The sequence below is a fragment of the Vicia villosa genome, linkage group LG3, assembly GCF_029867415.1.
Source record: "Vicia villosa cultivar HV-30 ecotype Madison, WI linkage group LG3, Vvil1.0, whole genome shotgun sequence".
In the NCBI taxonomy this organism is placed as follows: domain Eukaryota; kingdom Viridiplantae; phylum Streptophyta; class Magnoliopsida; order Fabales; family Fabaceae; genus Vicia; species Vicia villosa.
The window spans coordinates 50,772,374-50,844,462 of record NC_081182.1 but is presented as its reverse complement, the minus strand read 5'-3'; the positions used below and the strand labels follow the sequence as shown (position 1 = coordinate 50,844,462).

At 35.1% G+C, this 72,089-nt stretch overlaps 2 protein-coding genes across 2 annotated transcripts; both read left to right on the top strand.

The window, feature by feature from the left end:
- The first annotated feature begins 13,860 nt into the window (after positions 1-13,860).
- LOC131661373 (chalcone synthase-like) lies at positions 13,861-15,573 on the top strand. The gene is made up of 2 exons (XM_058930902.1): positions 13,861-14,109; positions 14,243-15,573. Exons 1-2 carry the CDS (start codon positions 13,932-13,934, stop codon positions 15,238-15,240), a joined length of 1,176 nt encoding a protein of 391 aa, XP_058786885.1. The 5' UTR covers positions 13,861-13,931; the 3' UTR covers positions 15,241-15,573.
- A 27,805-nt stretch (positions 15,574-43,378) lies between these two features.
- On the top strand, positions 43,379-45,078 carry LOC131661372 (chalcone synthase-like). Its single transcript, XM_058930901.1, has 2 exons — positions 43,379-43,625; positions 43,760-45,078. Exons 1-2 carry the CDS (start codon positions 43,448-43,450, stop codon positions 44,755-44,757), a joined length of 1,176 nt encoding a protein of 391 aa, XP_058786884.1. The 5' UTR covers positions 43,379-43,447; the 3' UTR covers positions 44,758-45,078.
- The last annotated feature ends 27,011 nt before the right edge of the window (positions 45,079-72,089 follow it).

Below are 72,089 nucleotides of genomic sequence, written 5' to 3'. Positions count from 1 at the left end.
AACCAGATACCTTCAGCCTCGGTTCCCATTCATGGCCATAGATCCCAATCTCCATATCATGCAAATCATCACTAATCGAAGCAAAACAAATACCCAGATCAAGTATAAATGTCCTCACGAATTCGATGAAATCAACAATTCGGCCTAAAATTGCTCCCTACATAAAACCCCTATTTGGAAGATTCAGAACCCTAACTATGGTGGTTTATCATATTAGCGTTTAAACCCAGATTAAACTATACAGAAACCTCACAAATTTCATCATGAACACACGTTTGCAAATAAATCACGTTAAATATGCATGAATCAATGAAATCAAATCCGAAAAAATAAGGTACAAAACCGTGAGGATTGGACGACGAATCTGAACGTGTGCGACCTTGGAGATGATTCAGATCTCTTCAGGAAACACCAGAGACACGTATTCAATCCGTAACAAGCTCCTAATTCCACGTGAGGGAGAGAATATAAGGGTAAAAAAACTGTAAGAGTGTATGTACGTGAATGAATCCCCCCTGAAATCAGGGTTTTGTTCCTATTTATAATATACAAAATTAGGTTAAATTTAATGGACCGAAATTAATTAAAAATAACCAAAAGCCCAAATAAAAGAAATTGTTTTAATTGAGTTCTTATGATTATATTTAATCAATTAAAAAACTAACCTAAAAGGTAAAAAAAGTGTAGAATTTAAAATCTTTCTATTTTTTATGGAAAAAGTAAAAAACTATGAAAATTAATTGCAAATGAAAAACAATTTTTTGTGATTTTTAGAAAAAGTAATTTAAAACGAAAATTAAATTAGTAACAAATAAAATAAAAAATTGTTAGTAGTGGGACTCGAACACGGGACCTCGCGCTATTGTACCATTCACGCTCAAATCCTTACCAATTGTGCCAATTCATTTATTCGAAATAAAATGGCGTTTGTAAATATATGAGGGCAAATTTTGGGGTATGACAGCTGCCCCTGTTCAATTATCTTAAACCTAAAGATGTAGAGTGGTTTGTGTGCCAGTCGGTATCTGAAGGTGGAAGATGATTGAACACTAGAATACCAAGAAATTTGCCCTAGCTGAAGTAGGGACTTTTGTCGGAGATGGGCTTAAAGATGCCATCCAGGCCTTGAGAGAAAATTTATTGGAGATTGATCATGTCAGCACCGTTCGTGGTAACTGAATTAGATCTAAGTCTTTTGAAATATTCATGGAGGATGCTCGAAACTAAGTATCAGAACTAAATCGTCGTCTTGATTATCTCTGAACTATTTTCGAAATAATTGTCACAATTAAATCTCTACCTTGATTATCTCTGAACTATCTTTGGAGGATACCCAAAAGTAAGTGTCAGAATTAAATAACTATCTTGATTATCTCTGAACTATCTTTGGAGGATACCCAAAAGTAAGTGTCAGAATTAAATAACTATCTTGATTATCTCTGAACTGTTAGGTATCAGAATTAAATCTCTGTCTTGATTATCTCTGAACTATCTCTAGAGAATACCCGGAATTAAGTATCAGAATTAAATCTCTGTATTGATTATCTCTGAACTATCTCTGGAGAATACCCGGAATTAAGTATCAGAATTAAATCTCTGTATTGATTATCTCTGAACTATCTCTGGAGAATACCCGGAATTAAGTATCAGAATTAAATCTCTGTATTGATTATCTCTGAACTATCTCTGGAGAATACCCGGAATTAAGTATCAGAATTAAATCTCTGTATTGATTATCTCTGAACTATCTCTGGAGAATACCCGGAATTAAGTATCAGAATTAAATCTCTGTATTGATTATCTCTGAGCTATCTTTGGAAGATATCCAAAATTAAGTGTCAGAAGTAAATCTCTGTCTTGATTATATCTGAACCATTTTTGGAAGGTATCCAAAATTAGGTGTCAGAACTAAATCTCTGTCTTGAATGAGTGTCAGAATTAAATCGTTGAATTGATTATATCTGCACTATATCTAGAAGATGTATAAGTAGACTGCAAAAGAAACATTAGTTTTATGCAATGTCGTGATATATGTATTGTAATTTTTTTTTTAAAAGAATGAGAGTGTTATGCATATGTCATGAGACGTATGTATGTTATGCATTAACTATGATATATGATGTATGAACATGAGTTATGCTATTTGGAGTATCTTGAGAAAATAAATCTCTGTATCATTGGGATTTTGACGTTTGATCTTGTCTTGAAGAAGTACAGCTGGGGATTTATGATTCTTGCTTGGGGATGATCAGTAACTTGATGTACCCTGATTGGGGATAAAGACATTAATAAACCATGTTGGCGAAGAGCAAAGTGTTGGAGAACCAGCAGTGTTGAAGATGTAAACTTTGTTGGGGAGCCATGTCTTTGTCGAGAGCGTTTGAAGATATCTTCTTAATGATTACTCTGTGGGGATATGATCTTGTGAACCCATCTCTGTGGGGAGACATGGGTGAAAGTTGCCCCCAGTATTATAGTAACTACCATTCCTGGATTAGGTTAGGACACACCACTAAGTATTGATCAGATGTCAAACTGGACTTTCATAGATTTGCCCCTGCTAGTGAGGACTTTATGAAGTGTATATTGTAGGCGACATGCCCCTAGTAATCGTAAACTTAGGATGATGCCCCTGACTGTTTGGCTTTTGAGAGATTCTTGGAATCTTGACTTGATTGCCCCAGATTGATTGGGAAAAACGTGTCATGCCCCCTTGTATACGTAGGAGACATTGCTTCTTGGAGTAATATTGTCTGTCGGGATAACTGTTAGTCATTAGTTGTACCTTGTGCAGGTTCTTCCTGTTGCTAACATTTGAAATTATGTAGCAGAATTTGTTTAATAATACATTCATGAGATGCAATGCATACGTCAGTCTTGAGGTTTTGAAAACCTTTAAAACAGGAGATGTAACAGCGTGATATTTGTAAAAACATGATATTTGTAAAAACTTAATGTTTGTAAAAAAAAGAAATATCAACTCAGCATTTTTGGTAAACCTTAAGGAGTCAGGATACTTTTTTGGTGACAGTATGCTTTCGAACTAACCATGCTTCAATTAGGACTTTCAAGGGTTGTAATGTGGCTTGGTTCACGGTTTAAGAAGCAAAGGATAAAGGCTCAAAATTTGATTGTACCCACCCCTCTTCGTGATGATCTTCAGTCCTAAGCTCAGTTAATTCAGCTTATGCATTCAGGTTCCAAGAGACTTTTGGATTTGCATCTTTGATAATGAAGATGGTTCACAAACAAAGAGAACTTTTGAGATGGCAGTCACTTCTTCTGTTTGGTAGTCACAACATTGTGTTGTTCAGGAATTTATTGACTTCTTTTTTCATCTTTTTGATATCCCTAACTTTTGCCTGAACTGTCTATTTTGAGCTTACAGTCAGCGGGATGCCTTGATTTTTGCCTAAGTCGTCCTTTTGATTTTTGACTTAGCAGGCTTTTCTTTGTATATATGTTTTTTCTTTTTTTCCTTTTTGAAAGATATTGACTGCCTTGTTTGATGATTGATGAACCATCATTGGCTTTTGATTGGTATCTCCAACACTTCTTTGATGTGTGCGGATGAACGCTTGTGATTGAAACCTTTGTTGAAAGGTGTACATGCACAGCCAAATTAACTGAGAACTACCCTGCCCCAGGTTATGATCAAGGGTTTTAGTACAAAAAAGAAACTTCTACTTCTTAGGCTCAAGAGGGTTGACGAGGGATTAACATCCTTATGTCTCCACTGTTTAGGAATTGAAACAATGCCTGTACATCGTCAGCATAGTCCGCTCAAAAGCATACTGCATGAGGTTGCGGTATCGTTTTCGTCATCCTCCCTCAAAAGGTATACAACTTTAGCAGGAGTTGAGTATCACAAAAACATATGCAGAATAAAGACATAATTTAAAATGAGTGATAACGAAATAATTTATTCAAGACAAACATATGCAATGCACTGATGATGATTATTAAAACAGATAATGTCTATCATAATTTGAATGTTTAAACAAACAGAATAGAAATTGCAAATGAAAGTAAATCTAATGATATAAAGTTCATCCACTATGACATTAATCAGTCTTGTCGTGATTGTGCATGGGAGCCGTGATCACTATAGGAGTCTTGGGATGAGGGAATTCAATTTCACCAGCATCGATCATATCTTGAATCTTGTTCCTCAATGTCCAGCAATTGTCGGTGTCATGTCCAGGACTATTAGAGTGATATGCGCACCTTGCATTAGGATTATAACGAGAAGAAGAAGTACTAGGGTTCCTCGGAGGGTCCTTCAAAGTAATCAATTTTGACTTCAACAAGTGTCGTAATGCCTGAGCCAGCGTCATATTAATCTTTGTGAACTGACGCCTAGGTGCATCTGACTTGCGTCTTTGTTGTGGAACCGGTGTAGAGATCAGAATTGACCCCACAGATTGGTTGGGTTCATTGCGACCTTTCCGATTGTATCCAGCATTAGCCAGGCGAGGTTCTTCAGGTGGGTTGAAGTCAATGATCTTGTCATCAATGAGGTCTTGGATCTTGTGTTTCAACGATCCACAATCCTCTGTATCATGACCAGGACTATTTGAATGATAAGCACATCTCGCATGATACTTATACCCAGGAGCGGGGTTAGTAGGAAGTGAATATGGAGGCAATAGAGTTATCAAGTTCTGATTGAGCAGTTGTTGCAGATCTTGAGATAACGACATGGGTAACGGGGTGAATGCACGCTTAGGTTTGGACTTCCATTTATCTTGCACACCTTGCTCCCTTTGTTGGTCTTTCTCCTTCTCGGACAGAAGTGCCTTTAATTCTTCTTGCCCCTTGGCCAAGTGAAAGATTATTTTCTGGAACTGGTTGTTCTGAGCCTGAAGATTTTTGACTGATTGCTCGAGATTCATGATGCTGAAATAAACAGCGAGGAGGTGAGGAACCTGTGGTAGAAACCTGTGATGTGATGTTATGAATGCAGGTGCAATGTTTTTCAAGGATCTTTAGGAATTTAGATAGCAACATTAGAAAATGAGTTGGTCACGTCTTTGTTTGAAGGATTCTAAATTTTGTCTTTGAACGTCCTTCTTTGAGAATCAAGCTCACCATATCGAGTGGGTCATCGCCTCTGATTCGGGATACTTCTGAATTTGAAAATGCTTGGCTAGAGGAAAAAAAATTCTCTTGCCCCTTGATTGGTACTGTGTCTTTGAATTGGAAGGTATGTGGCTAGAGGAAAATAAATCCTCTTGCCCCTTGATTGGGAAATCAACCTTTGATAGAGGTACCTGAAATTGTGCGCCCTAAACCCCTAAGATCCTTGAAAGGGTTAGTTAGATCATGTTATGCTTATGATGTCATGATGTCATGATGTCATGTGAATGCAGTTCATTAGGCAAAGCGTAAGGTAGTAAAGACTAGTGAGTCCCACAAGAAAAACCTGCAAGAAAACCAAAGGGTTAGTAGCAAGCACAGACAAGTCACACAAGTGTCCTTAGGTTTAAAGGCTTGCATGAAGTTCGTAGGTAAGTACCCTCCCCACTGAAGTTAAGTTGGTTCAACCTGTCCTAGACTAGTAACCGGGTTCTATGGTGCTCATATCCCTGATCTTTCTCGTGGGCATTGTCTCAACATAGCGCACAATCGGCCAGCCAAAAGCATCCCTTGAGTCCAATCTCAATGAGTGTAGCATCGAGTATCAACCAGCTTCAGTCAGGAATCCAAAGCCAGCCATCTCGCTACTTCCTATAGGCCAAAGTCAAGTTCAACGAAGGTTCTAAGAGCGAATTAGTGCTTATGACACCACGCGGTAGCCAAACGTCTCCTCGATCAGATTCAAGGGCCATCAGGACAAACCAAAGCGTCGCACTAACGGTGGCCACCAGTTCAACCATAACGATACATGTCGTACAGTTTCCCTGGTCTAATGCCACATACCTAAGGTACACTAGATCCGGGTGTAGGACCTTTCACACAGCAGAATTCCCAAAACAGCCTTGGAAATTAAAACAAGCAAAACAAACAATAGAAAACATTTAAAGTGAATCCTAAACTTTTAAGGTAACCCCTCTTTTGTCGAAATTTATCCCCAGCAGAGTCGCCAGTTCTGTAATACGGTGAACTGACTTTTTATAATCGAAAATGTCGCGGTTAAGCATGAGTCGCCACCGACTTTTATTTTATCCAAACAAATTCAGAAAGGCTAAAAGAAACAGAAAAAAACCTTTTAAAGAAAATCTAAGTTCGGGGGGTAGTTTATGCAAAGGGAAGGTGTAAGGCACCCTTTGCATCCATGGTTTTCCATGGGCTCTTAATTGCTTTGCTTGCTCGTTTTCAGAAAATGTAGATGAAAGAGGAAAAAAATGGACTTTAGCTCGTAAATGAGTGTAGCCAGTTTTTGAAGAATTTTGAGAAAGAATATAGAAAATAGAGCATGGCAAGGCAATTAGGGGCAATTACCTTAAACTCAGATGATAGGTCTCTTTTTAGCCTTTCAGAATGAAAGGGTCAGTCCTTGCCATAAGAGGGCAGGAAGCCTTTCGTTTGGAGGTAGAAGGGTCATCGAATTATCATTCGCTCAAAGACTGACCCATGCCATAGAGAGGCAGGTAATCTAAGGGAAGGATCAAAATAGCTTTTTCGTAGGCAGCCAGAGGATACCTCAGCCTTTTCCGTAGGCAACTTCCGAGGGTCGAGGTCATGTTAGTGTATCGAAGGCAGCATCATTAGGGACCATGACCTTTAATTGAGGCAACATGGCTGAGGTATCCTCGTATTCGAGGGACTGACTATTCTGCACAAAATACAAGGCAACAAGGCAACAGGAACAGGCAACAAGGCAACAGGCAACAGGCAACAAGGCAACAGAGAGGTTACCCAAAAGTGTGCGTGTGTGCACCAATCATGTGATTATATTCAAATATATTATCTTGTAAATTTAGTGATTCTATGTTCAATTCAAAGGTTGCACTCCCTAGGATTACTAACCACGCATTTAAAGAATATAATCAAAACAGATATGGGGGAGGGAAATTGTAACCAGCGGATCCCTTAATAGGGTTTGACATAAGTAATAATAAAGCATAAAATATTAAGGTTAGGGTTTAGGGTTACCAACGACGTAACTTTGACATTCGACAAACCCTGAAAAGGAAAAAGAAGAGACAGAACTTTATTAACCATAAAAGTAAAAAGAATAATGAAATTAAAAGTAAAATAGAGAAAGGACACTTAGCTTCGAATTTGATCTGATATGGTTGGCGGGAAGCCTCGGGGTAACCCTGAAAAAGGCAAGGCAGAAACAGTGAAGGCAAGACAAACCCCTGATTTTAAAAGAAAATAAAATATGCTTTAAAGATAAGGTACTTAGCTTTGGGTTTTTGATCGGGCGCGTTATCGGAGAGCGTTTGAAAGGTAACCCTGCAAAGGCATAAATAAAAAACATTCAGTGTAGGGCATGATCTTCGTAAACCCTGATTAGGGTACGAATTTAAATAAGAGAATATAAACGATTTAATTAATTATTGGTCTCGCGACCTAATTAATTAAATCGGAAAAAGAAAATAAAATCGGGTGCAAAAATGATTTTCATGGAATTTTTTGGAATAAATATAAATTTTGAATAAATAGAAGTAATAAATATAATTTAAATAAATAAACATTAATTGTTATAAATAAATAAATAAATGTACTAATTTAAATGAATAAATATATTAAAGAAAATAAATATCATTATTATTATTAGAAAAAAAGGTTTTGAAAACTATGTATAGTTTTTTTTATAAATAAAAGGGAAAGGAATAAATAAAAACATACATATATAAATATAAATAAAAGGATTGTATAATTAAAAACAAAAAAATTTGGAAACTTAGCTGAATGATCCTGTGTGGCTCGCGTGTGTGGTCTATGGTGAGCCTGCGTCTCTGCACGCGTTGGATTAGATTGGATGACAATCTGAAGGCTAGAATGTTGAGGGAGCATTGTAGTCATGCCTGAAACCCATGCATCGGATCTGCAGCTAAACAACACTTTGAAGAGAGAGAAAAAACAAATTGTCACAGCAGAGGTTCGAACTCGATCCCTCATGCTTGTGCACACGCCTATCAATCTTGCCACCAGACCAGTTATCACTTGTTGTCTTGGTAACAATGACACAGTATAATATAGGCAATATAATGAAAAAATAAAAAATAAAAAAAATCAAAACGCAAGACTCGCGCCCAGGAGGCTTCTTCTTCGTGGGTTGAAACAAAAACCAGATACCTTCAGCCTCGGTTCCCATTCATGGCCATAGATCCCAATCTCCATATCATGCAAATCATCACTAATCGAAGCAAAACAAATACCCAGATCAAGTATAAATGTCCTCACGAATTCGATGAAATCAACAATTCGGCCTAAAATTGCTCCCTACATAAAACCCCTATTTGGAAGATTCAGAACCCTAACTATGGTGGTTTATCATATTAGCGTTTAAACCCAGATTAAACTATACAGAAACCTCACAAATTTCATCATGAACACACGTTTGCAAATAAATCACGTTAAATATGCATGAATCAATGAAATCAAATTCGAAAAAATAAGGTACAAAACCGTGAGGATTGGACGACGAATCTGAACGTGTGCGACCTTGGAGATGATTCAGATCTCTTCAGGAAACACCAGAGACACGTATTCAATCCGTAACAAGCTCCTAATTCCACGTGAGGGAGAGAATATAAGGGTAAAAAAAACTGTAAGAGTGTATGTACGTGAATGAATCCCCCCTGAAATCAGGGTTTTGTTCCTATTTATAATATACAAAATTAGGTTAAATTTAATGGACCGAAATTAATTAAAAATAACCAAAAGCCCAAATAAAAGGAATTGTTTTAATTGAGTTCTTATGATTATATTTAATCAATTAAAAAACTAACCTAAAAGGTAAAAAAAGTGTAGAATTTAAAATCTTTCTATTTTTTATGGAAAAAGTAAAAAACTATGAAAATTAATTGCAAATAAAAAACAATTTTTTGTGATTTTTAGAAAAAGTAATTTAAAACGAAAATTAAATTAGTAACAAATAAAATAAAAAATTGTTAGTAGTGGGACTCGAACACGGGACCTCGCGCTATTGTACCATTCACGCTCAAATCCTTACCAACTGTGCCAATTCATTTATTCGAAATAAAATGGCGTTTGTAAATATATGAGGGCAAATTTTGGGGTATGACAGGTGAGCTTCTTAATTTTCTGGAAATTAGGTCTTTTTGATCTTATTTCAAGCTTTGTGGGGGAGGGATTTATGGGTGTGCATGTCATTTGGAAATGTTTCTCTACTTATTTGGTTAATGCGTATTCTTCTTGCATGTTTGATAAAAAGAGAGTTTTTTGGTCTAATCTTTGTCGCGTAAAGGAATTGTTTCCGGATGGTTATTGGTGTGTGGGGTGATTTCAATGCTATTCGTTGTGCTGAGGAGAGAAAAGGAAGGTCGAATTTCTTTAATCAAAGGGAAGCTGATGAGTTTAATTCCTTCTTGACAAGGATGGATCTAGTTGATGTTCCTCTCATGGGAAACAAATTTACTTGGTTCAATCTTGATGGGAGTGCTTGTAGTAGGCTGAATCGTTTCTTGATTTCTGATTCTCTTCTTGATATGTGGAAAGTAAAAGGCATTATGGTAGGTGAGAGATCGTTGTCGGATCATTGTCCGATTTGGTTGGTGGGTAATTTTGTGGATTAGGGGCCAAAGCCTTTTAAAATGTTCAAGTGTTGGTTTGACCATGAGGAGTTTCTTCCTTTTGTGGAGAAAGAGTGGAAAGCCATGGACATTCGTGGCAAACATGGGTTCATTCTTAAGGAGAAGCTTCACATTCTTAAAGCTAAGTTGAAAATTTGGAATAGGGAGGTGTTTGGAGTGCTCAATTTAAAGGTTGATAAAGTGGTAAGTACTCTTAATGATCTTAATTTGTTTGTGGCTAATACGGGGAGGGGAGATTTTTGGTGTGATACTTTGTCGTCTAATAGAGTGAAGGCTTCTAAGGAAGTGTGGGAGGTGATGTTAAGAAGGGAGAGTATGTTATGTCAAAAGTCTAGATGTCGGTGGATTCAAGAAGGGGATGCTAATTCTAAATTCTTTCATTCTTTTATGCGTGGAAGATTTAGGAGGAATAATATTGTGAGTCTTAATTTGAATGGTGGCCTTTTAGAGGATGTCGAAGCGATCAAAGATGAGGTGTTTGACCATTTTAAACATCGGTTTTCGGAGCCGTGTATGGGTAGACCGGTGTTGGATGGAGTTGGTTTTAACGGTTTGTCGGTGGATGAAAGTAAGATTCTTGAGGAGCCGTTTTCCATGGAGGAAATAAAGAATATTGTTTGGCTTAGTGATTGTGAGAAAAGTACGGGTCCAGATGGTTTTTCGTTGGGGTTCTTTAAGAAGTCTTGGAGCTTTGTCAATAAGGAGTTGTTTTGCTTTGTTCAGGAGTTTTATAAGCGAGGTTCTCTTCCTAGAGCGGTTACGGCTTCGTTTATGGCGCTTATTCCTAAAGTGGATTGTCCTTAAAGAATAGATGAGTTTAGACCGATTTGTTTGGTCGGTTGTTTGTATCGGTTAATATCAAAGTTGTTGGGGGCTAGATTGAAGGTTGTGATGGGGAAGTTGATCTCTAAGTCTCAATCGGCGTTTATCGAAGGAAGGCAATTGTTTGATGGGGTTTTAGTTCTCAATGAGGTGTTGGATTTTGCTTAGAGGAGTAAGAAGAAGTGTTTGGTGTTGAAGGTGGATTTTGAGAAAGCATATGATTGTGTGTCTTGGGGGTTTCTTAGATATGTCGTGAAACGCATGGGGTTTGGTGCTAGGTGGTTATCTTGGATGGAAGGTACGATTTTTTCTATTTCTATTACTATTTTGGTTAATGGTTCGCCTACAAGGGAGTTTGAGGCTTCTCGAGGTTTACGTCAAGGGGATCCTCTTTCTCCGTTCCTTTTTCTGTTCGTGGCGGAAGGTTTAGCAGGTATGATGCGTAATGCGGTTGCCGAAGGTAGTTTCAAAGGTTTTCAGGTCTCTTCTGATATATCTTTTGAGATGCTCCAATTTGCGGATGACACAGTTCTCATTTGAGTTGGTATCGGGGTTGTGCATTAATCTGAATAAAAGTAAGCTTTTTGGTGTGCACTTGGAGGAGCATGTTCTTGTAGGGGCTTCTTTGTTCTTGGGGTGTCAAGTGGGGAAGGCTCCTTTTGTGTTCTTGTGCATTCCGGTTGGCGGTAACCACCGATGGAAGGAATTATGGTCTTGTTTAATTTCTAAGCTTAAAAAGAGGTTGAGTGGCTGGAATAGTAAGCATCTTTCGTTGGGAGGTAAAGTTACTTTACTTAATTCGGTTCTTAATAGTATTCCCATTTTTATGCTATCCTTCTTTAAAGCTCCGAAGAATGTTTTGGATGAAATTGTCAAAATTCAAAGGAACTTTTTATGGGGAAGAAGTGAGGGTCTTCGGAAGGTTTGTTGGGTTAGCTGGGAAAAGATTTGTCGCCCGCGTAAAAAGGGGGGGTTAGGTGTGAAGAATATTGAGATTTTCAATCTTGTTTTGATGAGTAAATGGGGGTGGAGATTTTTATCGGATAGGGAGACGGTTTGGTGCAAATTTTTGGAGTTTAGGTATGGTGTGGGGATGGAGGCTCTTTGTGGGGTGATTCCGGATAGAGTTTTATTGAAATCTTCGTTGTGGTGGAGGGATGTTCGTAACGTTTGCGGGTTTGAAGTCAACGATGTTCCATGGTTTTCTATTTGCATTTCAAGGAGACTTGGGGATGGTGAAGGTACTCAGTTTTGGGAGCATGCTTGGTTGGGGCCTACGCCTTTTAAGGTGCTTTTTCCTCATCTCTTTAGTTTTTGTTCTATGCCTAATTTTAGTTCTCCTTCTTCTTCTTCTTCTTCTTCTTCTTCTTCTTGTGTTGCTAATATGGGCGGTTGGGTGGATAATGTTTGGAAGTGGGACTTGTGTTTTTCGGATGATGTTTTGGAGGGGGATGTTGCTTGTGATCGGAGTAATTTATTGAACCTTTTGGAAGGGGTGGCGCCTGATCCGGGGGTGAAAGATAAGTGGATTTGGTGGAGGCATGGTGAGGGTTTTCAGTTAAAAATTGTTTTCCGTGGATTTATTCGTTAAGGATTTTGGATGTTGTTTTGAATGATGGGTGTAAATTAGAGTTAAAAAGATTATGGGAAGCTAGAGTTCCTAGTAAAGTTCAAGTTTTCGGGTGGAGGTTATTGTCTAATTCTCTACCTACTCGTCGGGCTCTTTGTATTCGAGGTATGGAAAGAATTGTTAGTGATATTTTATGTCCTTTATGTGGTTTGGAGGAAGAATTGGAGGGTCATATTTTTCTTGTGTGTGCCCATACGAGAAATGTGTGGAAGGAGGTGTTTAATTGGTTGGGCTCCGATTTGGAGGTGGATGTGGGGGCGATGGATGATACCTTAGAGAATGAGATGGGGTTTGGGGTGGTGGATTATATTTGTGAGAAGTTAAGGGGGTGGTCAAACCGCTATTTTTTGCTTTTATTTGGCTTTTGGTTTGTTGGTGCATTTGGTTGGGAAGAAATAAAGTGGTTTTTAAGGAATGTTGTTGGAATCCTACCGAAATCTTGATTGTAATTAAGAATTTCGGTTGGGATTGGTTATCTATTCTTGCTAAAGGTAGGGGAAATAGCACGAAGGAGGTTTGGCTTTGCAACCCTTGCACTTATGTTAGTGCGTAAGATAGTTTTATTTTCTCTTTTGTTGTTGATTGTGTTCCTGTTCGTTTTCTTTTGTATTGGGTTGCACCCCTTGTGCGTTTAATACAAGTGCTTATCGAAAAAAAAGATAAAGATGACGAGAAGTGGAAAATGAATGGTGAACTTATAGATTAAGATGCCGGATCGAGCTCATTGATTATAGTTTTGATTTTCTATTTTAGATATAATATATAAAATAAAGGATTAAATATGTTTGTGGTCCCTATGAATATCTCAACTTTCATGTTTAGTCCCTACTAAAAAAATAATATATTTTAGTCCCTACAAAATTGTTATGCATGTAATTTTAGTCTCTCCTGTTAAATTAATGTGTACTTTTGAATGATTATTTTGAAGATATGTTTAGAACGTTAAAAAAAGTTCCTCTAAAAAAAAGAAACTCAATATTTAATTTATAAATTGAGATTTTCATTACTTTTATCATTATTTTTTGAAATTTAAAAAATTTATATTTAATTCGTTTTATTTTAAAAAATTCTAAAATTTAGTAAAGAAATGTTTTATTATATTCTAACATTTATGAAAAAATTATTCAAAATTTTGGAAGTTTAAAGGTAATTAAACAGTTTTAAAAATTTTAGAAAATAACAAGGCCTAAACTGCATGCTTGAAATTTTTATAGAGATTAAAATATATTATTTTTTAATAAGGACTAAAAATAAAAGTTGAAATATTTATAGAGAACAAAAACATATTTAACTCTAAAATTAATCACTCAATTTTAAGTTCAAACTGTTTTTTTATCTTCTTATATTTTTACAATTTTTAAATTGATGATATATTGATTTTTAAATGCTCTGTTATTTTTGAAACATAATAAGTAATTATAAATGATTTTTTTAGAACTTAATTTGTAAAAAATGTAGGTCAAAAAATTGGAAAAACTTCACCAATTTTCAATTGAGACGGCAATAGTGGGTTGGCAGCATACACGCCGAAGAATATAAATTAAATAATGTGTTGTGATTTATCTTGTTTGGAGCACGTGATGGGAAAATTCTTAACTAACCACTTATATAGACTTATAGTACGTAACAACGCATTTAGTCAACATTATTTCTCTATAAATAAGATACTAATCAAACAATAACTTCATCAATTGCATTTTCCAGTACTCTCTATCAATAATCTTCACACCCTTTCTTTTCCAATCAAAATGGCACACTTAGATGAAATAAGAGAGTCCCAAAGAGCTCGTGGCACTGCAACCGTTCTAGCTATTGGAACCGCAACTCCACCAAATTGCATTTACCAATCTGATTTTACAGATTATTACTTCCGAGTTACCAACAGCAACCACATGCCTCAACTCAAGGACAAATTGAAGCGTATATGTAAGCTCGTATATACATGAATGCATGTTTTCATGCATATATGTTTTTGTTTTTGTAATCTTTCATGCTAGACACACATGCATGCATGCATATGCATGTCGGTTCAACTTATGTGTTTTTTTTGTTTGAACAGGTGAGAAGTCAATGATAAAGAAACGTTACATGCATTTGACAGAAGAAATGTTGAAAGAAAATCCAAACATATCAAGTTATGAGAAATCATCTCTGGACGCACGCCAGGACATTTTAGTTGAAGAAGTACCAAAGCTTGGAGAAAAAGCAGCATCAAAAGCCATAAAAGAATGGGGAAGACCAAAATCAGAGATAACTCATCTCATTTTTTGTTCAACTTCAGGTGTCGACATGCCTGGTGCTGATTATCAACTCGTCAAACTCTTAAACCTAAATCCATCCACAAAACGATTTATGTTATATCACCAAGGTTGTTTTGCTGGTGGAACCGTTCTTCGTCTCGCCAAAGATCTTGCCGAGAACAACATTGGTGCACGTGTCCTCGTTGTTTGTTCTGAATTAACTGTTGTTACTTTTCGTGGTCCAAATGAAAATCACTTGGATTCCTTAGTTGGACAAGCACTCTTTGGTGATGGTGCTTCATCTGTGATCGTTGGATCAAACCCTGATGAAAGAATTGAAAAACCGTTGTTCTATCTTGTTTCGGCTTCCGAAACGATTCTACCAGATTCTGAAGGTGCTATTGAAGGACATTTGCGTGAAGTGGGACTGACTTTTCATTTGAAAGAAAATGTTCCAGAATTGATTGGTGAGAATATTGTGAAAAGTCTGGAAGAAGCATTCCATCCACTTGGAATAAGTGATTGGAATTCATTGTTTTGGGTAGCACACCCTGGTGGTCCTGCAATATTGAAGAGGATTGAAAAAACAGTTGAATTGAATTCAGATAAACTAAATGCGACAAAACATGTTCTTAGTGAGTATGGAAACATGTCGAGTGCTTGTGTGTTATTTATATTGGATGAGATGAGAAGAAAGTCTATGAAGGAAGGGAAGTTGACTACTGGTGAAGGACTTAAGTGGGGTGTTTTGTTTGGATTTGGTCCTGGCTTGACCATGGAAACCATTGTTTTGCATAGCGCAGCCACCAACATATAGACTCACTCACTCACTCTCTCGTTACTACATATGATATGATGATATGGAGATAATAATGAATAAAGGAATAAAATAAAATCCTATCTTTCTTATAGGATATTTTGGGATCCCATGCACATGGTGTGATGCCTGTAGGGATCATTAGATCTATTGAGACAGGTTTTCTCTTATTATAGAAGCTAACAATCCTCACCGTTGTTGCATTGTGAGTAATGTTGTCTATTTTTTCTATTTGTATTAATTTTCTACTCTTTAACCGTAAAGTCGGTTAATTTGCATGTGTGTATTTATGTGTGTTTTAATAAAAATGTTTGCTATTTCAATACCTTTTATTTGTCATCCTTTTCAAAGAATTAAATGAAATTATGTTTTTCAACATATTATATTATAAACCATATCATATTATAATCCAGTATGTTCTTCAAGGCATAAAAACAAGTTAATCTAGGTCTAGACTTATGAGATCATCTCAACACCTCGTAAATCCACAAACATAACACAAACGTTAAGAAAAATATAAAAGATCGAATATTTATGGTTGACTTAACTGTGTCTAACGCCTTGATCATATTAACTACATAAAATATATGATAATGTACAAACTTAACCTTAACAAGTGAGAACTTAAATACACATAACAACACTAACTTGATAAAATATGCAAGCCCTTATTTATAGAAGTTAAAAAGTGACTTCATTCTCTAGCTGGTTGTAACTCACCCAAAAAATTTGTCTTTAGGGTTACTTAGTGCCAAGGTCTTTTTTACACCATCTTCGTGAGCTTCCCTGAATTTGCTGATGGAGTTGTATATTCTCCCAATTATTTTTATCTATTCTCAAACACTACGTTCTATTCTAGATTTGTTGATTAAAGATCCATTTGACCTGTAACTTTGTCTTTGCAATCCAATATATTTTAACACTATTGAGTTATATTCCTTTCTTGATTTAGAAACCAAATTACCCGTTGTATGAAAAATAATTAATTGTAAGTACTTGTCTCTTCTTGGAGTAAAGTAGTCACGAGGATAATCATAAGCATAACAAAATTTTAAGTTTGAGATTGTTCATGGAATATCAACATTTTAAATTTGGGGTATTTATCTTAAAACCAAATGCCAAAATAAGAGACTTAGAAAAATATTGTAAAAAGTGATAGTCATAAAAAAGAGAAAGAAGACGAATGAGTACCCGTACAAATAACAAAAGTGTTTAATATCTTATAACCATCCAATGAAGTCTTGAGTGTGGTAAAAGAAAATATCTGAAAAATCAGATGAATGAAATAATATAGTCAATAGAATATGTATTTATTTGTTGAACTATACTTGTATATAAGTCCGACATCGACTATAACATGTAATATATTGTAAATCTCTCTCTCTCTCTCTCTCTCTCTCTCTCTCTCTCTCTCTCTCTCTCTCTCTCTCTCTCTCTCTCTCTCTCTCTCTCTCTCTCTCTTTATATATATATATATATATAATACAGTCTCTGTAGTTCTATTTTAACATGTTTAATCTTAATATCTTTCAATATCTCTTTTTTATGCTTTTACAATTTGGGTATTTCAATGTTGGAAAAAGTTTCAATATTGAAGTGTTTTTTTGTTATTTCTTCAGATAGATAGCTAAAAGATGAGTTTTGTTTGTTTTTTGATCATATAGTGTTTTGTATCTGGTGAGATATGTTATGGTGAATCGAAATAGTTTGATAATCGTTTCTGCTTTTGAATCAGTAGTTTTGTTTTTGTTATAAAAGTTATTATGTATGGTTAATGATATTTTGTGGTTGATTTAATGATTTTGTGGTTTGTTTTTCAAAATTTAGACTGAATCGAGTTTTACCGCTGAGTTTTGAATCTAACAAGGTATAGGCTTAAAATTAAATTGAAATATTTCTTTTAGAAGCTCTAACTAGAGAGATTTTATCATTTGCCTAATATTTGCTCTAATTGTTATGATTCTTATTAGTTGGGTAAGATAATGAAGAAAGTACAGGATGTGAACTAATTATTATAGATTTGAAATTATTATTATAGATCTGAAATTTTTATTATAGAGCTGAAAAGTCACTAAGTTGCTTGGTATCAATTCTCTTTGTTTGGGTACTTTTTCAATTCATGTGTTACTTAAACCATTCTAATTTGTTTGTTTGTTTTTGTTACTTGGAGGATATACACACTTTAGCATATGATAAAGGATGGAGGGTATGTAAAGACTTCAAGAAGTATCAAGTTTTAAAACAAAATCCCTTCTGGTGATGGCTAAAATCTACTCGAGTTACAGAGTTATATTATTTATTACTATATTATTTTAGCTTATCTTAGAAATATAATGTCAAATTAATTATCGCAAATGTTGACCATAAAGCTCATGCTGCAAAACATGTATGAAATCCATCCAATGTTTTTTCCTGTTTGTTTTGTATATCGTAGCTTTGAACCATCATAAACTTTGGACATTTGTGCTCCAAAATGGTTTTTGGTGTTTTGTATTTTCTGGTTTTTGCTATAGGTTTGGACTGTTTTCTACGGCTTTTTCTTTGTTTCGTTTTCTGAGCACACTAATGTTGTTACAATTATGAATTTTATGGCAAATAAAAATTTCCTGCTTAGTGATTCTCTTAACGAAACTGTTCTTGCGCGTGATTTAATATGTTGTCGAAATTAAAGGATATTTACCACTCCTTCTTTAAGACAATCTGTGTCTTTGGATGAGCATTGTCTAAGTTTGCTAAGCATTGTCTGAGTTGATGTGATGCAGGTACATAAAGTTGGCTTGTTAGAGATATTAGTTAAGATGTATCTTTGTGTTAACGGTTATAGTTAACACTGTTAAATATTGTTAAGCTAGTTAGTTAACCGTTCAATTTTGATAACGGAACATTGATGTATAAAAGCAAGGCTTTAGCCCCTTGCATGGTTTTTGAGAAAATCTCCATTCTCTGCTTCTTCTCTGCTATAGCTTTATCACTTTTCTCTTTATCTTCACTGAGTGAAGCATGGAGCAAAAGCTCAAACTTTAACATGGTATCATTCGCTTGATTCGATCTTCCGCGCTTCTACATTCTGCAGATTCCGTTCTTTCCTCTTTCTGTTGCTCGACCACACATTCTTGAAGTTCATCAATGGAGTCAGATGGAACTCCCGATTCGATGCTCAAGTCGCAAGAGTTCTCAATCGGTAGTGCTGGATCCAAATCCACCACCTCCTTTGGACCGAAACTTTCAGTTAAGCTTCAAGATAACAACTATATCTGCTGTGGAATCAACAAGTGGAGGGAGTTATTCTTTCTCAGAAGATGCATAAGCTTGTGGTGAATCTAGTGATTCTGCAGAAGTTCAAGACACCTCAAGATCGAGTTACAGGTACGATCTCTAAAGAATATGAACACTGGATTGTGCAAGATCAAGCTGTTTTTATCTGGTTATTGTCTATAATTTCTGAATCTGTGTTACCTAGGGTTCTTGCGTGTAAACACGCCTTTGAGGTTTGGGACAAGATTCATCAGCATTTCAATGCTCAGATGAAAGCTAGGGTTCGCCAATTGCGTGTTGAACTCAAATCCACCAAGAAAGGGACAAAATCTGTCACTGAATATGTGCTGCGAATCAAAGCCATTGCTATTTCGCTTCTAGCAGTAGGTGATTCTATCACTGAACAAGATCAAGTTAATTCTATCTTACAGGGACTTCCAGAGGAATACAATCCCTTCGTTATGCAAATGCATGGTTGTCCTACACCTCCCACGCTGTGTGATGTTGAAGCATTGTTGTATATGCAAGAAGCACAATTGGATAAGTTTCATGAGGAGCTAGCAGCAACGACAATAGCGGCTAATGTGGCTCACATGAATCATGAAACACATGGCTCCAGAGGAGCATATCCAGGCAACAAAGGTAGAGGACGCTTTCAACGCAGCCGTGGTCGTGGGCGAGGTAGAGTTACTACGGGAAATAGACCAACGTGCCAACTATGTGGTAAGTATGGTCATGAAGTCACAACCTGCTGGCATAGGTTTGATGAGAACTACATCCCTCCTAGTGCAAACATCAGTGTACCGGCAAATTCTGCACAAGTTACTACTAAGCAATATGCTCCATCAACTGCCTCCACAAACACTCAGGTTGTGGCAATGATGGCTACCACAGGGCCCTCGACTGGGTATACTACAGAGTACAATCTTCCTTTAGAGTTAGAATCTCAAGCCTGGTTTGCGGATTCAGGTGCCTCCCATCATTTAACTCCTTTTGCTCATTTGTTACATAATAGTAAGCCATATACTGGTACTAGTAAGGTGTTTGTTGGCAATGGTCAGACTCTAACCATAGCATCTGTAGGATCCACACACTTGCACTCCACTCTACATCCTGCACATAAGTTAATCCTCACTAATGTTCTTCATGTTCCATCTATCACTAGAAACCTGTTATTTGTCTCAAAATTTGCTAGGGATAATAATGTCAAATTTGAATTTCTGCCTGATAAATGTCATATTATCTCTCAGGCTTCTAGGCATATACTTGCTGAAGGAGTTCTCGATGCAAGTGGCTTATACTGCTTTCCTCAGCTGCATTTGGAGCATCCAAGGCTTTCAAGTTTACATAGTAATCTGAGTATTAAATCTAGTATTCATAGTTATGTTGTTTCTCATTCTGATGTCAATAAAGTAGATGTGAATAACACTAGTACTCTGTGGCATCATAGGCTTGGCCATGCCAATTTTAATTTTATTTCCTCTATACTCAAACTTTGTAATGTTTCTTCATCCAATAAAAATAGTCATTTCTTTTGCTCTGCTTGTAATCTTGGTAAAGCACATAGGATACATGCTCCTCTCACAAATACTGTCTATCACAAGCCCTTTGATATGATTTATACTGACCTTTGGGGTCCTTCCCCATGTCCATCTAGCTCAGGTTTCAAATATTACATAGCTTTTGTAGATGGTCACTCCAAATATACTTGGATTTACTTACTAAAACAAAAATCAGATGCCTTGCAAGCTTTTAAACCTTTTTCATGTTTTTGTCCAAACACAATTTTTAACCACTGTCAAAGCTGTCCAATCTGATTTTGGAGGTGAGTTTAGACCCTTCACCAAGTTCCTAGCAGATTTAGGAATATCCCTTAGACTCACCTGCCCTCATACCTCACATCAAAATGGCTCAGTTGAAAGAAAACATAGACAGATAGTAGAAATGGGGCTTACCTTACTAGCTCATGCCTCTCTCCCTATGTCTTATTGGGACTATAGCTTTCCTACTGTTGTTCATATCATTAACAGACTTCCTTCATCAGAATTAACACAAGCTAATTCACCTTTTCATGCCCTGTATGCCAAAGATCCTGATTATACTACCATGAAGGTTTTTGGGTGCTCTTGTTATCCGTTACTGAGGCCTTATAATAAACACAAATTACAGTTTAGAAGCCAAGAGTGTGTTTACCTTGGAGTGTCACCTCAACACAAAGGCTTTAGGTGTTTGAGTAAAGATGGGAGGATCTACATCTCAAAAGATGTTACATTTAATGAACATAATTTTCCCTTTTCCAAACTTTTTCCCAAAGTTTCTCTTACAGGTGTAGGGACTGAAATTCAAGTACATCCTCCTAGCAGCCTACCTATGCCTAATCTCTCCTCTCATGTACCTTTGTTGTCTACTCCTTCAATGAATCACATAGCCTCCAATAGGGTGGAACCTGCAGACAGCCCTGTCTCGCATCCGGGTACAAACAATCCAGGGGATCACATCACAAATATGCTGGGTAACAACCAGGATCCTACCCCTCACTCTCCTTTAACTACTCAACAGTCTGCTGTACCTTAGACTATTTCCAGACATAGTCCCCAAAGTGTTGGTGATGGGCCCAGTAATGTTGAAGAGTCTCAGTATTCAGAGACTCATGTATCTGCTTCCCCTGAATCTGTTCAGCCCTCTCACCTGTCCCCTCTCAAGTCTACTGAAAATAACATTCATGAGTCAACTTCTACTGGTCATACAAGTGTTCCCTCTAATACTCACCAGTCTTTGTCTCTTCCTATAGTTGATACACAGGACCTATCTACCACTTCAAATAATTTCACACAGGATATAGATATCACTCAGTCCTCTCTATCTCCTTCTATAGGCACTAATGTTTCTCCTCCTTCTCTTCTACATAACTCTCACCCTATGATGACAAGAGCCAAGAATGGTCATTCTAAACCCAAAGTGTTACTGGCTCATACTGAGACTGAACCTTCTAGCATTAAACAAGCCTTATCCAAACTAGAGTGGGTTAAAGCTATGACAGATGAATACAATGCTCTTTTGGCTAATCACACTTGGTCCTTGACAACTCTTCCTCATGACAGACAAGCAGTTGGATGTAAATGGGTTTTTAAGATCAAGGAAAATCCAGATGGATGCATTAGAAAATATAAGGCCAGGCTTGTAGCCAAAGGTTTCCACCAGGAACAAGGATTTGACTACACTGAAACTTTTTCCCCAGTTGTGAAGCCAGCCACTATTCGAGTTATACTAACCCTAGCTATCACACACAAGTGGGACATTCAACAAATAGATGTTAATAATGCCTTCTTGAATGGTACTCTTCATGATGAAGTCTATATGGTGCAGCCACCTGGCTTTGTGAATCCTGATAAATCTCTTGTGTGTAAACTTCACAAAGCCATTTATGGACTTAAACAAGCCCCTAGGGCTTGGTATGAGAAACTGACACATGCTCTCTTACAGTTTGGTTTCACATCCTCTAAGTGTGATACATATTTATTTGTCTACTCAAAACATGGTACAACTGTGTATGCCCTTGTTTATGTTGATGACATTCTGATTACTGGTTCTAGTACCAAACTAATCCAAACTGTGATCACTAATTTACATAGTGTCTTCCCCTTAAAGAGGTTGGGTAGACCTAGCTATTTTCTTGGCATTGAAGTCAAATTTTGCAGGGATGGCTCATTGTTCCTGAATCAATCTAAATATATTTAGGACCTGCTAGCAAGAGCTAAGATGTCCAATGCCAATGGAGTTCCCACTCCCATGTTGAGTAATTGCAAGCTGAGCAAACATGGTAAGGATAATTTTCTGACCCTCATTTATACAGGTCAGTTGTGGGTGCACTGCAGTATGTAACTCTCATCAGGCATTTAGTGTGAACAAAGCTTGTCAATACATGTCCTGTCCCTTGGAACCTCATTTATACAGGTCAATACATGTCCTGTCCCTTGCACAGCCAGAATGGGCTTCAGGTTATCTCCATCTCTCTCTACCTCTAAGTTTTTTCTGCGAGCCTACAGTGACTTGGATTGGGCAAGTGATCCTGATGACCGTAGGTCTACATCTGGCTCTTGCATATACTTTGGTCCCAACTTAGTCTCATGGAACTCTAAGAAACAGTCGCTTGTTGCACGCTCGAGTACGGAGGCTGAATATCGTGCTCTAGCACATTCCACCTCTGAACTCCTCTAGCTTGAATCTCTTCTATCTGAGTTATGCATTCCGTTTCACACACCTATACTCTTATGTGATAACCTAAGTGCAGTTATGCTTTCTCATAATCCTATTTTACATGCTCGCACTAAGCACATAAAGTTGGATATACATTTTGTACGAGAACGTGTCGTGGCAGGTAAGATGTCAATCAAGCATATCCCTGCTGCACTTCAAATTACAGATACCTTAACTAAGCCACTCGGGACTGCAGCCTTTCAGGATCTACGTGACAAACTCAAGGTTGTAAGCTACACTCCCCACTCTTCAGTTTGAGGGGGCTGTTAGAGATATTAGTTAAGATGTATCTTTGTGTTAACAGTTATAGTTAACATTGTTAAATATTGTTAAGCTATTTAGTTAACCGTTCAGTTTTGATAACGACACATTGATGTATAAAAGCAAGGCTTTAGCTCCTTGCATGGTTAATGAGAAAATCTACATTCTTTGCTTCTTCTCTGCTATAGCTTTATCACTTTTCTCTTCATCTTCACTGATTGAAGCATGGAGCAAAAGCTCAAACTTTAACATGGCTTGGTGGATGGCATATCACGAAGAAGTTGCAGCAGATTGGTAGATAGGGGATTATCATCTCATCATTACAATAATGCATTGATTCTGTTTCTTTTTGCAGTGAAAAAAAAAAAGAGAATCTGTAATCATATATTTCACTACCAGTCTACTGGTATCATCATTGACAATTGACTGCCTTATTGGTAAAAGAGATCTATTATAACTTAGATGGGCAGTGGATGTGGCGTGATTCCGATTCGCGGTTCGGGGCTCGTCGTTGAGTTTTTGTCGCGCAATCTGTCGAGGGACGCGGTTGAACGATGCTGCATGGCGTGTTCGAGGCCTGAGCGCAGTGGCTCGTCCCCATGAAGATTCGCCTACGTGTAGAGCTTTGCCCACTGATTCGGAGTTTCGATGTGAAACTCGAAGCTTTTTGTGACAAAGGCCATGGAGGATTTTGACTTTTTACGGATTTTCAGTCCTGATTTGGCCTCGCCATTTGCAAAATTCTATGAAATATTTAGGTTTGGGACAATTGAATTCTCATTGAAGGAGATTGTGATTTGTTGGTTTTGAGAATGTTTAAAATTGAAGAAGATTTGAATTTGATATAGTATTGTTTTGGGAAGATTTGGAGATTGACAATAACTTTAGAAACGAGTTGTATTTCCTCTTGAATTTCCAATCTGGTATCAGTTTGATGAATATTTGATTTGGACTTGATTAAGTAATATTTGGATTTTGTACCAATTTTGGAGCCTTGACATTCACTTGGATATTAGAATGTGATTTACCATCTTTACTAACTGGGAGCTACATGCTTTTATTGGGTGCAGTTACCGTGCATAGATAAAAATCTATGCACCATGCATAGATTATTATGGACCCTTGGATCAAATTTTAGACATCAATTGTTATTACTCAATACTCAATACTCACCACTCAATACTCAATACTCAATACTCAATACTGGATTAAAAACATAATCCAATGACTTATGTAGGCTTATGCATGGTGCATAAGTAAAATCCTTATGCATATTAGCCAAAGCCCTTTTATTGGATGTTTCTTGCAATTGAGTTATATATCTCTTGTGTTGATTAGATGTTTCTTGCGATTCTGTTACATTAAAATAATAATTGAAACAAAAATTATCTAATGATATATACAAAAATTTAAATAAATTTTACCAGAAAAGAAAATGTTAAATAAATTTTTGTATTCTATAGGATTCAAAGTTAACTAAATTTTCAGATGTAACATGATTACTTTTTAAACGATTTTTAATATTGTCTTAATAAACAATATTGCCTTCCATCTAAAAATAAAATAAAATAAAATAACTCTATTAATCTTAATAAATTATATTAATTAATTGTTTAAATTTCAATTTATGATTTCATATCTATGCTAATAAATACTGTATAATTTAATATAATATGAAAAATGGATTTTAACTACATACAACTTTTGATATATATATATATATATATATATATATATATATACACGTTTTTTTCCAAATATAAAAAATTAATTTTTTTTAATTATAAATAATAAATTTTTTTGGTTAAATAATTTTATCAAATTGTTTTTTTATTTCTTATTATATTTTAAAAACAAACACTTGTAACATACCAGTACACGTGCGAATGCTCAGGTAATACATTAGTATCGTGTGAATGCAGGGGATAACAAATAGAAATAATAAACAAGTATCCGTACGAACGCACGCGTAACACATAAGTATCAGATGAATGCATGCGTAAAAACATTGCCTTAAATTTTTGAAAGATCATTGTGTAGGAAAAAATTTAAAAGACTTTGATAAAACGTGTGTAAATGTAAGCTCCATTTTTCAAAAATTTATGGAGATTTTCTATATATATATATATATATATATATATATATATATATATATATATATATATATATATATATATATATATATATATGGAGATTTTCAAATAGATATAATTTACTTATGATAAAATGTGTGTAATTGTAAGCTCCATTTTTCAATGTACAAATTAAAATTAAGTTAGCGAGTTTTTGATTATTATTAATTTTTAGATCAAAATAAAAATTAATACCAAAATTCAAAACAAAATAAAATTTATTTAATAAATAAATTACTGCATTATGTAATATATAGAAATACATTGCAATTAATATAAAAAAAAGAAGTGGCCTAGTTGATGGGGAGTATTTTGTTAATGTAAGAGGCATGGGTTCAACATTTCGCGGAAACAAAATTTTTTAGCTTCCCAAAAAAAAAAAAACATATTTTTAAGCAGCCTTAAAATTATTCCTTCCTTTGTCATTAATAATAATGGGAACACAAAACAAAAATAGTATTTATATCTAAAAAAATGTAATTTTGTTTCAAATATTTGTATATATACAACACGGTTAAACATTAAACTTTCTGATATTTTTCAAAAGATTATTTTTCATTTAAGATATAATATTTTTAAGAGAATGTATAAAAAATTAAAATATATATTATTGATGAAAAATAATTTTGATGAAACATTTTTGTGTTTATTTTAAAAATGTATATCTCTTTTGAAAATAATAAATTATTTTGGTAAAACTTTTTTGTTTTTCTTATTTACATTTTTATTACATTTTAAAAATAAAGCGTGCATTTCACTCAATTACCCGTGAAAACGCACATGTAATCACATCAAAATTAGTGTAAACGTACGGATAATACATCAGTACCGTGTGAAGCCACAAATAACCCGGCCAAAATTCGTATAAATGCAAGAGCTGTTACATTTTTTGTACTATTACAAAAAATAAAAGTAATTTGATTTTAAAATAATATATGAATTTAAATAGGAGAAAATGTGTTGTTTTATAATTATTTATGTATCTAATATTTTTAATTTAAAATCCAATAATTTTTAAGATAATATGTGAATAATTGAATATATATTATTGATATCTTTCTTTTAAGAATTGAAAAATTGATACAATTTTGTTTTTATTTTAAAAAATGTCTTTCTTTTACCGTGTGAACGCACGAATAACTTGAAAAATACATTTCAATTTTATCTATTTTGCACAATTTTTTTTAAATATGTGTTTAATATTTTTTTCCTTAACAATGATTGATTTAATTAACTTATATAGTAATCTTTGACTACCTTTTTTTTCTCCTTATTTTACAATTAAATTTATTTTATTTTATTTTACTTGAATTTCAAAAACAAACTGGTGACATATCTGCGGTCCATATCAGTACCTGTGTGGCGCACGTATAACACACCAGTCTCGTGCGAATGCACGAGTAACACACCAGTACCATGTGAGCACACAGATAATCGTTATTTGTACAATTAAAGAAAATAAAAAAAATGTATGATTCCAAACACGATATAAATGAGTTATTTTTAAATTATTTATATTTCTCATATTTTTATTTTGAATTAATTTTCATTTAAGATACCATATTTTTAAAGATAATATATGATATGTGATTAATATTTATTTGAAAAAATGGACTCCTGAAATGTATCTATTAATTCCATTTATGCTTTATATGTGGGATATCAATTGTTTTTGACACATTGTTTTTTATTTAATTATACATTGTCTTTGAACAACGATTTTGTGGTGCTTTTTCCACATTAAAACATATATGTTATTGATTTTACATGAAATACTTCTCGGTTTTTAATTAAATACGAACTCTATCTAGAATATCCGGTCTAACCCAAACCAATACCTGTGTGGAGGCACGGGTATCCTACTATTTGAGAATAAAGAATGTTGTCCTTAAATCGATGTTCCAACATCGTAATGCTCCGACCAAATGTGGTTTGTATCTCATTATGTTGGTTTTTAATCATGAGTTTACGGAGTCCCAATCGCGACACAAGTCACCCTTGCTATTAATCAACCAATTCTTCAAACTAGTATGTGCCGACTCAACTCTATTGGTGGTTGTATTCCTAAGTTATCAAACATTATCAGTCCACGCACAGACAAACTTCTCTATCACCTTATCAAGAATGGTGCTTTTAACATATTTCAATAAATTAAGATACTTTTCACACACTTTCTGAAATTGAATGACGGAATCGGCATATAATTCTTTTGTCGAAGAATTTACAATATGATTCCATGCATTCATTATTTGTTCAACAATCACACCGGGCTTCACAAATTTTCCACCTTCGCACTCTACTTCTTTCGTCCTTACTACGGGTTTTACCTTACTTCTCACATTACATGTTATGTGATATCGACAAAGTAATGCATTAGAAGAAGGAAATACCTTTTCCACCGCATTCATCAACGCGGTATCACGGTCCGTAACAATCGCCTTAGGCATCTGGACTTGTTCCTTCAAAAGTGAGCGACACACCTCTAATTCTGGCCTAAAATTATCCTCTTTTTCACACTCCAAAAAAGAAAAACCAACGACACATGTCTTCTCGGTAGATGTAATACCAACCATCTCAAATAATGGAAGTCTATACTTATTGGTCTTATAGGTAGAATCGAGAATGAGCACTGTCGAAAATGTGTTAACAACTTTATCGAATTCAGATGACTCCAAAAAATATTTAGGACCGTAACTCCATCGTCGCAACTTTTGTACCGGGACACGTAACTGTTATTATCCAACAATGTTAACAATTGTTGCATCTCACTTCTATCTCCCCTGATCGCGTTATTTTTGTGGTACCAGATGTTATACACTTGCCTTATATTTGATACGTTGTCGGGTTTCTTCCATTTCAATGTGGCAAGTATATTTTTCGGTTGGACAAGATTCAAGAACATGTCACTAATACATGTCTTCTTTTCCTGTTTGAGCCGACATACACTAGGATGACCTTGTAACTTTGAGCACAGTTCATGGTTATGCAAACCACAAATAACACTAGATTTCCACTTCTTGCTATAACCACGAATTTTAAATGGACACTCGCATTTTCTACTACCCGTGTCGTCTCTTTTAAACTTCCTTAAAAGAGTATGGTATTTCCCGCTTCTTTCGCACAACATTGTTACAAAAGCGTTTCTTCTTTCCGAACCATTATCCGATCTTCCTATTACCGCACCAAATCCAAGGCTAGTTGCATTCCTGTGAATCCATGTGAGAGTGCTATAACGATCATCAAATTCTTGCTTGTTATTAAAGTCACCACTGACATCTACCGCCTTTACGACTACCCCTTCAACATTCGGAGAAACATCATTTATAGAAACTAATTCTTTTGAGATATTATCGGGGTGCACCATACCTATTTGTTAACAATAACAAATATAACATAAAATCACAAAACTGCTGGAAAAAACAGCCCAAACATGTTCTGGAGAAGTACCTATGGAACATGTTCATCTTTAACACGTTTCGGAGCTACATGATCATGCTGGTTCAAAGTATATCAGATAGTTGTGGAGCTACATCTACGGAATATTCTGGCGCTAAGACATTTCGTAGATGTAGCTACGGAAAAACTCCAGAACTGATTTAATTTGAAGTTTTTCCCAACGTTTACCAGTTTAAAATGCTTTTGTAGATGTAGCTCCGGAGAAAACCAAATTTAAACCAAAAAAAGGTGTTTCATGATGTGTATCTCCAGAATCAGGAGTCATAAATGCAATTTCGCTTGTTACCTAAGAGTATCAAAGAGTATTGAGATATTCTCTATTTTAATTCGAAAATTTCTTTACCCACCTCCCTATGGGGGTCACCCCCAGCGAAACCCCCACTTTACCCCCTGCTTCGGAAATGCATTTCCGAAGTATTTTTTTTTTAAAATTTTTCAGACTTCGGAAGTGCATCTCCGAAAACACCAAATGGGGGTGTTTTCGGAGATGCATTTCCGAAAACACCTTTTTTCAGATTTTGGGGGGTTTCGGAAATGAACTTCCGAATTATGCAGAAACTGTGTTTTTTTTATGTTTTTGGAAACAGTCTCGTATTTTTAATTAAAGGAAGACAGCAAATAAAATAAGCAACATATAAACAGAAAATACTAATATGATAAAAATAGTAATATATACAAGCCGATCCAAATCCAATTAATAATAGTGTGCGAAAGATACAATCCGAAAACAAAAAAAAAAACCCGACCACTACTGGGTATGCCTAACCCTCTCTCCCTGGGACCTCCTCTGCCGCCTGTATGCCGCCACACGGCCCGCATCAGTGACGATCATCTCCATCACGGCGACTGCCTCTGGACCGCCCTAATGAACGACACCTCGATCCAACGCGTCCCGCCCAAGCATCTATATCCGCTAGCAGATCGGCAGGAGATCAATGGCGTGGTCATCCTCGGCCTGCTGGTTCTCCAGGATCTCCTCGTGTGCTGGCCTAGAAGCGCCGAGAGCGTCGGGTGTCAGCAGAGGATGTGACACCCGATAGAACCATGTGATGTATCCCTCCACACTGTGCCAGTCCTGGGTGACCCGAATGCGACGATACTCCTCCGGTACCACATGATGCTCCCAATCCTCAAATATGGCAGTGAGCTGCACTCGGGTCACTGTGTCGAGAGCAGCCTCAAAAGGTGACCTGGGTATCATCTGCACAAATCCGAACTAACGCATGCACCGCTCAGGGAGATACCGAACCATGGTGCTGGTCCCGCATGCCAACCAGCCAGAATATAAAGATATGCCGTCAAAGGGGACAATATGAGTGTAGTCGCTGAATGGCCTCCAAGTGACGTCATCATGCATCGTGCGGTCTAGGTACCCACGGTATGGTCCCACTGCATTGTTCCCCCTCTGGAGAACGTATCTGGCGGCCCTGGGCATGGCATCATCGTAATCAGGATCAATGTGGAAGCCGTGGATGCGGGAGAAGTAAGAGATGATCCGGCTCTGAAACACAAACACGATAATGTATTAAAAATAAATACGAAACATAAATAAATACGAAACAATTAAAATGAAACGTACCGTAAGTAGTGTGCAGGATCCGGTCAACTGCCTCGTCCTCCAATTGGAGGCCTCATTCAGCTTCTGGTATAGGTATGCCAGAGTAGCTGCCCCCCAGTTTCACTGGTGATCGGTGGTCAAGTCCATGAAGTAGCGGAGGTAGGTCATGTCGACGTACCTCGCACTCTTGTCCACAAAGATCGCAGCGCCTACCACATGCATGTACCAGCGCCGGAGAGCGCAGCCACGGTGATAATGTGTAAATAGATCGTCACCCGCATCCTCGGCTTTGGCGGCCGCCACCAGGTGGTGCTCGAAATAAGTGCTCAGTGTGGTGAACCGGATATGAGGCCCACAGGTCGTGAAAGTGAGCAACTTCGGGCTCCATACCCAAATAGAGCGCCATCCACTCATTGGCTTCGATCCTCTGGATCCAGGAGTGGTGCACCAGCGCCCCCCTGATCGGCAGGTGGAGAAGACACTGCACATCATGCAAGGTGATCGTCATCTCCCCAACCGGTAAGTGGAAAGAAGACGTCTCCTTGTGCCACCGCTCCACAAAGTCCCCCCTGCATGCCGTGGCTGATGGTGGAATACCCCGTCATGCATGGCCCACTAAGCCCTGAAGCTCTCACCGCGTCGTTAAACCACTCGACAGTCGGTTTAAACAGACTGAAAACCTTCCGGGCGTGGTTCACCATTTTCAACGGCTCTCTCTCCTGTTACAAAAAAAAAATAATAAAAAAGTATGTTAAATAGACCGTTAAGAAAATATTGAATAAACGTCTAAATTATAAACGATTAAATAATGTAGTCGGGCAAATTATAAAAAATACCTCTCCCTCCCAGATACGCCGAGCGACGTGCTCGCGGTAGGTAAGCAGCACGGAAGTCTCACTGGGCCCTCCCGGGTAGCCCTCCTCCTGCTCATCCTCCTCCCCGAGTGGAGGATCAACATCCGGTACCTCCTCCGCCTCGTGGTATGACACTGCCACCTCCTCCTCCTCCTCCTCCTCTCGATGGCGGGAAGAAGATACTCGAGCCAGACGACTCCTCGATCCAGATGTAGAGGTACCCTTGTCCATCTCCACGGGAACTCGCACACGTCGTCCCCGGCCCTGCCCCCATCCCTGTGTCGACGCCAGCTGCGCCGCCTCCCGCTCGCGTCTAGCCGACGCAGTCTGGGTCTCTATATCCTGTCTGATGCGTGCTTGTTTGTCTGACATGTTCCTAAAAACAATTGAAATCGATTAATATGCGAGACAACATAAAGAACTAAAAAAAATTGCACTTCTGATACAATTCGGAAGTTCATTTCCGAAACTGGGAATAGAGGTGTTTTCGGAAATGAACTTCCGAAACACCCCTGCGAGGAAGTTTTCTGCAACTTCCATGGCAGACCCCAAAAACAAACTTCAAAACTATGTTTAATCATTCTAAACACCCTAAATATCAGTACCAACCTAACCTAATACATTTTTTGCTATTTGTAAACACCCTAATATAAATTTTAATCATAGATCTAAAACTCGAAATGCTTACCGATTGAAGAGATTGGAGAGCTTTTGAATGTAGTATAGCAAGGTTATTGGAGCCTTTGATGTAGCCTTGGATGTGTTTGCACAAAATTTCTCTAGGGTTGTGTTTGATGTTGAATTAGGGTAAATGAATGGGGGAGGGGGCTGTTTTGCTTAATCTGCAAAACGCGCAATATTTCGGAAATAAACTTCCAAAATGGTGTTTTCGGAAATGCATTTCCGAAATAAGTCAAATTTTGAAGAAAAAAAAAGGCGCTTTCGGAGATGCATCTCCGAAAACACTTTTTTCTTGCATTTCGAAAATGCATTTCCGAAGTCAGGAGTATATGTGGTTTTTCACCAGAGGTGACCTAGAAGGTTGGGAGGTGGGCAAAGAATTTTCCTTTAATTCGTAACATTAAAGTATTTCATTTATTTGACACACGGGTATTAGATGTGTGGTTTAGGACATTTGATGTTTGAACACAAAAACAAATAATATTCTTGTGTGAATATGATATTGGTTTTTGTGTTATTACTTCAAACATATTTTTCGTTTATGTTTTTATGTGCTTGGTGGCTAAGAAGCTAATTGCTTTGGTATGTATGGATTCAAATTGAAAGTACTTGGAAATAAGGAATAAATATAAATATGGAATATGTTTACGAGATTTGTATTTAGTAATATAGGATTCATGTCCACCATACATTTTCTATTTTCATTTTTGGTGTGCTAAGCATTTTGAGATATTAAGACCAGAGAAATAGATTGATATGGACGTGAATACTAATCCTTAGTATTATAAAAAAAATATGTTAAATATCAAATTTTAAAAACGAAATTTTTATTGCATAAAATATCTAAAGTATAATCTTTTGTGTTCTTGTAATATTTTTAATTATGTTGATAAGAAATAATTTAAATAATGTAAAGTTTCATATTTTAAAGTATATTAAACTTGCAAACTTATAAATTAACTTTTAAATTTTTTATTTAAATATTAATTTGTTAACAATTTTTTGATTGCTTATAAATATTGACAAGAGGGTTGGGTGGAATAGATTACAAAATAAGTTCACCATATTTATTGTATAAATTCTTTTTTTAATTTTTATAAGATTAACAATTAAATAGAAATTTATTTTTAAATAAAATATGATGGCGGAATAAAACCTATGTAATCAATTTTATTTAATAGGATAAATTCTAATTCCATATATAATATACTATGTGGTGTATAAAAAAATTTAAAATACTAAACTACATTGACTGGTTCAACTGTATCAACTGTAGCCAATTTTGAGCCAGAAAAGTTAAAATTTAGACTTCAGTATCATTTTATATAATATTATATTATATTACAAGTGAGAAAGAAAATTAACACTCTCTCAAAATCTTCTCTCCCTAATAAAAAAAATGTTAATATCAAAATAAAATAAAAATAAACTAAGCATAAAGCATATGTTTGAATCTTTATAAATATTTTGCTTAAAAAAATATTATAAAGTATTTAAATTAATTTTTTTATCACGTAGTATAGTGGTTGAAGTTTACCCTTTAAAAATAAATACAATCATGTATTTGATGTCTCTGCACATCTATCAACTAAAATGACTTAACAAAACTATTTAAATTAATTTTTTATTGTGTTAATTCATGCTCTTATGATATATATTAAATTATATGAAAAGTATAAATTTGATATTTTTTAAGCAAATAACCCATTCTATTTATAGAAAGTAGTCTTAAAGGTTATGTTTGCAGTAATATTTGAATTAGCAAGCTTAAAACTGATTTTTTTGGGTAACGGCTAATTGGGCCAACATGTGAGTTTGAGGGTCATGAGCTCTTTTAATGTAACAAGTGTCACCCGATTCAATCTCTGTTAGGATTTTCTCAATGTGATTCATTTGGTACCCTATGCGAATTATATCACACTACAAAAAATATGCTCTGCAGCGACGTGGATAGCACATCGCAACAGGAAAAATCACGTGGCAAACAAAAAGTAGCGACGTGGGCCAATACGTCGCAGGAGCACGAGTGGCAACAATGTAGCGACGTGGAGACCACGTCAGAAAGTAGCGACGTGACTCCCACGTCGCAACAGGCTTACATTGGAAACAGCTACCTGCACACACAGCAGGTGTGACAGGTGTGGAAAAGTGTGAAGTTGACCAATGTAGCGACGTGGTTTCCACATCGCTACATTAAATGCTTTTTTTTTTTAAAAAATTTTAATCACGCTGTATTTGATTTGTTTTATTAGTTTTATATAATTAATTAATATATAATAAAATATATATAATAAAATATATATAATAAAATTTATATATAATAAAATTTATATAATAAAATATATAAAATAAAATTTATATAATAAAATCTATAAAATATAATTTATATAATAAAATTTTATAACATAAATTCATATAATAAACTTTATATAATAAATTCAATTAAATAAAACTAAAAATTTAAAACTAATATTTTAATGAATTAAAATGTAGAATAATTTACATAAAAATAAATTAAAAACAAATAAAATACAAAATGTTTTTAAGAGGCATCATCCGGAAAATAATTATCCGGATTAAAATCATCAGCCACTCCGTCATCCTCCGGCTCTTGAGGAGGAGCATTACTGTAATTTCCACCTCCTTGCATAAACCGTCTCATTTGCTCCTCCATCTCAGCATGCTTCTTCATAATGCCCTCTATCTGTCGCGCATGCTGCTCCTCCATATCAGACTGCTTCTTCCGCATCATCTCCATCTGGGCTTCATTTTCGCGTCTCGCCAATTGCCTTATTAATTCAGTTTGTTCATGTGTCAGATTTGGTTGACGCGATCCACCCTCTCCATCCTGAACTCTTTGAAACAGATTGCGGTCACCACGTCTATAGCTGGCCGCCAAATTTCCAGCACCAAAAAAGCAACCATTAGGTCCTTTTTTTTAATAACCTCACACCAAATATAGTGATCAACATCCGCGTTAAGCGGCTCCCCCTCTGCTGGCATGAATTGAGGATTATTTTCCAGAAAAATGGCAAGCAGTCTATCATATTCTTCCTGCACACATATTCAATAAAAAAATTTTAAGTTAAATATTTAAATACATATTTAATTATACTAAATAAATATGTACATACTATAAATTAAAATATATTAAAAAGTTGCCACGTGATTTTCACGCCACAACTTATGATTTGCCACATGATTTTCACGTGGCAATTTATCAATTGCCACATGAAATTCACGTCACAAATTTTGTATTAATTTAAAAAAAATAAACAACGTAAATTTCACTTACAAGATACATCTTCGTGCGCTCGTCGACAAAACCTCCCGATCTCCTTGTCCAGGTCCTCAAAATCAGCTCAGGCATCAATGGTCTTCTCCCCAACTCCTTAGCCTAAATAATATAATTAAAAATAATTAGTAAAATATATTATGAATAAAGATGTAACTTAAAAATTTTAAAATTTTTACCAATCGTCGGGCATGATCGGCGGTGCTAATACTTCCAACTGTGTTGACACACCCGCCCTTTTCAGATGCCCTCATCTTCTTAAAAGTTTCTGATTTAGCCCGGAATTCTGGAGTCCTCCAATATGTAACAAGCTCCTGAAAAACCTCCTCGCCTATCCAGTTAGGACGGATGCCATGAAGCTCATAATTCTCCCTTACTCGCCGCAGCATATCAGACATTCTTTTAGAGCATCTGGTATTGAAAACTTTCTGAACACTTTTTTCACTCAAAGGATCCCACACACATTTCTCCTGCAATAATATTGTATGACATTAAAATAAAATGTTAAGTAATTATAATGAGAATTTTATTTAAATAACCATAACTAAAAAAATAAATTAAATGCACAACCTATATAAATAACAATACCTTAAACATTCTAAACCATTCATCTTTATTTTTGACGTCCCCATAGCTCTTAAAAGCTGATTTATACATCTGCTGAATTATATAGTTAACAATCCTAGCAGCAGTCCGACTCGGCGTAAAACTGAAACAAAAAATGAAAATGTTAGATATAAATGTATATAAAAAATGAAAATGTATACATACTATAAAAGTTTTTAAATAGGAAACTTACTTGCTTCCTTCGGGCTAAATCCAAAATCTACCGTCAACGACATGAATCTCATCGGGATCATCCCTCCCACAAAGATCAGCTCCATCTATCTCATTAACTGCCTCATCAACCTCACATGCTGGTACATGTGTGGGATGTGGGGTGCGTGAGCCTCCAACCTGTGTGGGGCGTGGACTAGAAGATCCTCCAGCCTGTGTGGGAGGTGGACGGGGAGATTGTCCAGCCTGTGTGGGGCGTGGACTAGGAGATCGTCCAGCCTTTGTCGGACGTGTACTGCTGGATCCTCCCGTCTGCTGGAAGGATGAAGTCATCTGGATGGGATATGAAAAACCAGATCCTCTAGTCTGCTGGAAGGATGAAGGCATGCCAGTATGGGAGAATGGAAAGCTGGGCGGGGGCACACCAGTATGTGTGAATGGAAAGCTAGGTCCTCCTGCCTGCTGGAAGGACGAGGGCACACCAGGATGCTGGAAGAATGGCGGTACCGCTGAGTACTGGAAAGATGCAGGTACCCCAGGCGGGAATGTGTGGGAGGAGAGTAATGGGGTAAAAGCCTGAGTACTGGCTAGAGACATAGGATCAACATGACTCTGAGGGCGGGGACACGCGGCTGTGTGAGGCGCGTCACATACTACTATCCTCGGACGTTGGGACTTCCTACCACTATCTTTACTCTTAGGTGGCATGTTACCTATTTTATTATTCACCAACAAAGATAATAAATTCATTAAGATCAATATATATTCATTAACAAATAAATAGATATTCATTAACACATAAATAGATATTTAATAGATATTCATTAACACGTAAATAGATATTCATTAACACATAAATAGATATTTAATAGATATTACATTCAATGTTTAGTTATTCTTCATCTTCTCTATCCATATCATTCTCTTCATCATTATCTTCGTCATTCTCTTCATTTTTGTCATCGGAAGCAATCTCTTCATCATTCTCTTCGTCATTCTCTTCATTATTGTCATCGAATTCAAACTCTTCATCATTCTCTTCATCCACATTATTTTCAACCAACAATATAGATGCATCAACTTGATGTCCCTCAACAGTTGTGTCAGACAAACTTGTAATGTCTTCAGCTGCAACCACTTTATTAATTTGATCAACATCATCAACTTGATAGGCAACATCTTCTACTTGATCGCCATTTTCAATATGACCTTGCGGTTTTGTTTTTATTACAACACACCATCCTCTTTTACGTGTTACAAATGAAGGATAAGGTACATAATAAACTTGCCTAACAATATTTGACATTATGAAAGGGTCATACTCTTTGTATTTTCGGTTCATCTGAATCTCAACAGTACCGTATGACTTGTCTATTTTTGTGCCTCTACTTGGATCATACCATTCACAATAAAACAAGACAACTTTATTTTTTGAATCCAAGTAATGGTATACCAACTCGTAGATATGTTTAATAACTCCATAAAAGTCATCTTCACCACCATCAGTAACTCCTTTTACAAATAACCACTGTTTATGGTTTTTTTCCCTTCGGTCCATGCCTCAGTGTGAAACTTATATCCGTTCACGAAGTATGTGTGCCAATCATTTGCGCTTTGGATAGGGCCTTCTGCCAAGTTTCTCAAATGGAGTATTTCTGGAGTTGGTGGAAACACGATAGACAATCTTTGCTTGAACCATAAGGGAAATTGAGCATGAATGACGCCGGATGTTGACTGTACACCGGTACTATGAAAATAGGCATTGTTAATTTCCCTACAAAATATACACCATAAGTTAAATAAGTTTGGTATACAGACATTGTCAACAAAGGTAAAAAAATTGGATAAATTTACTCAAGGTATTGTTTAACTTCAACGCAGTTGATCAAGACATGGACATGTGCGGATTGCATTTCTTTCTGGGTCAACCAATGCACACTCTTCTTTCCAGAAGGTCGACCTGGAAGACCGAATACTGATAAGGTGAATTGACTCCTCTGGTTGACATTTACCGGATTCCGTATGGTTCTAGGAGTTAACATCAAGTGATTGAAATATTGACTGCAAAAATGTGATGTTTCTCGATGCAGGTAATGTGCACATATAGAACCTTCAACTCTTGCTTTATTCTTCACTGACCGCTTTGAATCACCCATGAACCTTTCAAACGGATACATCCACCTATATTGAACTGGTCCACCAAGAAAAGCTTCATATGCAAGATGCACAGGTAAATGTTCCATGGAGTCAAAGAAACCAGGCGGAAATACTTGTTCCAACTTATAAAGAATGATTGCAATGTTTTGGTCCAACTTCATGATGTCTTCCACTTTTAAAGCTGACGCACAAATATCTCTAAAAAACTGACTTATTTCAGTTAGTGGATCAAGAACATGTTTGGGTAGCGAGCCAAATGCAATTGGTAACAATTGTTCCATAAAAATGTGACAATCGTGACTTTTCATTCCATGCAACTTCCCAGTGTTAGGGTCAGCACACCTTGATAAATTTGATGAATACCCATCGGGCATTCTCAAATCTTTTAGCCATCGACAAACAGCTTTAGCTTCTTGGGAAGTCAGAGTGAAACAAAGGAACCATGTTGATGGCTGTTGCACAAGATGGAAACATCAACATATTTCCAGTAACATTCACAATAGTGGAAGGTGAAAGTGTTGCGGGTTGGAGTTTCTTTCTAAGGAATCTTCGACAATATGTTGCTCCTCAACCTGATCTTTGTTTAATCTCAGATAGGCATGCTTCCATTGAAAGTGCTTACAACAACCCAACAAACGGATGGCAACACCCACCATCAACACATGTATATTGTATTCGCCATATTGCCCAAAATTTCATGCGGGAGATTAAGGATAGGCACCTCCGGAAAACACTGGTCAATGCAGGATATGCATTAACTCAACCTACATTCCAACATCATCGAAGTGAGATTGTATTGTCAAATTCGGAGGCGGGAAGTTTAATTGATAACCTATCTAGGGAGAAATGGACCAGGGCTTACGACAATGGCGTGCGATGAGGCCACATGACAAAAAATCTAGTAAAATCTATGAATGGTGTTTTTAAGGGCATTCGAAACCTTCCTATCACTGCACTGGTGGAGGAAACCTACTTTAGGATGGCTTCCCTGTTCTCAACAAGAGGTAAGAGGTGGATTGCGGTTAGAGATTCGGGTCAACTGTTAAGCAAGAGTTGCATGAAATTTATGATAGAACAGTCATCATGTAACTTCTTTCGATCGATTCAACCGCACCTTCAGTGTTCGAGAAACAATTTACCACAACGAAGGATTCTTGAGACAACAATATAGGGTTCTACTTGATGATCATTGGTGCGACTGTGGAAAGTTCCAAGCATTTCGTATGCCTTACTCACATGTTATAGCAGCATGTGCATATGCGCACCGAGATGCATTGTCACTACTTTCTCCAATTTACAAGACTGACACCTTGCTCGAGGTATACAATGTCGCATTTCCATTGGTAGCGAACGAGGATTACTAGCTTGAGTATGATGGGGAGGTTGTTTGACATAATGACACGATGCGACGAAATAAAAAGGGTCGTCCCAATAGTACTCATATTTGAACCGAAATAGACGTGCATGACAAAATAGAAAGAAAATGTAGCATTTGTCGTCAACTAGGGCACAATAAAAAGAAATGTCCTAGTCGTGGAACAACCTCATCACATGTTTAATCAACTTTGTAACATATCTTTATGATAATGTATCAACTTCGTGTATCAACTTTGTAACATATTTTTAATCAATGAACTCTACTTTATTAAGCGGCGGAATCGAAAACACGAATATTAAATAACATAATTAGGGTTAATAACAATTTTACGAAATCGGCATATCGGACAATTTTACGAAAATCAAAGACTGGAATCGAAAACTTTGCGCGAAAAGAAACGAAATGGGGTATTTTTTTAAAAAAATCCTAACACATAGGAGCCATTTCAAATGGCGCCTATGTGTAAGCAACAACATGTTTGCGCCAAATGGTATGGCTTGCCCTATCTCCATAATGTTTGCGCCATTTGATTTGGCTATTTCACAACCAATGCGCCATTTGGTTTGGCGCATACCCCATGGTGTGCTGCCAAACCTAGACACTTTGGTAAATTTTCTGAAAAATTGGTTTTTTTTGTATTTTTTTTAAACATGGATATTTAAATTTTTTTTCTCTCTCAACTGTAATTTTTGGACGGAAAAATTAAAACGCTTTCTCAACTACAATTTTTGAATGAAAAAATTGCAAACCCTCTCAATAAACTATTTTTGAAGGAAAAAAATATAAAACTCTCTCGACAAATTATTTTTGAACGGAAAAATAGAAAGTCCCCTCTAGACACACTACTACCCAAATCTCCAGTACACCAAAAAAACTATATTTTGATGTTGGGTAGAAAACTCAAACTAACTATCTTTATTTATAATAATACTCAAATTTTGTTTTCTTTGTATCATCCAATATAGAACTTGGATGCATATAATATTTAACGCAATAAGAAGAGCATATGGATCCGTCAACAAACTAAAGGCAAAGGATGAAAAAGAAAAATTCTAAAAATTACTATAGCAGAAATGTTCTAAAGATTGCTATAGCAGAAATGATACATGAGAAATTCTATGGAGGACAAGAAATTCTATCATTTTTGTTCAAACTAGTATTGATCCTAAACTTATGGACAATATTAGGGACACCAGCATTATTATATGCACACTCAATAGAACTACACAAAGATAGGAATGCATTTAGTATTGATTAGATAGATTTGGTGGTTGAGTTTTTTGGATCCTTAGAGATCGGTAATAATAACTGTTTTTGTTTAAAAAAGTAGTTTTATTTCCAAAAAAGTGATGAAATTCATTAGTATTATAATTTTTATAAAATCTTTTTTAAATAAATATATTTTATTATGAATTAATAAAGCTTAAAATTTTAAAAAACATTATTAACCGTATTTGTGAGCAGCGCAAATTAATGTTTAAATGATATTTTCATTTTTTATATGTAAAAGTTAATGAAATTTAAACTGTGTAGAAAACCGATCAGATACCAATGAAATATATAACACATACAATAGCTCAATATCATAGTAGATTAGGGCAAGCCAATGAGCATTCCCTCTCATTTAAACTCGTTTTACAAAAATTCTTAAAAAATAAGAGGTTAAAGGTAGTGCACTGACAGTGTAAAAAAGTTATACACTGTCATCCAATAGAAACAAATCGTTTTGCAATGTCATATAAATTTTTTTAAAATTATAGTCTGACTTGTCCTGATTCATGGTCGTGATTGGTTGACAGTGTAAAACTTTTTTACACTGTCAGTACATCACCCATTTTCTCAAAAAAATAAAAAGGACTTGGCAGCCATAATTGAAGGTTCCCTTAACATGAAGATGTTTGTTTTACATAATTTCTATAGGATGCAAAGCTATGAATCATATCCCAAATGAGATTTAGTATCACAACCTTACCAATATTTCCTATATATATTGCATCAAAACAATTATACAACCCAAACAATTGCACCCCTAGTGCGATTTCGTAATCAATTGTTTATTTAAAAAAAAAATTATACAACAGGATTTGAAAAAAAGCCAAAACTTTACTAACTTGGGAAAAGAATCCTTACCTTTACTGTTTTCTAACTTTGAAACTTTTAATACATTTTGAAAATAGATTTAAATGTGAGAGAAATATGATTATGAGAGTTAAAAAAATATAAAAAAAATAATAAAACCAAAGGTAATATAATTCGAATCTTTTGAACACCTTTGAAAGAAAAAAAAAAACCAAAGGTAATATAATTCTAAACCAAAGGTACAAAAAACCAAAAATAAAAAATTCTCAGCTGTCTACCTGCCTATAATTCCAATCCCAAAACATCATTATTAGCATTTGAACACTTTTATGGTATCTGTCTGCTGCTAGAATAGAAAATAATAAATTGTATCAACTTTTTTCTTTTGGTGCACTATCCTTTTGTATTGTAATCAAAGAAAGCCAAAGTTTCAAGTAGAATATGAGAACAAGAGACAAGAGGAGAGAAAATTGGTGTCTCAATGGTGAGAATCGGTTCAGTCAAAAGTCATCATTTTTAAGTTACATAGTCAGACTAGAAAAGTTTTAAAACCAGAGTGTGGAAACAAGTAGGGGAAATGAAGAAAAAAAAAGTGGTGGCAGCGTACTACTATTTTTATTTTAATATTAATTTTAATCTAGACCACATGCCAAAGGAAACAAATGCCCAATCATCTGCATTCCATGATGACATTTGTTCGAAGTGACTTCATAAGAGCTCTACACGAAGAAAAAATTATTGTACCATTTAAAAACACAACATCCACTCAAAACCATTTTGAAAATAAAAATTTGGATGAATATATTATTTAATCAAAAAAAAAAAAAAAACATACGAGATAACTACTATACGAAAACAAGAAATAAGAGGAGAGCAAATATAGAATATATGAATAAAAAATAACTACTATATGACAAATGAGCGTAAAGATGAAGAGATAGAAAAAGAAATAGTTCTTTGTTAAAGGAATGAAGTGATAAAGATGGCGAGAAGTGGAAAATGAATGGCGAACTTATAGATCAAGATGTCGGATCGAGCTCATTGATTATAGTTTTGATCTTTTATTTTAGATAATTTATAAAATTAAGGGTTAAATATGTCTGTGGTCCCTATAAATATATCAACTTTCATGTTTAGTCCCTACTAAAAAATAATATATTTTAGGCCTTACAAAATTGTTATGCATGTAATTTTAGTCCCTCCTGTTAAACTAATGTGTACTTTTGAATGATTATTTTGAAGATATGTTTAGAACGTTAAAAAAAGTTCCTCTGAAAAAAAGAAACTCAAAATTTGATTTATAAATTGAGATTTTCATTACTTTTATTATTATCTTTTGAAATTTAAAAAATTTATATTTAATTATTTTTATTTTAAAAAATTTTAAAATTTCGTAAAGAAATGTTTTATTATATTCTAAACATTTATGAAAAAATTATTCAAAATTTTAGAAGTTTAAAGGTAATTAAACAGTTTTCAAAATTTTAAAAAATAACAAGGCCTAAAACTGCATGCATAAAATTTTTGTAGAGATTAAAATATATTATTTTTTTTAGTAAGAACTAAAAATAAAAATTGAAATATTTATAGAGACCAAAAACATATTTAACCCTAAAATTAATCACTCAATATTATAAGTTCAAATGTTTTTTTATCTTCTTATATTTTTACAATTTTTAAATTGATGATATGTTTATTTTTAAATGCTATGTTATTTTTGAAACATAATAAGTAATTATAAATGATTTTTTTAGAACTTAATTTGTAAAAAATGTGGGTTAAAAAATTGGAAAAACTTCACCAATTTTCAATTGAGACGGCAATAGTGGGTTGGCAGCATACACGCCGAAGAATATAAATTAGATAATGTGTTGTGATTTATCTTGTTTGGAGCACGTGATGGGAAAATTCTTAACTAACCACTTATATTGACTTATAGTACGTAACAACGTGTTTAGTCAACATTATTTCTCTATAAATAGGATACTAATCAAACAATAACTTCATCAATTGCATTTTCCAATACTCTCTATCAATAATCTTCACACCCTTTCTTTTCCAATCAAAATGGCACACTTAGATGAAATAAGAGAGTCCCAAAGAGCTCGTGGCACTGCAACCGTTCTAGCTATTGGAACCGCAACTCCACCAAACTGCATTTACCAATCTGATTTTACAGATTATTACTTCCGAGTTACCAACAGCAACCACATGCCTCAACTCAAGGACAAATTGAAGCGTATATGTAAGCTCGTATATACATGAATGCATGCTTTTATGCATATATGTTTTTGTTTTTGTGATCTTTCATGCTAGACACACATGCATGCATGCATATGCATGTCGGTTCAACTTATGTGTTTTTTTTTGTTTGAACAGGTGAGAAGTCAATGATAAAGAAACGTTACATGCATTTGACAGAAGAAATGTTGAAAGAAAATCCAAACATATCAAGTTATGAGAAATCATCTCTGGACGCACGTCAGGACATTTTAGTTGAAGAAGTACCAAAGCTAGGAGAAAAAGCAGCATCAAAAGCCATAAAAGAATGGGGAAGACCAAAATCAGAGATAACTCATCTCATTTTTTGTTCAACTTCAGGTGTCGACATGCCTGGTGCTGATTATCAACTCGTCAAACTCTTAAACCTAAATCCATCCACAAAACGATTTATGTTATATCACCAAGGTTGTTTTGCTGGTGGAACCGTTCTTCGTCTCGCCAAAGATCTTGCCGAGAACAACATTGGTGCACGTGTCCTCGTTGTTTGTTCTGAATTAACCGTTGTTACTTTTCGTGGTCCAAATGAAAATCACTTGGATTCCTTAGTTGGACAAGCACTCTTTGGTGATGGTGCTTCATCTGTGATCGTTGGATCAAACCCTGATGAAAGAATTGAAAAACCGTTGTTCTATCTTGTCTCGGCTTCTGAAACGATTCTACCAGACTCTGAAGGTGCTATTGAAGGACATTTGCGTGAAGTGGGACTGACTTTTCATTTGAAAGAAAATGTTCCGGAATTGATTGGTGATAATATTGTGAAAAGTCTGGAAGAAGCATTTCATCCACTTGGAATAAGTGATTGGAATTCATTGTTTTGGGTAGCACACCCTGGTGGTCCTGCAATATTGAAGAGGATTGAAAAAACAGTTGAATTGAATTCAGATAAACTAAATGCGACAAAACATGTTCTTAGTGAGTATGGAAACATGTCGAGTGCTTGTGTGTTATTTATATTGGATGAGATGAGAAGAAAGTCTATGAAGGAAGGGAAGTTGACTACTGGCGAAGGACTTAAGTGGGGTGTTTTGTTTGGATTTGGTCCTGGCTTGACCATGGAAACCATTGTTTTGCATAGTGCATCCACCAACATATAGACTCACTCACTCTCTCGTTACTACATATGATATGATGGTATGGAGATGATAATGAATAAAGGAATAAAATAAAATCCTATCTTTCTTATAGGATATTTTGGGATCCCATGCACACGGTGTGATGCCTGTAGGGATCATTAGATCTATAGAGACAGGTTTTCTCTTACTATAGAAGCTAACAATCCTTACAGTTGTTGCATTGTGAGTAATGTTGTCTATTTTTTCAATTTGTATTAATTTTCTACTCTTTAACCGTAAAGTCGGTTAATTTGCATGTGTGTATTTATGTGTGTTTTAATAAAAATGTTTGCTATTTCAATACCTTTTATTTGTCTTCCTTTTCAAAGAATTAAATGAACTTATGTTTTTCAACATATTATATTATAAACCATATCATATTATAATCCAGTATGTTCTTCAAGGCATAAAAACAAGTTAATCTAGGTCTAGACTTATGAGATCATCTCGACACCTCGTAAATCCACAAACATAACACAAACGTTAAGAAAAATATAAAAGATCGAATATTTATGGTTGACTTAACTGTGTCTAACGCCTTGATCATATTAATTACATAAAATATATGATAATGTACAAACTTAACCTTAACAAGTGAGAACTTAGATACACATAACAACACTAGCTTGATAAAATATGCAAGCCCTTGTTTACAAAAGTTAAAAAGTGACTTTCTTCTCTAGCTGGTTGTAACTCACCCAAAAAATTTGTCTTTAGGGTTACTTAGTGCCAAAGTCTTTTTTACACCATCTTCGTGAGCTTCCCTGAATTTGCTGAAGGAGTTGTATATTCTCCCAATTATTTTTATCTATTCTCAAACACTACGTTTTATTCTAGATTTGTTGATTAAAGATCCATTTGACTTGTAACTTTGTCTTTGCAATCCAAGATATTTTATCACTATTGAGTCATATTCCTTTCTTGATTTAGAAACCAAATTACCTGTTGTATGAAAAATAATTAATTGTAAGTACTTGTCTCTTTTGGAGTAAAGTAGTCACGAGGATAATCATAAGCATAACAAAATTTTAAGTTTGAGATTGTTCATGGAATATCAACATTTTAAATTTGGGGTATTTATCTTAAAACCAAATGCTAAAATAAGAGACTTAGAAAAATATTGTAAAAAGTGATAGTCATTTAAAAGAGAAAGAAGACGAACAAGTACAAGTACAAATAACAAAAGTGTTTAATATCTTATAACCATCCAATGAAGTCTTGATTGTGGTAAAAGAAAATAACTGAAAAATCAGATGAATGAAATAATATAGTCAATAGAATATGTATTTTTTTGTTAAAGTATACTTGTATATAAGTCCGACATCGACTATAACATGCAATATATTGTATACTTGTTATTCCTCCTGCACTACCGCCACCACCACTGTAATAGATCCTCCTCCTGCACCGCCGCCACCACAACAACTCCTATTGGAAGAGTTTCAAGAATAGATCCACAAGATTAGGATCACTCTCTCTCTTCAAAACATGTTCAAAATCTTGAAAAAGGTTTTTGACAAATGGTTAGGTTTTACAAGTTCACCATATCTCTATGACTTAGCATATTTTCAATCTAAAAGTCATTTAAAAAGAGGATGTCTCGACAACGCTAAAAAAGTTAATCATAGATTCTTAGAGGCAGTTGGCAAGTTCAAAGGAACTTACTAACATAACGAATATTTACAGTGGTTTTTAAAACAAAGAAGACACATGGAGACATTTCAGAGGGTGAAAACCCACATAGTAGGACACACGTTGAACATGTGACAAACGACCGTTGTCGACGGTTATTTAGGACTAGTATATAAAGTAGGCTCATACATGTAATCAAGGTTGCAAAAATCTCTCGCAACCTCTATAGAACTAAAGTATCCAAATTATAGAGCGAAACCGTTTGTGAGAAATGTATGAGTATGCGTCCTTCATTTTACTTCTTTAAATCTTTTGTATTCGAAGCATTTACGTTAAATGCCATTTAATTTGTTTATTGTATATTATCTTTATCCAAAGTTTATTATTAACACCCAGATTTTTATTGTTCAGACATATGAATCCAAATCACATACATTTTTCATTGTATATTTTATTTGCACATATTGTCTTTGAGATTTTTCGAGTTAATCTCTTAAATGAACTAAACTCGTGATTGTTGATTACAAACACCAAGTAAACATGTAGCTTTTTAAAAAGTCTAAAAGGATTGGTGTAGATAATTTATCCAATCAATTCCTAAGACTATTTGCAATTGCTTTAAATTCAGATAAGAAGGTAACAGGTAGTGGACAATAGAGGGAGGGGATGTGGGAGTGGTCCCTAAAATTAGAAGATCCTGAAGTAGAGAATGAGGTCACAGCTACAGAAGAAGAAGAAGAAGAAGAAACACCCCATTTCCACCCGGCGAATATTATAAAAATCAGAGTTCTAAAATTCCAACAAACATATGGGATGCCACAATTTCAACTTACAGCAACAATAATTAATCGCAAGTAAAGCAAAAATATAACACATCACATTCGGATGAATTACCACATACTTTAGTCTTTGAAACCAAACAACTTTATATAAATTACGCAGCGGAATCACAATATTCAATTTTAAATAACATATCATCTTGTTCAACTAAAACAACTTGAAAACATCATGGTACTTCTTAAAATTCAGCAACATAAAAGAAAGGCAACAACTAAACAACTATCGTCCATCCCTCCGAGTGTTACATATCAGAGCGACATCACCGACTCAAACTACTGAAGCTAACTAATCTTCATTCTTGTTTACCTGCACGTTACCAATAGAGGGCAACATTCAAACAGAAGGGGTGAGATATCTACCTATATAAACAAACGTATGATAAATAATATATTAGGATTAGATCATACCAAATTACCACTTCACAGCTTATAACAACAATTAATACGACAAGTCATCAATATAATATTACACCAAATAATCAACTTAATATCACAAAAAATCGCCATAACAAATATACAACTTATTCATCATCACAACAAAATCATCAACATCATATAACAACTTAAAATGCGACTCAAAATAATGCACATGCATTGGTACCATTGGAGCAGAACTCCCAACTTAGAAACTGCCAATTAATAAAGGCATCAACAAGGCATAAGCCTTCAACTTATAATTTTGTCAATCCAGACCAACTTACAGGGTATAAGTCCCCAACTTGATAATGCAATGTATGCGACGCAATATGGATGTCATACAACAACAATAATAATTCATCAACGACACAACAACTTAGCAACATTGTACCAATAAATAGAGGTACTCATCATCACTTCGACACTGGCCATAGGCCTACAACTTAGTATCAACATATTAACAACAACAAATCAACAACAACATACCAACGACAACATATCAACAACAAATTAACAACCATAAATCAACACAAATAATTCAACGTCAATTCAACGACAAATCAACATTGTCCATAAAGCCTACAACTTTATCTTGCCAATAATTAGAGGAAATTCAACTAAATTCATCACTTCCTGCAAATTCACATTTTTTTAACCAAGTACTCAACACAACAATTCAACCAAAACAACCTACACGCGTTCCGTAATTATTCGGAGAATTTTCGATTCAAACTGGTTAATTAATTTGTCGACTAAAAGTACTAATTGATTCTACTTTATACTAATTTCTCTTATTAGCTTTCATTCAAATTAACACCACACTGTTTTTCACTTGGCTACATTGTTAATATTGGTTTCCTATCAAAATTACTAGATTGCTATTCCATTGCAACCTGCCACCCACTGCTACTAATTTTCTTTTTCTATCAATACTGCTATTACCAATTACTTCTACTGATACTTCCTAACAGTGCTCTTCTAAATTATTACATATATTATTATATTCTGCTGCTAAATTACATCGACTAAATATATATCATTCACAATGGTTTTTTGCAAATTTTACTGATAACTCTGCTAATATTTTCTACGGATATTGTTTGCTAACGTTTTCCATTGATATTGTTCCTCAATATCCTATTATTGTGTATTAGATATATATACTAAGGACATCTTATATAAAGGCATATGGGGCACCCACCCCTTTCTTCCATGGCCCCCGCCCCTTAGTTTTAAGTTAAGGATGGCATTGACCACCTGTTCTAAGGAGAACGGTGGCGGTCGTCATCTATCACACAGAATTAGTTTTCAATCTTCTAACCAACATCATAATCGTATAATTAACCACCGATTGTTCAGATTTAATTTCTACAACATAATCAATTGATACATAATTGTTTCATTAACAGAGAAAATCATTCATTCACAATTTGTTTCTCAGTTCTAAATCGATTTAATAGATACTTGTTGCAACAATTATTTTTCCACAGACCAACAATTTCACAGCAATAACGATTATTCACATAAATACCAATAGACAGAGACAACTACATATGAACCCATTATTTTGCAGACAAAATTCACAAACACAGAGATAGTTTCATACAAATCTAACCCCACATATTATCCATCATATACCCGGTTATAGAGTTAGAACGCCACCCTTACCTTGGATTGAAGACCGCTCTATAATTTTTCAGTTATATTCCCAGCTTTGCCATAGCTTCCAACCATTTTCCTCTTCTCACTTTCTGCAACTTCCCACAGTCAATTTCCGGAACTCTTCTTTGCAACTCCACATATCTTTCTCTTCTCCGCAAACCCTTATTTTCCTTTCTGCTTCCAAAACCTACTGTTTTCTTTTATTCAACTTTAACCAAATAATACTATTATTTCATTGGGTCTAATATTCACACCTCCCACTCTTACTTAAACCAACACATACAAGCCCATCCAATATTGTCTTATAATACTCCAATATATTTAATACTATTAAAAAACCATTTTATCAAATAATGCCTCATATCAATAATACCGATAATTTACAACATCAACGAGTAAATTCCAACATAACTTAATTAAATAATTAATTAAATATCTGCGCGTTACAACTCTCTCCCTCTTAAAATATTTTCGTCCTCGAAAATCTACTCGATACAACCGCTCTTAATGTGAATTCCGCATCCAACTCACCTATCCTCAAGTTGCGTTTGGAAACACTTTGACCACTACTTTCTCGACATAATAATATCTCATTACATTTTAAATCAACTACATACATAATAATCATCCAACATCTTCGCGACATATGTTACTTATCTCATCAACCACTTCAACAATATCTTGACATATCAACTTTTAAGGTAGCAACAACCATAATACACACATACTTGGATATACGACATCACATCATCATCTTAACAACATTTCCAACACCGAAATACCTACACAATTTTCATTCCCATATACATATGTCACTCATCAACAAAATACCAAAAACTCTATTCACCTCATCGTATCACTCTTGTAGTGATATCAAAATAACCAACATAATCAACTTTGTCATTCTATGGTGTATCATCCTTCTTAAGTCACCTTCCTTATTAAATTTTATGTCAACCATCTGGTTTACGAGTTTCAATTTAGTTTCAGACTTTCTTTAACATTTACCACAAAATCGTTATTCACTTTGGTATTTTTAACCTTTCACCTTGCGAGGTTAACCCGCATATAAAATCGCTACTTCGAATTGTCCAATACGTCTCAACTCCTCCTAGTCACTTCTCCATTATTCTGGTGAGTGACTATCTTCACGACATAATCATCGACCACTTTACATATTATTAAGATAGCAAGATAAGTCTATCACATCTATAGCAACCTGCCTTAAAATTTTCGTTTAAACGAGTCACCACCAACTACTTGTTTTATGGGCAAGTGAGAAAACCCTTTACAAAGTAAGAGATTTTTGGTAAGTAGATAAATTAGGCAAAGGGAAGGTGTTAGACACCCTTTGCCTCCCTTTTACTCAAGGGGACCCATTTAGCCTTTAAGTTTTTTTTAAAGAAAGGTTTTTTTTTATAATTGTTTATTAATAGATTTAAAAAATAGGCCTCATATTGGCCAAAAGGGTAAAACCCCAAAGGTTTTGATAGGGTCATTGTCAGATCGAGACAACAATGACCAAAGGCCAAAAGCCGTGTATAGCAAAAATAAAATAAGATAGGGTCATTGTCAGATTGAGACAACAATGGCCAAAGGCCAAAAGTCGTGTATAGCAAAAATAAGACAGGGTCATTGTCAGATCCAGACAACAATGACCAAAGGTCAAAAGGCATTAAACTAAAATGTAGAAACAATAAATATGAGGGAAAAGCGAAGGCCTCATGTATCATTATTGGCCAAAAAACATTTTTTAAAGGGGGGCCTCATGTTAAATCATTGGCCAAAATAATGACTTTAAAATAAAAGAAGGCCTCAGATATCGTCATTGGTCAAAAAGGTTTTTGAAAGTGAAAAGGGCTTCATAACAATCATTAGCCAAAAGTTTTGAAAAAAGGATTTAAAAAAGGGAGGCCTCATAGATTAATCATCGGCCAATGATTTGTTTTTGAGTTTGAGTTAAGACAAACCCTCGGAGGGAGAAGAGAAGCGTAAAAATAATTGGAAAAGAGAAACATAGAAAAAATTTTGAAAGCGATTTGTGTGTGTGTGAATTTTGTGCGTGAAAGTGAATAAAAAAAAGTCCCTTTGAGGGTTACCAAGACCCATTTTTATAGAGTTAGAGATTTAGGTTAAAATCCATAAGAGGAAATAACCCATATCCAAAAGTCCAACAACCCATCTTGGTCACCAAAATTATGAATCGGGACATACTTATGTCCAAGTGCAAAAATGATCAAAAATAGCCAAAAAAAATTCCAAAGTGCACCAAGTGAGAATTGAACCCATGACCCTATGTGATCGCGACTTTACGTGTCTATAAATCTGATGACTGCAAGTGTACAGTCGTGTCGTGTAGTTTTAAAAGATATCGAATCCATAGGGACTATGAATCGATCTACCATTATCTAAAGTTACTATGTAAAGCTAAGGCTAATGATATTTGAATTGTTTATAAGGGGAAACTAAAATCTTAAATCTAGATAAAATATAAATGTGTGGATATCGGTATGTAATTCGTCTAACTTAGGTAATCCGAAGTTTCATTGGCCAGGTTCTTATCAAATCAAAAATCTTTATTAAATATGTCATTTAAAAGTCCTCCGCTTAAACTCTTGCTCTATTGATTAAGACTACGATCCTAACTCATAGTGCACGCTCTCGCTGTCCCTCCAGATTTAGAAACGCTTTTTGAAAACATCAGAATTAATAAAATGCCTTTTTCATGCAGATGTTATTTAATTAAATACCTTTATCTCAAACTCTCGCTCTGTTGACTTAGATTATGCTAATATCCCCTAACGAACGCTCTCGTTGTCCCGCTGAATTTAAAAACACTTTTTGAAAATAAATAATATCTAATTAGTTTTAATACGCTCTCGCTGTCCTTAAAACTAATGTCCTGTGTCTACTATCCGGTTATATATCTCAAACTCTTGCTCTGTTGATTTCTAACCTTAGTCAGTTTTAAAATCTCAAACTTCCGCTCTGTTGATTTTATAACTTTAATAAATACAATTAAACACAAAAACCAGAAATAGGTGATTTTTAATAAAATATTGTTTAGGCCAATTAATTTTGGATCCCTTTTGGTTAGATTAATTTATATACCGACATTTGATTAAATTAGCCAGACATACTTATTAAAATAAACATGCATAAACAATCGTAATTAATATACTCAGGCATATTTAATAACACACAGACAGATGACATGCAATAATATTAAATAAATCAAAGCTATTACAAATATGAAACCTGAAAATAAACGGTACTAGAATTAAATTTCAACTTCCGAATACTTGAGTACAGATGCTTGAACGAAGAAAATAAAACAAGGAAAATAAAAACTAGAATCTAACGTAAGGTTAGATCTAGTATAAAGTACACAATAGTTTTCGGTGTAGAGACTATTGTGAGAAAAGAAACCAGAAAAGAAATAAGACGGAAAAGATAAAACTGGAAAAGTAAAATTGTTGCAATGTAGAAACTGTGGCTGAGACTAAACATGATCCAACAACTTTTTCGTTGGCCTCCAACTTCCTTTTATAATGTCTTGTGGTAACTACCCCTTATGTACAAAGTTATGTCACTGATTTTGCATGTGTGACGGGAGTTTAAAGTTTAGACATTGGAATATTTTGAACTTTCTAGTTGAAATTACATATCCTAAAGCTTTGAACAGTGTACTCGTGGGTTGATGATGAGTAGGTTTAGTTGCGATTCGTGGATATATTGTTTAATGGTTCAACCAATGAACATGAATCTAGATTTAACCAATGAATATGCCTTGATATGTGCTTAGTGATTATGCTTATGTCGAATGATAAATGCTTGTGTATATTGATAATGCTGATGTACATGCGTAGAATGTTTATGAGCGAAATTTCAAATTTCAGTCTCCTTTAAGACCATTAGGTCTTTAACCAATCCCCCGATACCCTCTGTTTTTTGACATTAAATAGTCTTGATATTTTGACGTGCCTTGATGAATAATGATTGTATATTTGCTAAAGTGCTTCTAGCGCAGTAATGGATCTACCTTCGGAGTTTTTCAAACCAAAAGATGCTTTCCAAAGTTTTTAATAAAACTTTTATATTGTCAATTCCCCAAATGATTTCAATGTAAAGTTTATAAAAGGATAAACGTTATTTCGCAAATGAGTATAAGAAAATGCCAATTGAAAAAGTGAAAAAAGATGTATTTTATTGACTGTAGTGCTTTTGAATAGGTGAATATACAAGATGTAATTCCTAAAAGAAGAATTTACAATAAATAGGAAAATGGAAAATATAAAATGATATTGATACTACTAACTCTCATATGCCCTTGATAGCTCCAATAACCTTGCTTCAGAACATGGATGACCGCACTAATCCTTCTCCTTCGTATTTACCAAAGTATATCCCTTATTCATAGTTTATGCTTTTCATAGTTTATTTCATATACCCCTAATTTTTTCCTGGATCGCCATTTCGGGTTTTCGATCCACCGAGGCGCCCATTTTTGCATAAGTCGCCCTTTTGGGTTTTCAATTTATCAGGCCTACCTTTTTTTTAAGCATAGTATCCTTTGATTGCATCAGTATTGATAGGATGTGGTAGCCTGTCTCCGTCTTATTGTTGTGAGGACGAGTGTTCCATATGAGGGAATTGTCTTTACGACATATGGACCTCCATAGTTAGGAGTCCCCTTTTTCATGTGAATCGAATCGAGGTGACCAGATTTTCTTAAGGACAATGCCTCCCTTTTTAAATGTTCAGGGACGCTTTTCTTTCATCCATTTTTTATATAATTGTCCATGGCACAAAGCTATCATGCGCTTTTCTTTCCATGAGATTGAGCTAGTCGGAGTGGGCTTTTATCCATTCTGACTCTTTGAGCTTTGTGTTTGCGAGGATCCGTAGTACAGTAATCTCCATTTATATTGGGGGAACTTTTTATACAATAGGTAAAGGAGAATAGTGTTTCTCCCGTAGATGTTTGTACTGAGGTTTTAGACATGTAGAGCAAAGAGGAATTATCTTGCACCAATCCTTGTTCGTATTAACCATTTTTTTGAACCATCTTTTGATGTTCTTTTATATTCGTAGATTTGACGACTCCATTAAGTTTGTATCAATATAGGGAAGAATGATGTTGTTTGATTTTGAAGTCCTCACACAGTTCCTTTCGCCATATTGTTGTTCATATTGGACTTTTCGTCTATAATAATTTTGTTAAGAACTCCATATCGGTAACTGATGTTAGTATTTGATGAGTCGGGTGACTACTTATTTTGTCACATTTTCGTAGGAGGCGACTTTGACCTATTTGGTGAAGTAATTAATGGTGCGGATTTGATATTTTTGATAACAACCTGCTCGTGCTATGTTGCCCCAATTTTTATTTTCCTCGGATCTTTTCCACTCCCCAATTTTATTATCTTTTCTACTTTCGAAGATGAAACCATGCTTTTCTATCTATTAACCTTGTTAACCATTCAGGGAGTTCATCGTCTTCCTCATCCACGTCTTCAGCTTGGTTAATTTGAACCTCACATTTATATTGAGTTTCAGCAATATCATTATTGGTGGATTTATCATGTTTTGATGTATTTTAGAATGTGAGGATGAGAGTGTTTAATGAGAAAGTATTTTCCATTTGAAAAAGTAAAGGAAAAGGAAAAGACATAGGATCTTGAACCAAATGCAAAATAACTTTTATTAATTGATAAAAAAAATTTGAAATCATAAAGGGGGCCTTTACAAGTTACCTCTATGCTTCGGGCGGGGGATGAGGGTTATAAAAACAAAATGAAATGCTATTTTGGAAAGAAAAAGATCTCCGGTATCTCCATGTTTGACCAATTCTGAAGTTGTTCACCCAGAGCAAATTCACAGATGAAGCCAAATGTTGTTTCATAGGCACCTTTGTTGGATAGCACCGACACTTGTTCATCAAGCTCGTATCCATCTGTTATGAAAATCTGTCATAGAGATGAAAGTTGTAGTCCCTTCTTAACAGGCTTGCTTGCAGCAGATGGTTGGTAGCCCAAACCTAAATAGTCCTTATTTCCAAGGACTTCAATTATTTTCCCCAGCTTCCAGGATCAACATTTTGTAAGTCTCTCCAATATGTCATTAATTCCTTGATCTTCTCCCCAGGTAACGTAGTGACAGTAGCAATATCCAATGCTTGGAATGCAGTTTCTATACTGCCTTCCTCACCACCGGTATATTTGTATGACTCTGGATGGCCAACAAATACACCTTTTCCTCCATTGATGACGATCACAGGATATTCACTCACCCATTTCATCTCTTGATGGAGGGTCGATATGACTACCCCTGCCGGATGAATACAAGGTCTTTCAAGCAAGTAAGCGCATACCGGTTCTATTTCCATGACTCATAAATTGATACAAGAAGTATAGGACCCTTTTGCCCCTTGGTGAGGAATTACCGGGGGTCGCTTCCTCTCTACCATGATTATGCATCCTTGTTCAGGATATTGCCCCAGTTGGACTAATCCTTGACCCACAAACTGTTGTAAAGTGTTCTCGTAAACTTCGTTGTGTTCTAAGAGGAGTCCTAACTCGATTAGGTGGCTCTTAAGGACATCTATGGGGGTTCCCCTTTGTTGAACCAACTCTTGCTCGGAGATGATTTCTATTGTATTCACAACTTCCTCATGCAGAGGGATGGGATTAATCTCGACCTTAGGTTTGTTAAAAATGATGGCTCCAAACTTTAATAGGTCTTGCACTTTATGTCGGAACGCCCAACACTTCTCGAGTGTGTGCCTCGGTGAACCAACATGATAATCACATATTTCGTTTGTCTTGTAAGTAGGTGGTAATTCTCCTTTATGAGGAGTAAGTGGCTTAATTTCCACAAGTGACGTGTTGATTAGATATTGCAATAATAGACTGTGTGACACGGGAAGTGGATCGAACTTCCTTGAGGGTCCTTTATTTGACCGCTGAAGTTTCGCTACTGGTTGCCTAACCCTTCGGTGTTTCTCAGTACTGGTTTCCCATTCCTTCTTACTTGGGAAGTTTGGAGTGGACTCCTTCGAATTATAGAAGTTAGCCTGTACCCTTTGAACCTTGTCACTTCCAATATCAATCTCAAACCCTTCTCCTATGATCCCTGAGTTGGAAAATCCTGAAGTTGTGTTATATGTCCTATATCTCCTATATTATTTATCATTCATTCCTTTATATTGTAAGATATCTCACCCCTTTGCTGATATTTCCCCTACCATGGGAAATGGGCAGGTACTCGAGATTAGCTGTGGATGTTCACAGTGACTTCATAAAGTCTTTGTGTTGCTTTATGGCAAGTCGAGTTGGTGTCTATTGCTCTGATACGTAGCACTTGGGGGGATTAGTTGTTATTATTTGATTGTTGTATTCCATGATGACATTTGTTTTAAGTTGAATTGAAAGATATTTGTAAGTTGAAATTTGAAGTAGTTGGATAAATTTTTGTTTTCGAATGCTATGTATCTTTGTTAAATGCAATATAAGTATGTTTGGTTGGTTAAGTCAAAATGTGACATCCCATATTTTGATGAAAATATTTTTAAATGCACTCTGATTTTCGCTTATAATTGCTGGGTAGAATTGGGGTGTTACACTAGACTCTAACTATTCATTAACTTTTTAACACAAATTTCATCTTTGTTCTATTATGAAACCGAACAGTCTTTTAAGAAAACATACCTTATGCGATTTTCATCTTTGTCTTCTCCATCTAAACACACAAACCTCTAAACCCGGATTCCATCGTCATTTTTGAAACTTCACCACTTCCAACACAAGTAAGTGTTCGATCATAAAATCTTCCAACACACATACATTTCCCCCTTAGAACTCCATAACACAATTAAACCGTCAAAGAAGCTTGAAATGAAGGAAAGATAACAAACATCAACGAAGCCTTATCCAATCTTTATCATATCTCCAATTCTAACAAGCTCTCTTATCTCTCCAAAACTTTCTTTAGCAAATATGCTTTTACATTCTTTAGCTTTAAACAAACTTATAGCAAATATCACAATAAGTGTTGAACGTCATTGATATCGTACTAATCCTTCTGCAGACGATAAAACAAAAATACTTACTTTTGCTTGATGCTATACTTCAGCAACATTGTTGCTCTGACCTCTAATGCTGCTAATATATGCTCTGATGGATCTACTTCTACTACTGCTAATGTTTGTTATGAGCATGGGATCTCTGATACACAGTTGTGTTTTATGCTTAAAGAGTTGTTTTTCCAAAACTTGCTAAAGAGGGAGACTTATGTTCCTTTTGGACTGGTTGCATTATGCAATACAACACGAAGTTTGTTCAAGCTAGTTCTGGTGCAGAAGGGACTCATGTGGAACCTGGTGCTCCAACATGTATGTCGCAATACCTGATCTCTTACAACAGACAAATGGTACTACAATATTGGTTTTGACTTATTTTATTCAAGTTTCACTCTACAAAGAAGAATTAAATTGGAAGTATTGGTGCAACATGTTAAACATGATGCTTTAACATAAGTGCAGAGCAACATCTGGCCTTGGCAGCAGACCATATGGATGTTGTTTGGTGTATAACTTCTAATTGGGATTTAGTTAGATTTTTTGTAGTTATTTTCATAATGTTTGGTTGATTTGTTTAACAGGTGGAGATTTTCAAATCATATTTAAATGGAGATTTAAATTTGAATTTGAAATATAACAAATCATATCTTATTGTTGAAGACAATATGGAGAAGATCATATTCAACAGAGTCAACTATTTTTGGACTAAATCAAATCAAATATCCAAAGGAGAAAATCCCATAAAACATTGCTATATATAAGGAGGCTCAAGTCTCATGCTTGAGACATCGATTTTGTGTGTAAAGACCAGGTTCTTGTGTTAGATTTTTTAGTCTTTGTAGCTTTTATTCCATGCCAATAGCTTCATAAGGGTTAAGGTAGAATCTTTGTGTACAACAGTCTATGTTTCAATAACTTGGCATAGTTGTTAGATTGTCTTAGTTGAGCTATAAATTCAACATTCAATATAGTTTTTATTGAAGTTGACCACTTTAGATTAGTGATTGAGAGAAAGTGAGAGGGATTTTCATATTTAGAGAGAGATGATCAGTGGTTTTCACACATATATTTACTGTTGTTTTTAAGTATCTTTAAGTTATATTATTGAGTGTTTTATTTCTTTATTCGTCATTTTATGCTTTGGTTGTATGTTTTAATGTTTTCAGGCTCATATGGATAAATCGGAATAAATCAGTGCAAAACTCGGAGTTTCGAAGGAGTTTAAAAAAGCATGTTTCAGGAGGCCTGACCCGGGTGGCCGTGTTTCCCAACACGGGCCGTGTCAGGAAGAGGGCGCAAGAAGTTGAAAAAAATAGTGGTGCAACACGGGTGCTCGTGTTGCTCAACACGACCCGTGTTGCAAGTCCTGAAGCTAAAAAAATAAAAGAACGATACCAGGGGACTAACACGGGTGCCCGTGTTGGGTTTGACGCTGATTTTAGTGATTTTTGTGATTTGGTTCAGTGGTTTGCCTGCAAGGGTGTTTTTGGGATTTCCAACCAACTTAACTGAGTCTGCACTATTTAGGAGGGTTTTCAAGATGAATTAGGGATCTTTTTGCCACATGAAGAATTGGAGGTGTGAGAGAAGAAGCCTATGCAATTGGAGAAGAACAGAGAACTCTCATGAGCGGAAGCCATTGAAGATCAAAGTTCATCATCTCTACTGTAATGTCTTTATTTGATATCTTTGTAATTTCTTTGGATGATATGAGTAGCTAAACCCCCAATGCTAAGGGCGTGTTCCTGATTAACATTTGTGATGATTTTGAATTTCGGATTTCAATAACATATTTCTCTTTTGTGTTCAATTTAATGGTATAAGGTTTTTAATGCTTTCCTCGTCGGACCAACTGGATTGATTTATGACTGACAATTAGGATTGACCTCCATTGTTAGGGTTTTTATACCATTATACTATAGTAGATATCACCTAGGACTAGGGATACCCTATAGTAACTGGAACAATCTTGATAATAATAATGCTTAAATTCATCACTAATATCAAAGGACTTTGGGATTAGGATTGAATGTTTAAAGGTTTGCCCACTAAGGACTTAGGAGCAAACACTCTTAAGAACTGGTAATTGATAAGTTGAATTTTGTTATGAAACAAGGGTTCAGAATTGTTACATGTTAATGCACACACCTACCCTGGCAGATTACTCATATTTGGCCAAATACATCTTTTACTTTTATTTGCAATTATAATTTCCAAACCAAAAACCCCAAGGCTTTTTGTTTAATTGAATTCCTACTAACTCTATAATATCACGCAGTCCTTGAGATCGATATTCGGGGAATTTTCCCTTTATTACTATAGAGGCAAAATAGTACACTTGCTATTTTACCGATCAAGTTTTTGGTGTCGCTGCCGGGGACTGCCAGATTATTGAGTTTTTAGATTTATTTCAATTAGAATTTTGTTGCTCTGCGACTTAAATTTTGTTTTCTGCATTTTTTTATTTTTTCCAAATTCTAATATTTGTCTAATCTGTGTATGCGAGGTAAGGCCTCAGCTGAATTTCTTTTTGACGCAGAAATTGAAAGAACTTTGCACGCTAGGCGCAGACAAGCTCGTTAAGCTAAACTGGAATCCGAGGAAGAAGTGATTACAGTTCATTCTGCTTCAGACACCGAAAGTGAAGAAGAGATCATGGGCGAGGTACCACCACCAGAGAGACTTCTCGGAGACTATGGTGCTAGAAACTCACCGGGAGGAAGATTAACTATTGTCAACCAACCGGTGAATGATCCTAATTTTCAATTGCATCCAAGCACCATCACTCAGCTCGAAAGAAAGCCTTTCACCGGAAAGGTTAATGAAGATGCAAACAAGCACTTACAGAGGTTTCTGACCATGAGTACAACTTTAAAAATCGAAGGTCATACAGAAGAGGCCAAGAAGCTGAGAATATTCCCATTCACCTTGGCAGAAGAAGCAGAAGAGTGGTTTTATTCCCTTCCAGTGGGCAGCATTACATCATGGGAAAAGATGGAAAAAGCTTTCTTAAATGAGTATTTTCCTACATCTGTATTTATAAGGAAGAGGTATGACATCCTGAACTTCAAGCAGAAGGAGGGCGAGCCCTTAGGAGATGCCTACAAAAGATTCAAAAGAATTCTAGTAGCATGTCCCACTCACAATATGGACAACACTGAACAAATGCAAGTATTTGTCAATGGGCTCAGAATGAAAACAAAACAGTTAATTGATACAGCAGCTAGAGGCTTGACAAATTTTACAACAGCCTCAGGCATCATCAAAATCATTGAAGCAATAGCTGCAAATGAGCAGTTGGAATTGTATGACAGGTGTGCTAGCAAACCGGAAGGAATCATTGATCTTAAGCTGGAAACTTCGAAAATTCGGGTTGAAGATGCTATAGCTGCAGAAGTTGAAAAGAAACTGAAGGCTATGAACATAGGTACACAACAGGTGGCTCAAGTTCAACAAGCTCAACCTGTAAGTTGTGAAATTTGCCATGGGCCACACCAAACGGTGTACAATGTTGCTACTCCCAAGCAGATTGAAGAAATCAAATTCCTGAGGCAAAACAATCCGTATTCTAACACCTATAATCCAGGGTGGAAGAATCATCCAAATTTTGCTTGGAAAGATCAACAACAACAAGGCCCCCAGAAGGCAGAGTGGGAAGTGGCAATTGAAAGATTGGCTGGGCAGTGCTCTCAGTTCCAAGAAGAAACAAGAAACAACCACATAAACACCACCGCCTCAATTAAAAATCTGGAAGTTCAAGTGGGTCAAATAGCACATCATCTCACTCTACAGGCACAAGGTACCCTTCCGAGCTCAACTGTGAAAAATCCGAAAGACCAAGAGAAGATTAATGCAGTTACAACAAGGAGTAAAAAGTTGTCAAAATCGAACCAAGAGAGAGAGGAAATAGATGACCCCATGGTAATAGAGGTGGATTTGGAAATAAGAGAGAATCCAAAAAAGCCAGAAGTTATGGTACCACCGGTTAAACCATGTGAAGAAAAAAATAAGAAAGACGTTGAACCGGTGGTAAAACTACCTTTCCCTTCCAGAGTGACAAAGAAGGGTTCAAGAGAGAAAGACTTTGAGAAGTTTACTGCATTGTTCAAAAAGTTAGAGGTAAATCTACTGTTCTTTGAAGCACTTGAGCACATGCCCTTGTATAAGAAATTTATGAAGGAGGTGTTGGCGAAAAAGAGAACACTAGGAGGAGAACCAAAAATTGCAAATGAGAAGTGTGGTATAGTCTCGCTAGCAAGAAAGATCCCAATCAAGAGGAAAGACCCTGGAGCGGTGGAAATACCGTGCACTATCAAGAATATAACTTTTAAAAAGGTACTGATCGATTCTGGGTCCAGTGTGAGTTTAATGCCACTATCTATTTTCAAAAAGCTTGAATTGGGAGGTATTAGTGAAAGTAAGACAAAGTTACGGTTCGCTGATCACACCATAAGAAATCATATGGGGTGACTAAAGATGTATTAGTGGAGGTGGATAAGTTTGTATTCCCTGTTGACTTCCACATCATGGACATTCCGGAAGATGAAGAAACTCCTATCCTTCTTGGGAGACCCTTTTTGTTGACAGGCCGCTGCAATTTCGACATTGAAAAAGGGACACTAACACTGAAATCATTTGACGAAGAAGTAACCTTGAAGATGTTAGGATTTAAGAGACATAAGGGAGTTGTAAATGATCAAACTTCTGACGGTATGACAGAAAGTGAGGAAAGGAGCAAAAGGTCTAAACAGCTCCAAGAAAAAGTGTCAAGCATAGCATCTCGGGTGGAACCAACTCATATAGCCATCAAATGTTCTAAGAAAATGAAAGGTGAAAAGAAGAATGTGGGAAGTGAAGTGAAGAGAAAAGTGGTTCATGCTTTTCATCTTCATGAGTTCGTGGTTGCGGAAGTGACAAGAAACAAGGTTTGGAAAAGGAAATACCCTACATAATAAAGGGTAATGGACCGTCGAACCATGCGACGTTAAACGAAGCGCTTCGTGGGAGGCAACCCACGGTTTTAATAATTAATTTCGCTGTTTATTTGTTTTATTTTCAGGAAATAAAAGAGGACGTCTCTAGTGAAAGCTCGGAAGTGATCATTGGAGTGCAATACCCTGTGTGAGTCACCTCTCTCGAGCTCGTTCTGAAACATTGAGGTCAATGTTTAGTTCAAGTTTGGGGGAGGCTCTTCTCTTTGCATTGCATTTATATTTTTATGTTTTTGTTATGATGTGTGAAACCATAAAGTGCATTCTTCCCAAATTTTGACCGAAATTTTAATTTTTGTTGAAGAGCTTTGATCTTAAAGAGCGATCGGGAATAGTATATAGAGATGAAGGGAGGATTGTTTGAGGACAGAAAGTTCGGAATAATGTGACAAGAAGAGGTTTGTTTAAACACCCTTGGTCCCCTAAAAGAAATACGAGTCCAACGTGTAGATTTGCACCATAGTACTTGTCTCCTGAGAAGTACGCCTCGAGTAGTTTATTGATACAGTCTGGCATAATTCAGGTTCACGTGCATGATGACTGGTTTTGAAAAAAAAGAGATATAAAGTTGGCACCAAATGATGAAAAGGCGGTAAAAGGCAATCGGCTCGCTAAGTTGGGTAACCCTCACCCGGTTATTCAGCCCAAAGGAGATTGATCCCCAAACGTCGTCCAAAAGGACAATATATAACTGCAAAGTTTGAAAATTTCATCGGTAATTTAAAGTAGGAAATGCTGCTAGTTTGGTGCCAGAAAAGATAAAAAGCCTTGATTCGTCTCATGCATGTGATGATTATTATAAGAAATGCAGTGCCTTAATGTGATTGTCTGAATGAAAGAAGAGGAAAATCGGAAAGAGACTTAAGTGCAAAGCATAGTTGGAGAGGTATCTGAAAGGGGAGCTTAAGGTTTAATGTTGTAACAGAGACTCGTCGCGTCATGTGAATGCCGGACCAACTGTCTCTTGATCAATACAAACGGATATCTCACGTATGAACACCAGTATGCTCTGAAGGTCATTAACTCTTGTAATTGTCGCTTGAGGTCAAGCAACGGTTTATGTTTGGGGAAGTTTGATTAGTGGTTTTCACACATATATTTACTGTTGTTTTTAAGTATCTTTAAGTTATATTATTGAGTGTTTTATTTCTTTATTCGTCATTTTATGCTTTGGTTGTATGTTTTAATGTTTTCAGGCTCATATGGATAAATCGTAATAAATCAGTGCAAAACTCGGAGTTTCGAAGGAATTTCAAAAAGCATGTTTCAGGAGGCCTGACACGGGTGGCCGTGTTGCCCAACACGGGCCGTGTCAGGAAGAGGGCGCAAGAAGTTGAAAACAATAGTGGTGCAACACGGATGCTCGTGTTGCTCAACACGACCCGTGTTGCAAGTCCTGAAGCCAAAAAAATAAAAGAAAGATACCAGGGGACTAACACGGGTGCCCGTGTTGCTCAACACGGCCCGTGTTGGGTTTGACGCTGATTTCAGTGATTTTTGTGATTTGGTTCAGTGGTTTGCCTGCAAGGGTGTTTTTGGGATTTCCAACCAACTTAACTGAGTCTGCACTATTTAGGAGGGTTTTCAAGATGAATTAGGGATCTTTTTGCCACACGGAGAATTGGAGGAGTGAGAGAAGAAGCCTATGCAATTGGAGAAGAACAGAGAACTCTCATGAGTGGAAGCCATTGAAGATCAAAGTTCATCATCTCTATTGTAATGTCTTTATTTGATATCTTTGTAATTTCTTTGGATGATATGAGTAGCTAAACCCCCAATGCTAGGGGGTGTCCCTAATTAACATTTGTGATGATTTTGAATTCCGAATTTCAATAACATATTTCTCTTTCGTGTTCAATTTAATGGTATAAGGTTTTTAATGCTTTCCTCGTCGAACCAACTGGATTGATTTATGACTGACAATTAGGATTGACCTCCATTGTTATGGTTTTTATACCATTATACTATAGTGGATATCACCTAGGACTAGGGATACCCTATAGTAACCGGAACATTACTGATAATAATAATGCTTAAATTCATCACTAATATCAAAGGACTCTGGGATTAGGATTGAAATGTTTAAAGGTTTGCCCACTAAGGACTTAGGAGCAAACACTCTTAAGAACTGGTAATTGATAAGTTGAATTTTGTTATGAAACAAGGGTTCAGGATTGTTACATGTTAATGCACACACCTACCCTGGCAGATTACTCATATTTGGCCAAATACATCTTTTACTTTTATTTGCAATTATAATTTCCAAACCAAAAACCCAAGGCTTTTTGTTTAATTGAATTCCTACTAACTCTATAATATCACGCAGTCCTTGAGATCGATATTCGGGGAATTTTCCCTTTATTACTACAGAGGCAAAATAGTACACTTGCTATTTTACCGATCAAGAGACCTTAATAAAAAGTTACTAGGATTATGAACAGGAATTGAACACCATCGTGTTGGTGTTCATAGTTGACTAAGAGTACTAATTCAAAGTAGTGAATTTCCTTTTTTGGGTAAAATTTCCTCCTGATGTAGGCATTGTTTGCATCGAATAGGATTACCAATATCTGGTGTTGTTTAATTGCTTTTACATTGACTCTGTATTGCTGTTCATTTGTATGTTAAATCTGGTTTAAGTTGTGGGACAAGTTGTTCCAACATCGTGTCCAACATCCATTCCCTCAGGAATATAGTTTCAAGAGGAACGTCAGGAAGGAACTCCTCGCCCAGAAAGAGAAACGACATAAGGTGTTGTAGGTTGTTTCTCCCGTAAAGATTGAACGCTCTTGGAAAAAAACTGGAATTGCTTTTGCGCAATGTGCAGAAGGTTGTTGACATGGCGAAGGAGAAAAAAACCTAAACGCTCTTGAAAAATGATGGCTAAGATTCCTTCGGTGACCAGAACTACACCCAAATAAATTCCAAATAATTCAGGCATTCGCCGTGAGTTCGTTAGAGAATGTTTTCTGATAGTCTCCATTTTAATCCAAAAAGGATTAGCTCGCAGAGTTTCTCCTGGAGTTTCTTCAAGCTCGCGGATTAGGTCTTGTGCGAATTTCCTATGATACCCGAACTCTGAGAAAAAAAATTAAGGAGGCTTGTCGGAGAACCTTTGTAGACGGTTTGGCCATATGAGAGAAAGATCAAACAGTCTAACAAACCAATGATCCTATAACTTGGTTGATTATTGACATCATCACGATGCTGCCACTTTGAGCAATTTCTTGCAAAACCCTAAATCAAATACATTTCACTAATTAAATAAAGAAAAAAATTAAGAAAACCCACTTAGACAAACCTCGTCAGCAAAACTGAAGATCTAGTGTCAAAGTTGTCAACTAAGAATCAAAATAAATAAAAAAATCTTTACATTAAAAAAAAATTAAAAAATACTACGAAAATAAACCAAAATTCACTTATATTATAGGATAAAATATATTCAACCCTTAAAAATAATTATGTACTTGTACCAACTTAAAATTACTCACACCAACTTAAAATATAGTAATGTTAAATACTCCTTTTAAATTTTTAACATCTTAAATCAACGTTTGAGTAAGTTAAAATAAAGTTCCTCAAAACTTTAGACTAATCTTTATTCGACCTAACTTATAATTTATCTCTTGGCTCACATGGAGTTTGATTATGAAGTTATAAACTTTTTGAATGGATTCACTCTGAATACATGATGGTTTCTATCATGAACTTCTATATCGACCCGTAAGAAACATATTATTTGTACCCAAAGAAGGCATACTCAACTAAATCAAGTCTATATACAACTTAAAATCCATAGTAAGATCAAAGTGTAGAATGTATTTTCAATGTACAGACTATTATCAGTAACTAGTGGTTGTTAGTTTTCTTGAATTCAACGTGGGACCTTGCTACTCAATCTCATTCAATATTGTTTAACTCATGCACCAACCAAACCACGCAAACTATATTTTCAAACAAATTGGAGACGTGGTTTAAATTTGTTTTGAAAATTGAGACGAATTTTGGACATAGTTCATTAGATTTGTTACATTTTTATTTCGTCATCAATTTTGTTTCATATACTAGTTAAACTACCCCCATTAAATTATAGATATTAAAAATGTTTGTACTATACATTTTATGTAAAATAGTAGCATTACTATATTTAACAAGTTAATTTTATGTCAAAAAAAAAAAGAAAAAGAAAATTAGATTTCTATGAATTATTATAAAATATTTATTATAATACTTAATTTTCATTTTTGAAAAAATGACAAAAGATTAAGATGTAGAAGACCTAACCCATTGTATATATCCTAAATCCTACTCATTATATTCTTTCTTATTATATCCACAAGTATTCTTAAATACTAGGCTAAATTACTTCCAGAGTCCTTTAAGTTATTTAATTGTAACAAATGAGTTCTTTATGTATTTTTTATTTCATGTGAGTCCTTTATGTTAATTAACGCATGCACCGTTGACCTATTTCTACTTTATTTTGTTCTATTAATTTTATTTTAACTTCTAAAATTCATATTTAATCCGTTGTTGGTCCAAAAATTATGAAAAAATTCATAAAAATATTTCTTCTCATTTTACATTTCGTGTAATTTTATGAGAATTTTATTTTCTGTTTTACTATTTTTCTTCAATTTTTTCTTTTGCGTTCATTTTAATTAGTTTAAAAATACATTTATGTACTAAAAAATTCTGAAAATTTTATTATATGAACCAATGATGTTCTTTGACCTATGTTACATGACATATCACTACCATTAATGTTACTTCAGTTTTTTTGGAAAGGATTTTGAGAAAAAGGTCAACGACGCAGACGTTAGTTAACACAAAGGACCAATATGTAACGAAAAAATGACTAACTTGTTACAATTAAAACATAAAGGACTAACTTGTTACAATTAAATAACTTAAATGACCCAAGAGGTAATTTAGCCTAAATACTAATATGTTGCTTTGTGAAGGTAAGAAAATCAAAAGAAATGGCGGGAGAGGTTAAATTGTGATTGTTTAGAATATTTTTTAAAAATAAATTCAACAACAAAATATATTGCAAAGGAAAGTTAATAGAATAGAGAAAAAGACCTCACAAAAAACTTATATTGGTTCACCACGTTGAGCAGAGGCTAATTTATTCCTCTCAGACTTAATAGATTTCAAATAGAATTGATTAATTTCAACCATTGAGAGAAAATAAATTTAGATTTTCTTGTCTCATGCTTGAATCCTTTCCGCCCCTATACAATTATAGGGACTTTCTTTTCTTAAACCTTTTAGGACGATGTCCTTTCTTTCCTTATTATATAACTTAGAAAATTACAGAAGATCTTTCTTGACAACAACTCACATAGAGTGGTAAACTCAATATAAGTTGGTTAAAAATCTACAACTTTCCTAAAAAAAATGAATAAAAAGCACTTGTGCGTAAGTGTTTGTTCTCAAAGTTTCTCTCGATGCTTCTATTCTGTAGAAATATTTACTCAACTCTATCGCTTTCTTGTTTGAGCTCATGTTTACCTAAGGATCTTGAAAACTCCCAAATTTGTTTTGTAGTTAACTTCTTTTGATACCATTGAAATTTTTAATAGAGTAACAAATAATTTCATGTCGGAAATCAATCTCCATGCACCATAATCACAATAATGAATCCACAATATGATATACACAAAAGCTTTACAAAAAAATTAGATTCGTTAATGTACATTGTATCTACCATTTAAACGCAGTCTTTAGAATTGAGTACCACAACAATGGATTTTCTTGATTCATGGTTGAAGGTGATTGGATATCGTAAAGAATCTCACACAACACCTGAGTAGGTCTAACTCAATCAAAACTTTATGATGTTTTTCTACAAACTTGACTTGAGAAAGATGGGTGAAAGAAGAACACTCAAGGTTTTTAAACTTGTGAAAGTATGGTTTGATTATTTTTTCTGAATACACAATTATGCATTTGATACATCTACAGTAATCTATACTATAAGAGAGAAAGATAAAAAAAAATATTTATATAGGGGCTAGAGGTAAGGCATTAAATAGGTGGGAAAATGAATAATTAGTTCGATTCAGATCATATAATTTTAATTTGAATCGTAGGAAAGAATGACATGAATCAATCTGATAAAATACGGAAACGGCTTGTTTCATCTGAATCATGATTCAATACATATGTTTCAAATAAACAAATCTCATGATTCAAATCACATTTATTTTTAAAAAATTGTTTGAACATGATTCGAGTCATTATACTCTTGTGATTCAAATAAAAAAGACAATGTTTGTTCAACACGTGACTTTGAACACAAGAAGGGGGTGAATCATAAAATGTAGAAATTATGATTAAATGAAAAATTCTTTTTACTTTGAACACAGAGAGAAGGAATTAGATAGGAAAGAAAATTAATCAATATAAATAAAAGAGATATGGATAGAGATATTTCACCAAAATTTAGAGGTCCGACCTACAACTTTGCTTAATCGTCTCCCAAATTATTTCGTCTTGAGCGTTCCACTAAAATAATGTCTTAAGCTTTTATGGACATTCCCACAAACCTTATCACCAATGGGGCTTTTGACAGCTGAGCTCATAAAATAAACAAAGATTTTACTGATTGATCTTCAGAATCAAAGAGAGATTTTACTAGAATAATCTTAATAACCAAATAAATATTTTACTAGGATAAACAAAAGGAAAAAAATAGAGATTTTACTAGGACAATCTCAAGAACCAAATATAACAAACAAGAGAATTGATCTCTTGATGAAAACTACTTAAGCATGATCACCAATACTATAAAAAACTCTTTGAAGTATTTTTCCCTCCCAAGACACTAAGGCAACTTAAATGTAAAAAATATAAAAAGGAGAGAAGAGAGAAAATAAGAAAAGGATTGTAGAAATCCAAATTCTAATGTAATTTGAAATGGAGAGAAGTCTCATTTATATAGAAAAATATATCTCTAAAAGGAAAATGATTCATGGGCTTTTTAATGCTCATAATCGATAAAGAGTTAGCTCTAGTCGATTATGTAGTCAAATATATATAAAAGGTTTTCAAGTTCATTGTCACTAATCAAATAAGTCCTCTTAATTGATTAAGATGTGTTACAAAAGATATAATCGATTAACCCTAATGTTATAATCAATTATCTAGTGTAAACCACAACCTTAAAAGATTATTAAAGATAATGACCAACTAGTTATTTACGTAAATCATTTTATGATGATTTTATAAAAGAAGAGAGATTTAAAAAATATTTTTGTGTGTGTGTGTCATAGTTTCCTTAGTATCTTACGAGATACTCTTATATTTTTACAATACATTAATCACTCTGACACAATACCTTGACGAGCTTTCTCGCTTTCTCTATTTCATAATGTTAGAGCTTTAAGATTCGTTGCTAGATTCACCATGGATTCAACACTTCAACAGTCACTACTACGAATTAGTGATTTTACCTCAGTTGAAAAATGGGTTTTACCTTAGTAAGCTGGGAGAGATAACAAAGGGTGTCATGGAAAGTACGTCACATTTATCCTCAGTTGAATTTCCACATGAGGGGAAAGTTATGCTAGTCATGTGTTTGATCCCAAGCAATAAATATTTATAAAAAAAAATTGGAAAGTGTGCAACACTATTCATCTTGGTTGCTTTTATAGAGGAAAGAAAATAAATCAAAAGAAATAAGAGAGATTGAGATAGAGATATTGTACCAGGACTTAGAAGTCCGACCTACCACTTGGCCTACTCCTTTTCTTAAAAGTTTCTTTTTGAAAGTTCCACTAAAATAACATCATGAGCTTTTATAGATATGCCCTAGAACCTTATTACAAATTGAGATTTTAACAACTAAGCTCATAAACCTAACATCGATCTTACCAGCCAATTTATAGAACCAAAGAGAGATTTTACAAGGACAGTCTCAATAACCAAACAAATATTTTACTACGATAATATCAAGGACCAAAAAGAGATTTTATTCGGATAATCTAAAGAAACAAAGATATCAAACAAGAAAATCACTCTCTTGATGTAAAATACTTAATCACGATTAGCAATACAATAAAAAACTCTCTGAAGTAATTTTCATTCCCAGGGAACTAAGATAACTTTAGTGAAAAAGTATTAAAAAAAAGAAGAAGAGATAAAATAAGAAAGGGATTGTCAAAATCCAAATTCTAGTGAGATTTGAAATAAGGAGAAACTTCCTTTATATTGGAAAAAATATAGCTCAATAGGGAAAACGATCCATGGACTTTTTAATGCTCATAATCAACTATGAGGTATGTCTAATCGATTATGTAGTTTAAATATGAAAGGTTTTTGAATTTGTTCGGGATAAGAGCAACAAAATGGGACTTCAAAATCATCAGTAAAACATCATTCTGAAATATTTGGTCAAACATCACTGAAAGCTTATCCTTAATAAGCCATAAAAACTTCATATAAAAAGAAAGATTGAATCCATTAAAACTTAGACTTTTGGACCCATCAATCCCAACCGCCACTTCATTCATTTTTTAAGGGAAAAACCTAGCAGAAAGGGACCCGACTTCATCTGACAAGAGACATGGAAGGATAGATGTTGGACCAGATCCCTGGGAGAATGTGTACAATAGGTTTAAGATAGAGGATAGATTATGGGGATAGATGTCATACACGATGTTTGGTACATTGTTCAACAAAAACTTAACCAGTTACACAACCAAGTAATGACAGTACACCTTATACAAGATGATGAAGCAAAATAATTAATAAAGAACACAAAAGATTGGTAACCCAGTTCGGTGAAACCACACCTACGTCTAGAGGACACTCTACCCAAGAAAGAAAATTCCCTAATTTGAATTAGTACAATCATTATCATAGGAACACCAACCCTATGATGTTCAATACCGCTTCCTAATCCTATTGAATTTCTATTTAGGACTCCCCCTAAATATGATAACCTTTCTCACTTTCTCTCAATCATTAATCCTATTTGATCAACTTCAATAACAAGAACATTGAATATTGAATATATAAATCAACTAAGACAAACCAAAAACTATGCCAAGTTACTAAAGTAATGGTGTGGTGTACAACAAATACTTTATTCTTAAGCTTATAGAATTAGTGTCTTGGACCAAAGTTTACAACTCAACTAGCTAACCAAACTCCATGCCATAAGATAAAATGGAGGGGCTAGATTGGTGCACAAAAATAACACAAGCAAAGACTTAAGAGATAAACCCTAACACAAGGTATCTTCAAAACATGCATACCTCAAATGTGAGGTATGAGTCTCCTTAAGTAGTAATGAAATTCTAGGTTTTTCTCCTCAGGATTTTTAAATTAATTTTTTCTAAACTCATAGTTGAATCTGTTGGATTTGATTTGATCCATAACAATCTCCAACAAAAGATATGATTTTTTATATTTCAAATTAAATTTAAATCTTATTTAATCTTCGACAATTGTTAAACAAATCACACAAACATTGCTAAAAAATCTGCAACAACTCTGATTAAATCTCAATCATGAATTCTGCACCTAGCAACATTTGTCATGGCCTCCCGACAAGGGCCATATGTTGCACTGCATACACGTTGGAACACCGTGTTCCACTTGTTTCCCTTCTTCACCAAAACTGCAAAAATATTGGTCTTTTGGCAAATACCTGATGTTGTGGCACACGTGTTGGAACACCGT

Excerpts from the sequence above, each read along its gene's own strand:
- LOC131661373 (XM_058930902.1), top strand. The coding sequence starts at position 13,932 with ATGGCACACTTAGATGAAATAAGAGAGTCCCAAAGAGCTCGTGGCACT. Across the intron at positions 14,110-14,242 it reads GGACAAATTGAAGCGTATAT|GTGAGAAGTCAATGATAAAG; the intron begins GTAAGCTCGTAT and ends TTGTTTGAACAG.
- LOC131661372 (XM_058930901.1), top strand. The coding sequence starts at position 43,448 with ATGGCACACTTAGATGAAATAAGAGAGTCCCAAAGAGCTCGTGGCACT. Across the intron at positions 43,626-43,759 it reads GGACAAATTGAAGCGTATAT|GTGAGAAGTCAATGATAAAG; the intron begins GTAAGCTCGTAT and ends TTGTTTGAACAG.